Source organism: Meriones unguiculatus, chromosome 9 (genome assembly GCF_030254825.1).
Source record: "Meriones unguiculatus strain TT.TT164.6M chromosome 9, Bangor_MerUng_6.1, whole genome shotgun sequence".
NCBI lineage: Eukaryota > Metazoa > Chordata > Mammalia > Rodentia > Muridae > Meriones > Meriones unguiculatus.
The window spans coordinates 91,570,908-91,642,996 of NC_083357.1; positions in this window are offsets into that span (position 1 = coordinate 91,570,908).

Here is a 72,089-nt window from a genome sequence, read left to right on the forward strand (position 1 = left end):
GCTGAGACCTAATAAGTTAGGGTCAGATGGAAGGGGAGGAGGTCCTCCACTATCAGTGAACTGGGGAAGGGGCATGGGAGGAGATGAAGGAAGGCAGGACTGAGAGGGGATGAGGGTGGGGCTACAGTGATAAATTGTAATGAATAAATTAAAAATAAATTTTTAATAAATAAATAAAATTTAAAAGAAATTTAGGTGAGAGTGTAAGACCTGGGGTCTCACAGCTCAGGAGTTAAATCGCGCCCTTCCCAGAAACTCCCCCAGACCAAGACTCGTTGCAAAAGCAAGAGGTTTATTAACCATTGTACAACGGGGTCACCCCTGCTGGTCAGCAAAGAGTGGCCCCGGGAGACAAAGGCCTTTAGGTCTTCAAAAGAAAAATTGTGGGAAATTTGCAGTTTTAGTTTTGGCAATTTAGGATTGGATGAGGAAGCTATAAAGTAAGATAATTGGCTAGTCTTAGGTGCTCAAGCTTGGCCAGTCCTGCCAAGTGTGGATACAGCTGCAATTTAAGGTGGGGGTGGTTAGCTCATCCTTAAAGATTAGGGCTGCGGGCTCTTGGCTGGAGGTCAAAAGCTACTCAGAAGAAGTCTAGGTTCATTGCTAAGAAACGCTATCTCAAGGACAAGGGTCTGGTCCTCCTTTTGCTGAGTGAAGGTCATTGCCTGCCTGCCCCTTTTTTTATATCTGTCCTCACAGATAGGGTCACATTCCTTCACTCTTGGGAAGGTACTAAGAGGCTTTAGCTTAACCTGGACCTAAAACTCAAAACTATAGGCTTTAGAAGACATATAGGTTACAAAGTAAGTCTAACCCTTTCAAGAGTTTACTTAGAAGAGCATAAATTATTCAGAAATCTCGGTATCACCAAAACCTATGCCAACAATGCTAATATATCACAAAATGTTCAAACATGGAGTACGTTGCACAGCCTACAGTCAGATCAACAGGTTGGAGAATGTACTTTCCAAGTCACTCAGTTAGTCTAAATCTCTTCCTGGAAGCTTGGCTGGTAGCAAAGGCTTCCTTACTTTGACTTTTCTGAGAGTCATTCTCTGCCTTCTTTTATTATTTATTCCTAAGTGGAAGAGGCCTACTAAATCTTGTCAGTTTCAGTTACTTCCTAAAACTTTTGTTTTCAATTTTTCTGTATTAAAAACCTTCCCTGATGGATGAAATCTTTTTTTTTTTTTCAATGCAGTTTATTCAGGAACCTTGAACAATCCTCGGACCCTGGGGAAAGCCAGCCCACAGCTTAAATAGCCTCTGGGTAGCCAACCCAGGCGTGCCACGTGGGCAATGCAGATAGGTCCACATATATGGAAGCAAGCCAGATCCTCGGCCTTAGCCAAATGTGGAATTGTTCATGACAGAGAGCACTCACCATCGGGAAGGTGGAAGGCAGAAACCAGCTCCATCTTTAAGGCATAGCATTCCGCAGCTCTCCACAGTTCCCCCTTTTTATTTTAGACGCATCAGGCAAGAGTAGAGGTCTGATCTCTGATATTAGAAATAAATTGGGACTTTGTACTGATGTTCATTTAGGTGTCATCCACCCAAAGAGCATCAGACCCGACCGATACCTTTTTCTCAGAGGCGGGACCTGGGGCATCAACGCGCATGCAATCAGACATGCTCTTCTCTGGGTCCAAAGCGGCTGACCCTGAGTGCAGTGCTTAGCCTCGCATCCTGAGCATATCATTTTAGCTTTTTATGGTATCCAACCATGCTTGGGGAGAATGTCCTGCTTCAATGGCTGTAAAGGCCTGAATGATCATGGCTGCATCACACTGTTGTGAGACTCTAATCTTGCATATATACCACAGGCAAACCAAGGAGACCAACACCAGAAGGCCTGCTAACGCTCCCATGCCCGCCCATTCCTTCAGATGATTCATGGCTGCAGCAATCCATGGTGATAATCCTGTGGCTAGTCCTGCATCCACTCTGGTAGAACTTACTGTGACAATGCCACTCTCAGCTGCTCCATCATAGTATCGAATTCTCCAGTCCAATTACCTAAAATATAGCTCGACAATTGTTTAGACAGATTTGCAGCACAGGAAAAATTCTCATGTTGTATGCTAGTGACACAAAGTCCAGCATACTTTCATTGACAGCCAGGTTGAGCGATTTGCCATAGGGTATCAATTTGCTCCTGCAAGAGGTCAATCCTCTGATTGAACACCATCAAGCTTCCTTTTAGTTGAGCATTAATTCCTTTATGTACAACTAAGGCATGAGCTACATTGGCTAAATGATTATTCAGGGTCTGAGCAGTCTGCCCAGTATGACTCATGGCTAATGCCCTGGTGGTAGCTCCAACAGCCGCCAATGAGATGGTAGTAACAATGGTGGCTGTAGTTCCAAGATCCCTTTTCTGTCTGAAGAGAGTCCTAGCGTGAGGGGCATCAATGGGCACAGGCACCCAGTGAGGCATGCGAGTAACCAGGGCATACCTAAATTTACTAGCATTCCAGCGTTGGGCAAAAAAGCAAGTATCATTACCACAACTACTTGGCTCTATCTGGCTAATAATGAATAAAAATGGGGGATATAGACAAACAGGTGTGGGCTTATAGGAAATATTATGAGAAGCCTTAACCCCTCGTTGGAACATCCTGCGTCAATTCTAGAACTAGCAGTGGTGGTGTCCGAGGTCTGAGTAGGTTCAGGAGACCATTGCCCCCAGGGGCGAGACGTGCTCCATGCCAATTGACTAACTCCATGTTTTCCTCCACTTTTGAAAGTCATTTAAGGTTCTTAAATTATTTTTTTTCCTTTTTTTAAAAATTTTTCATCAATTACACTTTATTCATTCTGCATACCCCCATAAGCCCCTCCCACCTCCCCTCCCAATCCCACCCTCCCTCCTCCCTCTGCTTGCATGCCACTCCCCAAGTCCACTAATAGGTGAGGTTCTCCTCTCCTTTCTGATCTTAGTCTGTCAGTTCACATCAAAAATGGCTGTATTGTCCTCTACTATGGCCTGGTAAGGCTGCTCCCCCCCAGAGGGAGGTGATCAAAGAGCAGGCCAATCAGATTATGTCAGAGGCAGTCCCTCTTCACATTACTATGTAACCCAATTGGACTCTGATCTGCCCTGGGCTACATCTGTGCAGGGGTTCTGGGTTATCTCCATGAATAGTCCTTGGTTGGAGTATGAGTCTCTGGGAAGTTCCCTGTGTTCAAATTTTCTTGTTCTGTTGCTCTCCTTGTGGAGACCCTGTCCTCTCCAGCTCTTACTATTTCCCAGTTCTTACCTAAAATTCCGTTCACCTGCCCAACAGTTGCCCATCCGGCTCAGCATCTGCTTTGATAGTCTGTAGGGCAGAGGCTTTCAGAGGCCCTCTGTGGTAGGTTCCTAGGTTGTTTCCTGTTTTCTTCTTCTTCTGATGTCCATCCTCTTTGCCTTTCCGGATGGGGATTGGACATTTTAGTTAGGGTCCTCTCTCTTGCTTAGTTTCTTTAGATGCACAGGTTTCAGTGGGTTTGTCCTATGTTGTATGTCTATATGAGTGAGTATATACCATGTGTGTCTTTTTGCTTCTGGGACAACTCACTCAGGATGATCCTTTCCAGGTCCCACCATTTACCTGCAAATTTCATGATTTCCTTATTTTTCATTGCCGAGTAATATTCCATTGTGTAGATGTACCACAATTTCTGCATCCATTCTTCAGTTGAGGGGCATCTGGGTTGTTTCCAGCTTCTGGCTATTACAAATAAAGCTGCTACAAACATAGTTGAACAAATGTCCTTTTTGTGTACTTGAGCCTCTTTTGGATATATGCCCTGGAGTGGTATGGCTGGATCTTGAGGAAGCGCTATTCCTAGTTGTCTGAGAAAGCGCCAGATTGATTTCCAGAGTGGTTGTACAAGTTTACATTCCCACCAGCAGTGGAGAAGGGTTCCCCTTTCTCCACAACCTCTCCAGCATGTGTTGTCACTTGAGTTTTTGATCTTGGCCATTCTCATGGGTGTAAGGTGAAATCTCAGGGTTGTTTTGATTTGCATTTCCCTAATGGCTAGTGAGGTTGAGCATTTCTTTAAGTGCTTCTCTGCCATTCGGTATTCCTCTACAGAGAATTCTCTGTTTAGCTCTGGATGAGATGTTTTAATCTTGTTGAAAACTGCTGCACATGAGGGGTAGAGTGTTTGCTAATGTGTATACTGAGTGTGATTGGCATACATCTTTCTCCGTTGACATTCACCTTATTGTGTCAGGTAATATCTGCCACTGACTTTGGAATTTGCTTATGCAGGTAGACAGTGGTTCAGTGGGTTCCAAGATAACTCACATCTCTTTATCTGCCATACAGAAATTACAGCCCCATGGTGATACATACTTGATGTTTTTAAGTGTTTGCTAGGAATCCAATTCAATTGTTCATGCAATCAAGAAATGCACTTTACCAATTGACCCATCACATTCACCTCACTTCATCTTTCATGCCAACTGTATTTAGGCATTGACTGAAGAACTTGGATGAGATAACAATTTCAAATATTGTTAGTAACAAAACAATTAAGAATTAGCTTTAAAGCTGGATGTGTTGACATATGCCTCTTATCACAGCACTGTGGAGGCAGAGGCTTGTGGATCTCTGTGAGTTTGAGGCTATCCTAGTCTCCAAAGAGGTTCCAGGATAGCCAAAACTACACAGAAAAAGCCTCTCTCAAAACAAAAATAAATAAATAAATAAAACAAAAATAAGAAAAAAAAAAGCTTTCAGATGAATATCTATCTAGAATGTAAAAAAATAAAAATAAAAATAAACCAAAACCAACCAAACAAACAAAAAACAGAATCACATGTAGCAAGTGTTGTCACTTGCATCTTGGCCATTCTGATGGGTGTAAGGTGAAATCTCAGAGTCATTTTGATTTGCATTTCCCTAATGGCTAATGACATTGATCGTTTCTTTAAGAGTTTCTCTGTCATTCTATAATCCTCTACAGAGAATTCTCTGTTTAACTCTGTTCCCCATTTTTTAATTGGATTAGTTGGTTTGTTGCTTTTCAGCTTTTTTAGTTCTTTATGTATACTGAGTATTAGCCCTTTGTCAGATATAGTGTTGTGCAGATTCTTTATCAACCTGTAGGCAGTCGTTTTGTTTTGATGAAGGTGTCCTTCATTTTACAGAAGCTTTTCAGTTTCATGAGGTCCCATTTATTGATTGTTGCTCTTAGAGCCTCTGCTGTTGGTGTTCTGTTCAGGAAGTAGTATCCTGTACCTGTGAGTTCTAGGTTCTTCCCCACTTTTTCTTCTAACCTATGTAATAGTTTTATGTTGAGGTCTTTGATCCACTTGGACTTTAGTTTTGTGCAGGGTGATAAGTATGGATCTGTTTGCATTTTTCTACATGTAGACATCCAGTTAGAACAGCACCATTTGTTGAAGATGGTATCTTTTTACCATTGTATGGTTTTGGCATCTTTGTCGAAGATTCGGTGTCTGTAAGTGTGTGAGTTTATTTCTTGGTCTTCTGTTCAATTCCATTGATCCACCATTCTGTTTCTATGCCAATATCATACAGTTTTTATTACTGTTGCTCTATAGTACAGCTTAAGATCAGGGATGGAGAAACGTCCAGAAGGTCTTTTATTGTAGAGGATTGTTTTAGCAATTCTGGGTTTCTTGTTATTCCATATGAAGTTGAGAATTTTTCTTTCCAGGTCTGTAAAGAACATACTGGAGAGGTTGTGGAGAAAGGGGAACCCTCCTCCACTGCTGGTGGGAATGTAAAGCTGTACAACCACTCTGAAAATTAATCTGGTGCTTTCTCAGACAACTAGAAATGGTGCTTCCTCGAGATCCAGCCATACCACTCCTAGGCATATATGCAAAAGAGGCTCAAGTACACAATAAGGACATTTGCTCCACCATGTTTGTAGGAGCCTTGTTTGTAATAGCCAGAAGCTGGAAAAAGCCAAGATGCCCCTCAACTAAAGAATGGGTGCAGAAATTGTGTTAAATCTATGCAATGAAATATTACTCAGCAATGAAAAATAAGAAAATTGTCAAATTTGCAGGTGGGACCTGGAGAGAATCATCCTGAATGAGCTGTCCCAGAAGCAGAAACACACATACGGTATATACTCACTCATATAGACATATAATATATAGGATAAACCTACTAAAATCATTACATCTAAAGAAACTAATCAAGAGAGAGGACCCTGACTAAAATGCTCAATCCCCATCCTGAAAGGCAAAGAGGATGGACCTCAGAAGAAGAAGAAAACAGGAAACAATCTAGGAACCTGCCACAGAGGGTCCTTGAAAACTCTGCCCTGCAGACTATCCAAGCAGACACTGAGACTTATGGCCAACTTTTGGGCAGAGTGCATGGAATCTTTTGTAAGAAGTGGGAAATAGTAAGATCTGTAGAAGACAGGAGTTCCACAAGGAGAGCAACAGAACCAGAAAATTTGAACACAGGGATCTTTCCAGAGACTCATACTCCAACCAAGTACCATGCATGGAGTTAACCTAGAACCCCTGCACAGATGTAGCCCATGGCAGTTTAGTGTCCAAGTAGTTTCCATAGTAATGGGAAGAGGGGCTGCCTCTGACATAAACTGATTGGCCTGCTCTTTGATCACTTCCCCTTGAGGGGGGAGCAGCCTTACCAGGCCACAGAGGAAGACAATGCAGCCACTCCTGATGAGATCTAATAGACTAAGATCAGAAGGAAGGGGAGGGGGACCTCCCCTATCAGTGGACTTAGTGAGGAGCATGCATGAAGAAGGGAGGGGGAAGGTGGGATTAGGAGGGGAGATGGGAGGTGTTTATGGGGGATACAAAGCGAATAAAGTGTAATTAATAATAAAATTAAAATTAAAAAAAAACTCCCTTTAGGGCTCCTTCTCTCCTTTTCACATGAAATGTACTCACCAATTCGTAACTGAAAATTTAGTTTTCAGTCATATTCTCTTTAATTGAAGTCTTGGTTAAAAGACAAAATGGAAAATTTCAAACTTGTAGTTAATAAAAATGATATTTTTACTATTATTTGGAATGACTAGATTAACAATTATTAGTACAACTTAAGTTCAAGGCAAAAACCATTGAGAATTTGAGCAATGTTTATACCATTCTGGCATTTTCCCCTCAAAAATATGAAAGTAGCCACCACCATTTTGAGATAAATGATCTGGCTCATTTCTTTTTATATATATATTAATTACATGTTATTTACTTTGTATCCCAGCTGTAGCCTCCTCCCTTATTCTCTCCCAATCCCACCTTCCCTCCCTCATCTCCTCCCTGCCCCTCCATAAGTCCACTGATAGGGGAGGTCCTCCTCCTCTTCCATCTGACCCTAGCTTATCAGGTATCCTCAGAACTGGCTGCAATGTCCTCCTCTCTGGATCATTTCTAATGAATATAAGACATAATGGCAGATGATCCTCATTCCAAATTTTAAAAAAAAAACTTTTTGTTTATTTATTTATTTATTTATTTATTGGTCAGTAGAATTAGGCCAACAATTGTTTCATGTTCTTGGGTAGTTTAGTGGCCTGCTTATGTTTGAAGCAAAACTGTTGTTGCCATAAAGGATTTTCTCAATGGCCTTTCTTGCATGATAGTTTGTTGATTAAAACATTATTTTTTACTATTGCATATATCTTTTAGTAAAGCTGTGGTTAATCCTAAACAGCTGTATAATCAAATCACCACACAAAGACTGAGATATATTTAATTAAACTAGATCACAATGCTGGGCAATAGTTACTCCATCCTAAACCTCCAAACCTGCATAGTTTCTACCATTTAGATTTCCCACATTGTATTTGCTTTTAGTGATATATTAGGTCTGGTTTATTTTCTCATGTTGTTCTAAGACCTCTACTCCAGTCTCTCATCTTCCAGCTTCTCCCTTTCTCTTCTCCTCTGCCTCCCACTCCTTCCTGTCCTCTGGTTGCTCCCCTCAGCCTCCTACTTCTTTCACTCCATTGTTCAACATTGTGGCTGGTTGTTTTATTTGGCATGTTTACACAAAGTTGAAACAGGTGATGCTTAGAATAAGTATCACAATGCAATGTCGAAATTGAAACCTGAGAGTGCTGGAGAGAAATCAGCATTTGAATGAACAAGGGTAAGGTGTATACATTTCAAAAGAACATTATAGCAACAATAGTTTGTCCTTATAAGGCAACATGAGATTATTCTATTATAAGGGAGTCTGATATGTGTGTGTGTGTGTGTGTGTGTGTGTGTGTGTGTGTGTGTAATTAGGCTATTCTAGAAATTCTTTTTTTCTTTATTATTTTTTATTAGTTACATTTTATTAACTCTGTATCCCAGCTGTATACCACTACCTCATTCCCTCCCAAACCCTCCCTTCCTCCCTCATCTCCTCCTACCCCTTTCCAAGTTCACTGATTGGGGAGGACCTCCTCCCCTTTCATGTGACCCTGTTTTATCAGGTGTCTTCAGGATTGGCTGCAAAGTCCTCCTCTGTGGCCTAGCAGGAATACTCCTCCCTTGGGGGGAGAGGTGGGGAGGTCAAAGAGCCTGCCATTGAGTTCCTGTCAGAGATAGTCCCTGTTCCCCTTACTATGGGAAACCAATTAGTTACTGAGCCACCACAGGCTTCATCCGAGCAGAGGTTCTAGGTTATATCCATACATGGTCCTTGGTGGAGTGTCAGTCTCAGAAAAGACCCCTGTGCCCAGATATATTTGGTCCTTGTGGAGCTCCTATCCTTTCCGCATCATACAAACTCCCCCTTCTTTCATATGGTTCCCTGAACTCTGTTGAAGGTTTGGTTATTAGTGGTAGTATCTACTTTGATACACTGCTAGGTAGAGTCTTTCAGGGGCCCTCTGCGGTAGGCTCTTGTCCTGTTACTTGTTTTCTCCTACATCCAATGCCCATCCCATATGTCTTTCTAAGTGAGGATTGATCATCTTACCCAAGGTCTTCTTTCTTGTTTATCTTCTTTAGGTGTATAGATTTCATTATGTTTATCATATCTTGTAGGTCTATATAAGTGAGTATATACCATGTTTGTCTTTCTCCTTCTGGGATACCTCACTCAGAATGATCTTTTCTAGATCCCACTATTTGCCTGAAAATTTCATGATTTCTTTGTTTTTCATTGCTGAGTAGTATTCCATTGTGTAAAAGTACCACAATTTCTGTATCCATTCCTCCGTTGAGGGACATCTGGGTTGTTTCCAGGTTCTGGCTATTACAAATAAAGCTGCTACAGACATGGTTGAACAAATGTCCTTGTTTTGTACTTGAGCAAATTTTGGGTGTATGCCTAAGAGTGGTATAGCTGGATCTTGAGTTAGCACTATTCCTAATTGTCTGAGAAAGTGCCAGATTGACTTCCAAAGTGGTTGTACCAGTTTACATTCCCACCAGCAATGGAGGGACACTATATTCTTATCAAAGGAAAAATCCACCATGAGGACATCACAATAGATTTTCTACCAAAATAGAAATTATTTTTAATTGACAAGCGACTAATATTATAATTGGTGCTTTCAAACATGGTGCCTTGCTATATCTGTACATTGTTGAGATGACAATGAGGAAGTTATGCATTTTTACTGTTTTAGATATTGCATCTCAAAACATAGCTGTAGGTAAATAAAGCGCCAATAAATTACTTACATATTTGTACACAGAACAGTGATGAATACAAGAATATTTTGAGGGTGTGTTGGACCAAAAGGATCATTATATCCCCCTATGTAGAAATTATATTATATGGTTAAATGGTTATGTGAATTCTTCTTTTAATTAAATTTTTATTTTTTTATATTAATTACAGTTTATTCACTTTGTATCCCAGCTCTAGCCTCCTCCCTCCTCCCTTCCCAATCCCACCCTCCCTCTTTCATCTTCTCCTATGCCCCTCTCCAAGTCCACAGATAGGGGAGGTCCTCCTCCCCTTCCATCTGAAGCTAGCTTATCAGGTCTCATCTGAACTGGCTGCATTCTCTTCCTTTGTGACTTAGCAAGGCTGCTCCCTCATCCAGGGGAGGTGCTTAAAGACTAGCCATTGAGTTCATGTCAGAGACAGCCCCAGTTCTGATTACTAGGGAACCCACTTAGATACTGAGGTTGCAAACAGCAGGGGTTCTAGTTTATATCCATGAATGGCCCTTTGTTGGAGTATCAATCTAAGAAAAGAACTCTATGCCTAGATACTTTGGTTCTGTTGCTCTTCATGTGGAGCTCCTGACCTATCCATGTTTATCGCCTTGCACAAAACTAAAGTCCAAGTGGATCAAAGATTTCAACAGAAAACCAGACACACTAAATTGGTTAGAAGAAAAAGTGGGGAAGAGCCTAGAACTTATTGGTACAGAAGACAACTTCCTGAACAGAAAACCAGCAGCACAGGCTCTAAGAGCAACAATCAATAAATGGGACCTCATGAAACTGAAAAGCTTCTGTAAAGCAAAGGACACCGTCATCATGACAAAACGACAACCTACACACTGGGAAAGATGTGAATTCTTGAAAAAAAATTAGCTAAGAAATATTAATCTTTCCATGAATTGTGAAAGGATAATTGAAATTGACATACATGGACATTGTTAAGTCTCCTGCATTAGAAACTTATATTGTGTTCAAATCTTCTGTTCCTGTTGCTCTCCTTGTGGGGTTTCTGTCCTCTCTATAACCTACTATTTCCCACTTCTTACATAAGATTCCATGCACTCTGCCCAACAGTTGGCCATAAAGTCTCAGCGTCTGCTTTGATAGTCTGCAGGGCAGAGCCTTTCAGAGGCCCTCTGTGGCAGGTTCCTAGGTTGTTTCCTGCTTTCTTCTTCTTCTGATGTCCATCCTCTTTGCCTTTCGGGATGGGGATTGAGCATTTTAGTCGGGGTCCTCTCTCTTGAACACAGGGGTCTTCCCAGAGACCCATACTCCAAGCAAGTACCAGGAATGGAGATAACCTAGAACCCCTGCGCAGATGTAATCCATGGCAGTTTAGTGTCTAAGTGGATTACATAGTAACTTAGGGAAGAGGGACTGCCTCTGACACAATCTGATTGGCCTGCTCTTTGATCACCTCCCCCTGAGGGGAGAGCAGTCTTACCAGGCCACAGAAAATGACAATGTAGCCACTCCTGATGTGATCTGGTAGACTAGGATCAGAAGGAAGGAGAGGAGGACTCCCCTATCAGTGGACTTGGGGAGGGGCATGCATGAAGAAGGGGGAGGGAGGATGGGATCGGGAGGGGAGGAGGGAGGGACTTATGGGGGGATACAAAGTGAATAAAGTGTAAAAAAAATTAAAAAATGAAAAACTAGATATATATGTATCAAACTAAAATAATATTCTGATAAATGTAATATGTGCATCAAATATAAATAAATAAATTTTAAGCAAAAAAAAAAAAGAAAAAGAAACCTACCTTGTAGAATAAAAGTCATTCTAATAGGAAATGACAAGTTGGGATTCTCAAAATCATCTTTCTTCACTATCCATAAAGATATTATGATTTTAAAAATATGCAAATAGTCCAGGAACTTATTAGGGATTGGCGATACTTTTAAGACTCAAAATTAAAATAAATTAATAAAATAAAAGAGTGGTCCCAGTCAGAACTTTATTTACTGTATTACTGGTTTGCAGAAACTAAAAGCGTTTAGTGAACTATAGTTAACTAATGCCACATAAAGGAAGAGGGAGTTAAGTGGTCATATTGAATAGGTACCTTATCAAACTTGATCATGTAGCTTCTGATTCATTTTATGTGAGCACTGATTTTAAACATTTATCTTATTTTCTTCACTGATTAGAAAAAGAATTGTTTGGAAGCAACATTTAGATGGAGTAAAAAATGTGCATATACAATATGTATTTTTGGCTGTATTGAGGCTCATCGCAAAGTTCAGTGGCTCTTAATTATATGCTTTTCCACAAAAACTACACCCCAATGTGTACTACATCGGCAGCTAGTATTTTTCAAGTCTGTGAGTATAATGCCTTCAACATGAAGATGTTCTGAAGATCATCTCAATGACTTTACTAAGTGATGACAAATGAGAAACACCAACTTAACAACTACTGTTGAGCTTCTTAGATGTCAGAGCTCTGTAAATCTTGTAATATTTAGGAAAATAAATGTCACCAGTAAACTTTCATGGTATCCACTGTGCAGTGAATAGAAACATTTCACTGTATAGTTAAAGACTGACTTTATAGTTCCTACTGTCCATGCTGATGAAGAAGGAAACAAAATACCTGGTAATTGCCACAGGGTTCTGAAAACAGTCTCTATCACAGCTAGAGAGAAGGCAAATTTTAATTAAAATCTTAGTAAACATTTTATTAAAATATCATATTTATATGCAAATACAAAATTAGGTACAGTGTGAGTCTAAAATTAAGAACCTAATCATTCTTCTATAAAACAACAGGAAGAGCAACAAAAGCTTCAGGAAATTTAACATTGGGAAATGAGCTGGAATCAAGCAAAGAGAGGGCTATTTCTAGCAGAAAGAACAGTATCAATGGAGGCACCATGTTGAGAGCAACAGAGCATTTATAGCTAGTTGCTGCAATGTACAACATGGGGATAGTATACACTGTAGCAGATTCCAACCAATTAGTAAAAGGGATATGATGAAGTACTTTGTCTTTAAAAAGTTACCATTGCAAGAATGCATAAAGCTATGTAAACTCACATTTAATTAAGTTTCCGTTTGTAAAGTGAATAATATTAGGTTAGAATTTGATGATTATAAGTCTACAAGAATTGCAATTATAATTTATTTAGAAAGTTAATGTGCAGTATTACCCTGATTACATAGATTAAGGCAAAATAATCTGTTTTGCAGAAACTAGAAATTAGAATAACAGCCTTAACATGCTGGAGTGATGAAGCAGCATTTTGTATCACGTCTTAAAAGTCTTCTAATTAGTATCCTACATAGGAGGTGTAGAAGGATCATATTTACTGAAAATATATAGTGTTTTGCCTTAAGTGCCTCGAGATTTACAATAGGTAATCCATGAGGTTTGATAAGTATATTTGTTGAAATCATAAATATGAAGGTCATTAAAGTACAAGTGTCATCATAAACAGCTGACTAAATTTTTCCACTTAAGACTAATACTATCAATAAATATTAAAAAAATAAATTATTTGGTATGCATAATTAACTTTCATTAATGTTACATGCAAATCATAAATAGAATATTAATATACTTGTACATATATCAATAATACTTTTAAAAGCAATTCTCAATTTGAATGTGAAAGGCACTGGAGGGTTTAGAGAAAAGAAAGAAAAAGGGAAAGTGATAAAATTTTCTATTTTATTTATTTAAATTTTGAAAATAAAAAAAATCATTTTAAGAAAAATGGAGAATTGGTTGTGAGTATATGACACGAACTAGCTAGAGAAACCAGAAAAGGAAAAGGAACTATGGAAGGCAGGCTTTACGGAGAGAAATAGTAGGATACAGATGATATTCAGTGGGAAATAAAATGAACAATGTGTGGGTGGGCATTCTTGGTTGTCAGTTTGACTACATCTAGAATTATCTTAGACTCAAGCAGCTGGATTCACTTTTGATTAATTTCTTTTTGTTTTTTGTTTTTGCCTATGTCATCTTTTAATACAGCATTGGGAGAGATTATATTATTTATAGCTCACAACTTGGCTAGTTACTTTTAAAAATTTTTATCAAATACGCGAAAACTCCTCTCTCCATATTTGCAATTTGCCTTCCCATTTGATTTTCAAACTCAGTAAAGAATTGCATATAATGTGATCTAGCATCATATTAAAATTTACCTGTCACTGTAGCAGAGTTGAGTGATTCATTAATTTTTCTTAATCAAATAGTTCAAAATGGGAAGACCCATTATTAATCTACTTCTTTTGGTGGCAGCCTAATTTAATAGGGCATGGGGTAAGGAAGTTTTTTGAAATTTATTTTTTAAATTTTAGGTATTTATTTATAAATTACAGTTTATTCACTTTGTATCCTCAATGTAGCCCCCTCCTTCATCCCATCTCAATCCCTCCCTCCCTTCTGCATCACCTCCCATGTTCCTCCCCAAGTCCACTGATAGGGGAGGTCCTCTTCCCCTTCCTTCTGACCCTAGCCTATCAGGTCACATCAGGAGTGGCTGCATTATCTTATCTTCCTCTGTGGCATGGTAAGGCTACTTCCCCCTCAGGGGGAGGTGATAAAAAAGCCAACAACAGAGTTCATGTCAGAGACAGCCCCTGTTCCCATTACTAGAGAACCTACTTGAACACAGAGCTGCCATGGGCTACATCTGATCAAGGGTTCTTGGTTGTCTCCATGCATGGCCCTTGGTTGGAGTATCAGTCTCAGAAAAGACCCCTGTGCCCAGAATTTTTTGCTCTTCTGGTGGATCTCCTGTCCTCTCCAGGTCTTTCCATCTCCCCCTTCTTTTCCAAGATTCCCTGCACTCTGCCCAAAGTGTGACTGAGTCTCAGCATCAGCTTCGATACCCTGCTGGGTAGTGTCTTTCAGAGGCCCTCTGTGGTAGGCTCCTGTTCTCTTTCTTGTTTTCTCTGTCTTCCAATGTCTGTCCTGTTTGCCTTTCTGAGTGAGAATTTGTCATCTTACCCAGGGTCCTCCTTCTTGCTTAGCTTCTTTAAATATACAGAAGCAGAAAGACACACATAGTTTACGCTCACTTATAAGTAGATATTAGACATATAATATAGGATAAACATGCTAAAATCCATATACTTAAGGATGCTAAGCAAGAAGGAGAAGGAGGCTTTTGCTCTTTGCCTGTCTGAGCTCCCTCCTATGGGGAAACCCATTCTTTCATGTCATTATCGCTGCTTCTTCAGGATTCTGATGTACAATAATGACCAGCTAAGAAAACTAGCTTCATGGAATGAACAGCTGCTGGGTTCTTGCATTAGTAGATAGCCATTGCTGTATGTGTTCAACCAGAAGCTGTAGGCCACTAAAAATCACCTCTCTCTCTCTGTACACACACACACACACACACACACACACGTATATGTATATATATAATATATTATATATAATTATATAATATGTGTTAATATATAATATATAATATTAAGATCATAATATTGCTATTTAAAAAATTTAAATTTTAAATTAAAAAATTTAAACAAACCATTTTAATTTTTCTTTTGTTCCCTCCAAACATTCCCTTATACCTCTCTTTGCTCCCTTTCAAATATATCATCTCTGTTTCATCTTCTTTTTTTGGCATAGGTATGTTCATATACATATTTGATTTGAAATATAACTGTTCATTCTGTATAATAATACTTGTATGTTTATTGCCTTAGTATTAGATAACCAATTGCTGTGCTCCTCCTTGGAAAGAACTATTACTCGAGCTCTCATCATTTTTTGGTTGCCAAAGTTGTTTGTATAGATTTGAGGCCTAATTCTTTTGTCTGTCTTCTATAGCATGTTTATTGTTGTCCTTTTTTATTTCCTGCTTAGAAAGTCATGTTGGTGAGACTTTATGGACATAGCTTTGGATATCTCTAGGAAACACACGTTGCTCCACACTCCCTGATTCTCTGGCTTTTACTCTATATTCTCTTTATGATGTGTCTTGAGCCTAGGTGCAGGAGTTGTGTTGTTTATGTATTAGTTGTGACTGAGTTCTATCACTCTATATTTTGATTGGTTGTGGTTTTGTGGTAGTGTCTGAATTTTGAAAAGAAAAGTGTCGTTGATGAAGGGTGAGGACTATACTTAGCTGTGTGTATAAAGGCAAATATTTATAATTTAATTATTAATTTTCTCATCTGTGCTGAAAATGATCTAAAAATCATAGACCATATAACAAAAACTTCAAAACCAGGCATGAGAAGCCTTCTTTTTGAGTTGTTGTTCAGGGTCATCCAAGAGACTCCAAAGATATTCAGTGGATTAATTTTGCCATTGCGTGGCTCCAGGAGGTGGAATGCATGTCTGTTTTGCTGAAGACACAATCAAACAAAAGGCCCAGGTGCCCTTGAGCTGTTTCTGAAAGCCCCATCGCTTAGGACCAGCTTTTACTGGATCAGTAAGTACCAGTCAAGTTTACAAAGAAAGGAAGAAGTCAACAGTCCTATCCAGCTATGACATTTATAATCCACAACAAGCACAGCATGACAACATAGCCATAAGGGTTCAGTAGCAGAATGCATACCTACTAAATAAGAAAAAAATCTTGGCTAGAAATCTAGTCAACTCTTCATGGCTAATGAAGTCTTTGATCTTATTTAGAACCTACAACTGCCACTTCTCTAAAAGCAGTCATCTCTAATTGTATATGGTTATCGTTACACATAGAAATTCATATAATCAATAACTATTTCCAAAATGAAATTTAACAAGCCATCATTTGAATAAATATTCTTAATAGCCTTACATTATGTATTAGGTATAAACAATTTATTTATTTATTTAATGATATTGTATGTGGATAATTGATTTGTGTGTGTTTGGGGGTGGTGACACACATGCCATGGCACAGATGTAATGGCCAGAAAATAATTTTGTGGTCTTTGCTCTCTTTATATATATATATATGTGACTGCCTGATATCTAACCCAGGTCATTAGGATGTGTAGATAGTGCCTTTACTCATTACTCTATCTTGCTAATCCAGTAAACAGTACCTTACTACACTAAACTAAAAAGAAATTTAGAGAGATCATGAATTTAATTGACAGTAAGAAAACCCTATGCTTATTAAAATAAACTATGTAAACTACATAGATAGACTAGAGTGGTGGAATTTTCTCAATTTCATTTAAATTATTACTTTTTAATTTGTTCATTTTACATCCTGATCATAGCCCTCTCTCTTGTCTCATCCATGTCCCACCCTCCCAAGCTCTTCCTTCCCTATTCCTCTCCCCTAGTCCTCAGAAAGGGGAACACTTCCTCCCCTATCAACGGATCCCAGCCTACCAAGTCTTACCAGGACTGGCTGAATCTTCTTCCCCTATGGCCTGGAAAGACACCCCACCAGAAGGAAGTGATCCAGGAGTAGGCAACAGAGTACTTGTCAGAGACAGCCCCTGGTCCCCTTGTTGGGAGACCTAAATGGAGACTGGGCTTTCCCACCAGCTACACCTGAGCAGGGACCTAGGTCCTTTCGATGCACTGTCCTTGCTTGGTGCATCAGTCTCTGCAGGCTCTCTGGGCCCAGATTTATTGGCTAATTTGGTCTTCTTGTGGAGCTCTGGTTACCTCTGTGTCTATCCTCCCACTCTTCCATAAGACTCTCTTTACTCTGCCCAGAGTTTGGCTGCGAGTAGCCAAACAGCATCTGTTTCAATCTCCTGGTGGGAGGAATCTATCAAAGGACATCTATGGTAAGCACCCATCCTGTTCCCTGCCTTATCCAGTTCTGATGTTGATTCTATCTGCTCTTCTGAACAAGAGTTAAGCTTCCCCCATACAGTGCTCCTTGTTACTTAGTTTTTTTAGGTCTGTGGAATATTCTATGCTTAGCTGGTATTATATGTCTAATATCTGCTTATAAATGAGTATATACCATTCATATCTTTCTAAATCTGGGTTACCTCACTCAGGATGATCCTTTCAGATACATCCATTTGCCTGAAAATTTCATGGTGTCCTTGTTTTTAATAGCTGAATTTTATTTTATTGTGTAGAATTATGCTTTTTCACTTTTTTCTTTGTCTAAGATTAACTCATGAATCCGATAAATTTTATTGAATAAAAGAAAGGTATTCAACTATTCAAGACAGTTTATAAAGAAAAAATCCCAAGGTATGGTACTTATTATCACTGAGTAGAAGTAAAGAATTGTAGAATTCAATAGAGTGATGCAAAAGATATCCCAGTAAATTATGAACTATGTATAGTTAGCTGTTTTACTTAAGTTTTCCCTATGAAAGTTTTCCACAAGTCAGGAAGCAAATATTTTCAGTACTCTGGTGCTGTTATCACAGCTGCTTTGCAATATCATAGCTACCAAATTAACAATTTTTATATGCCACAAAGAATCAGCCTCACCACCTTGTGATGAAATGATTGAGTAGACAGTAGAGTTTCTAGCATTGTCACAGTGCTTGACATTTGTATTGTACAGTTGTCCCTAGATGTCAAAATGTTTGTATAAGTCAAATGTGATGATTTTCTTCCTTTGTCGCCTACCATGATATACTAAATATTTTGTCTTAGCTCATACTGGAATTTTTCTGTTGTTTCGGTTTATATTTTGTTTAGCTAACTTTTTAGAAATTATCCCAGGATCCTTAAATGGCTGTTGCTTATCTACAGTGAATGCTAGTAGAAAATGCAATTGATAGACAGTATGTTGAGATAATATATTGCTTCTCTCTTCTACTGCTGGTCTATATTTCTCATGGAGAATGAAATAGCCTGAGAATGAGATAGCATTTTTCAAGAACCACAACCAACCTTCTATTTCTATGTAGTTTTCTACATTTTCTGATTTTCCTTGCAATGAATAAAACAGAAAAAAATATCTTGAAGCCAGTTCCTCAAATATCAGTCTTGTATTAGCCCTTCCATATTTAATGAGTTAAACTGTTACCTGAATAATAACATATATAAAAAACATATTACAAGTAATCTTTGTAAGTACTCTATCAGTTATCTACATATACTAAGTAGAAACCTTTAACCCACCATGAAAAAAAAAGGTCTGCTTAGCCTACAGGCTCTTGATAAACATAGTAATGATGCCTATGTACTGTGATAAGCCATTTGAAGTAATGTTTTCAGTCTCAGTAATGGATTTAAGGCTGGATTAACCTAAATTCTGAAATTTGAAAGTTCTTTATAGAGTTTTGTTTTCACCTTCATAAGTGTTTATCTGAATTGCACAGATATAAACCCAGAAAAAATAGCAGTAACCCTCAACTTTTTTTCAATACACAAAAGTAGTGTTATCCTTCTAAATTACTGTCTCCATCTTGCAAAGGCTTTAATTCCCTGGTTTTGATAAAATACTAAAAATTGTGTGAAAGGGAATTTTCTTTTCTCCAGTAACTTTGCATGATCTGTGCCTTTTTTTGTCATGACTGTTTGGGCCTCGTGAGTTAATAAGGCCCTATGCTTTGCAACAGCACTTTCCACTGCTAGAGTTAGAATGATTTTCATTTCATAAACATTCTTTTGAGAAGACACATGTCTTCTCAGAAGTCTCAGTTTCAGTTGAATACTTTAAACCACTTTCAAATTTGCTTATCCCTAGACTCCTTAAGAGAGGTAATGAGGGTTACAGTGAGTAATAGGATTACCATGGCTGCTTGTCTCACTCCAGTTACTCCTTAAAATCAAGCTTCTCTTCAGAGAGATGTACTGTGAGAATTGTTAGAGAATCTAGTATTACATGATAACAATGGATGATTTATTCTCTGAGCAGAGTAGAATGTTTTTTGCTAACCCCTTAATGAATGAAAACTTAACAATTCTATGTATAAAGAAATACAAAGGAATGATCCTCTCTAAATCAATATGCTTCTGATAAATTGATTAGTTGTTTTGATCACATTCAGAAAATAACAAAATTGATTAGTATTTGACCTTAGGAACTGAAATTAGAGCAAGGGATGAATTTATTATAAAATTCAGCACCATTTTCTGGGTTATATAGATCCTGCCATTTTATTTATTGGGCCTTGGAAATAAAAAGACACTGTCCTCCATAAGCTAAGGTATTTGAATAATATTTGTCCAGTTTTTAGTGATGCTTGATTAGTTTTAAGAAGTGTGGAATTGCTAGATGAGGGATTTCATTAGGCATGAGCTTTGTAGTTTCAAAGCTACATGGAACCTCAAGTTCTCTCTCTGCGCTGTGCTTGAGAAGATGTAAATCTTTAACTTCCTGAGTTTTTAGTTTTGCTTTGCTTTGTCTGTTGTTTTTGATATTTAGAGTCCATATTTATTATGGACTCTAAACATCAGAAAGTATAACCGAACCAAAGTCTCTTTGTATACATTTTCTTCACTATTATGTTTTATCAAAGAATAAGAGAATTAAAAAAATACAAACATCTTTACATTCCCATCAGGAATGGAGGATGATTGGTCTTTCTCCACATCCTCTCCAGCATGTATTGTTACTTGAGTTCTTGATCCTAGCCATTCTGATGTGTGTAAGGTGAAATCTCATGGTCACTTGTATTTGCATTTCCCTGATGTCTAAAGACTCTGAGCATTTCTTTAACTTTTTTTTTTAGCTCTGTTCCCCAATTTTTAAATGGTATTACATGATTTGTTGTTTTTTAATTTCTTGAGTTCTTTATACATTCTGGATATTAGCGCTCTGTCAGAAATAGGGTTGGTGAAGATCCTTTTCCAGTCTGTAGGCTGTCATTTCATTCTGACTACAGTGTCCTTTGCTTTACAGAAGTTTTTAATTTTCATGAGGTCCCATTTATTGATTGTTGATCTTAGAGCCTGTGCTGTTGGTGTTCTGTTCAGGAAGTTGTTGCATATGCCAAGGAGGTCAAGGCTCCTCCCCACATTTTCTTCTAACAGATTTAGTGTCTCTGGTTTTATGTTGAGATCTTTGATCCAATTGGACTTTATTTTTGTGCAGGGTGATAAATATGAATCTATTTGCATTTTTCTACATGTAGGCATCCAGTTAGACCAGGACCATTTGTTGAATTTGTTATCTTTTTTCCATTGTATGATTTTTGGAATCTTTATCAAAAATCAAGTATCTGTACATGTGTGGGTTTATTTCTGGGCCTTCTACTTGATTCCGTTGACCCAACATTTTGTCTCTATGCCAGTACCATGTAGTTTTTATTACTATTGCTCCATAGTATAGCTTGAGATCAGGGTTGGAGATACTGCCAGATGATACATTTTTTACAAGATATTTGTTAGCAATTCTGGCTTTTTTTTCCATATAAAGTTGAAAATTATTCTTTCTAGTTCTGTAAAGCATTGTGTTGGTATTTTGATTTGAATTGCCTTGAATCTGTAGATTGCTTTTGGCAGGATGGCCATTTTCACTATATTCATCCTACCAATCCATGAGCATGGGAGATCTTTCCATCTTCTGATATCTTCTTCAATTTCTTTCTTCAGAAACTAAGATATTTTCATACAGGTCTTTCTCTTACTTGGTTAGAGTCACACCAAAGTACTTTATGTTATTAGTGGCTATTTTGAAGGGTTTAGTTTCTCTAATTTCTTTCTCTCCCCTTTTGTCTTTCATGTACAGGAGGGATAATGATTTTTTTGAGTTAATTTTGTGTCTAGCCATTTTGCTGAAGATGTTTATTAGTTGAATGAGTTCTCTGGTTGAGTTTTTGGGGTCACTCATGTATACTATCATATCATCTGCAAATAGTGATACTTTGACTTCTTCCTTTCTGAGCTGTATCTCCTTGATATCCTTTAGTTGTCTTATTGCTCTAGCTAGGGACAGCTAGGGAGGGAGTGGGCAGCCTTGCCTTTTCCCTGGTTTCAGTGGGATTGATTTAAGATTCTCTCCATTTAGTTTGATGTTGACTATAGGCTTGCTGTATGTTGTCTTTACTATGTTTAGGTATATGCTTTTTAACCCTGATATCTCCAAGACTTGAAACATGAATGGGTGTTGGATTTTGTCAAATGCTTTTTTGGCATCTAAGGAGATGATCATGTGTTTTTTTTCTCTGTCAGTTTGTTTATATGGTGGATTACATTAGTGGATTTCTGTATGTTGTGCAACCCCTGCATGCTTGGGATGAAGCCTACCTGGCCATTATGGATGATATCTTCTATGCATTCCTGCATTTGCTTTACAGGTATTTTAGTGAGTATTTTTGCATCAATAATAAGAAAGAATAGGTCAGAAATTCTTTTTTGGTAGATCTTTGTGTGGTTTAAGTAACAAAATGACTCTGACCTCAGAGGATGAGTTTGGTAAGGTTCCTTGTGTTTCTCTTTTGTGGAATAGTTAGAACAGAATTGGGGTTAGCTGTTCTTTGAAGTTCTGGTAGAATTCTGCACTGAAACCATCTGGGCCTGGGATTTGATTGGAAGGGAGACTTTTTTTACACTAATTACGTTTTATTCACTTTGCATCCCAACTATAGCCCCCTCCCTCATTCCTTCTCAATTCCACCCTCCCTCCCTCATCTCCTTCCATGCTCTTCTCCAAGTCCACCAATAGAGGAGGATCCGCCTCTCCTTCCATTCAACCCTAGCTTATCAGTTCTCATCAGGACTGGCTGCAATGTCCTCCTGTGTGTCTTGGCAAGGCCGTTCCTCCCTCAGGGGGTGTAGTCAAAGAGCTAGCCACTGAGTTAATGTCAGAGACAGTCCAAGTGGTTTCCCTAGTATGGGGAAGAGAGACTTTTGATGACTGCTTCTATTTCATTGTCAAAAATAGGACTATTTAATCTATTTACCTGATCTTGATTTATATTTGGCAAATGTACTCTATCAGGAATATTGTCCATTTCAGATAGACTTTCAAATTTTGTGGCATATAGACTTTAGCAAACTGTCTAAGAATCACCTTCATTGTGAACAACACCAACAAAAAAAAAATTTTTATTAGGTTCTCTCAACCTAATTTTATTTTATTTTTATTTATTTATTTATTACTTTATTTATTTTTATTTTTTTTATCACTTACATTTTATTAACTCTGTATCCCAGCCGTGTCCCGATCCCTCATTTCCTCCCAGTCCCTCCCTCCCTCCCTCATCTCCACCGTGCCCCTTTCCAAGTCCACTGATAGGGGGGACCTCCTCCCCATTCATCTGATCCTGTTTTATCAGGTATCTTCAGGACTGGCTGCAAAGCTCTCCTCTGTGGCCTAACAGGACTGCTCCTCCCTTCGGGGGTGGGGAGACCAAAGAGCCAGTCATTGAGTTCCTGTTAGAAATAGTCCCTGTTCCCCTCACTCTGGGAAACCAATTGGTTACTGAGCTACCACAGGCTACATCTGAGTGGAGGTTCTAGGTTATATCCATACATGGTCCTTGGTTGAATGTCAGTCTCAGAAAAGACCCTGTGCCCAGATATATTTGGTCCTTGTGGAACTCCTATCCTTTCCCCATCAGACTAACTCCCCTTCTTTCTTATGATTCCCTGTACTCTGCCAAAGGTTTGGTCATGAGTCTTTGCTTTGAAAACACTGCTAGTTAGAGTCTTTCAGATGCGCTCAGTAGACTCCTGTCATACGTTCAATGCACATCCCATCTGTCTTTCTAAATGAGGATTGATCATCTCACCCCACGTCCGCTCAATTGATTATCGTTTTTAGGTGTATAGATTTCATTATGTTTATCATATCTTATAGGTCTATATAAGTGAGTATATGCCATGTTTGTCTTTCTCCTTCTGGGATATTTCACTCAGAATGATCTTTTCTAGATCCCACCATTTGCCTGCAAGTTTCATGATTTCTTCCTTTTTGATTGCTGAGTAGTATTCCATTGTATAAAAATACCACCCTGCACAAAACTAAAGTCAAAGTGGATCAAGGACCTCAACATAAAACCAGATACCCTAAATCAATTGGAAAAAAAAGTGGGGAACAGCCTAGAACTCATTGGCACAGGAGACAACTTCCTGAACAGAACACCAACAGCACAGGCTCTAAGAACAACAATCAATAAATGGGACCTCATGAAACTGAAAAGTTTCTGTAAAGCAAAGGATACCATCATCAAAACAAAACGACTGCCTACAGATTGGGAAAGAATCTTCACTAACCCTTTATCTGACAGAGGACTAATATCCAGTATATACAAAGAACTAAAGAAGCTGAAAAGCATCAATCCAAGTAATCCAATTAAAAAATGGGGAACAGAGCTAAACAGAGAATTCTCGACAGAGGAATATCGAATGGCAGAAAAACACTTAAAGAAATTCTCATCCTCATTAGCAATCAGGGAAATGCAAATCAAAACGACCCTGAGATATCACCTTACACAAATCAGAATGGCCAAGATGAAAAACTCAAGCGATAACAAAAAATCTTATATTGTCCCTCATAGGGAACAAGATGTGGGAGTCCAAGTTGTTAGCAACCAGCTCACACCTTATCTGAGGGGCACAGGATGCAAAAATCTAAAATTAGTGAGTAGAGGGGCAGCTGATGCCAGAAAATCACATTGAGTCTTCCTGGGTGAGAGTGGACAACCCATGAGCTGGGCCAGTTTGGATCAAGGTCACCTGTGGACTTCTCTGGGGGCTGAGAATGGTAAATATTCAACTCCCCTAATTTCCCTTTGCCTTAAGCATGGTCCTCCCTACACATCAGAGACTGCAGTGGTTGACACAAGCAGGAGCCTCCATGCTTGCTGACCGAGACAGCAGAGGCAGCTGAAGTATTGGCCTCTGAGGTCTGCAGCTGCAACAGGCAGCTTTATGGACCTCCTAGGTCTGCAGACTCAGGGGACAGCTAGCCCAAGCAGGAGCAGGAGCCTCCATGTTCAGTGACTGAGAATGCAGAGGCAGCTGCCCCAAGTTCAGGTCTCCCTGCTCAGTCCCCAAACAGTGGACACCACTGCACTGACAGATCTCCTACATTTTGATTTGCCCCTGTGAGCCCAATTCTGAAAGTAGAGAACAGGGCAAACCCTGTGCTTTTCTATTAGGCCGGGAAGTGTGTGAATGCGTGAGTGCATGCAGAGTCTAAGATCCACTGTCCCTCTACGCTAGCAATGAGATATCAGATCCCTCCCACCCAAATTCCCCCTGTGAGCAACATAGGGATTCCTGGGATAGAGTTCTCAACATTGACTACCAGTGGAGCCCAGGCAAACAATTGCGTCAATGTAATCTACCTTATAAACAAACTGAAGGGGGAAAAAAAACCACATGATCATCTCCTTAGATGTCAAAAAGCATTTGACAAAATCCAACACCCATTCATGTTTAAAGTCTTGAGAGATCAGGGATACAAGGCACATACCTAAATAAAGTAAAGGCGATATTCAGCAAGCCTATAGCCAACAACAAACTAAATGGAGAGAATCTTTTTTCTTTTTTTGAAAGGTAGCATAGTATATTGTGATATATCTATGATTCATGCAGGGAATGAGATTGCATGGATTGAGAACATACATAATATAAAATTACAATAATATTATTATTTACTGGAATTTTTCAGATATAATTTATTTAATTATTTTTTATTTTTTATACATTTATATCACAATTGAAACCCCATCTCCCAGCTCCTCTCAGTCCTCTTCCTCTGTGGCCTCCTAAAGCTGCATCAGCATGGGCAAGTGATCAAAGAGCAGGCAACCAAGTTCATGACAGAGGCAGCTCCTGCTCCCCTTACTTAGGAGCCCACATGGAGACTGACTTGCAAATCGTCTACATTTTAAGACATTATACATATAGTGTCATATATATATATATATATATATATATATATATTATATATATTCCACTGAAATCAGCGAAAGGCAAGGCTGCCCACTTCTTATCTCTTCAACATAGTACTCAGAAGTCCTAGCTAGAGCAATAAGACAACAATAGGACATCAAGGAGATACAGCTCAGAAAGGAAGAAGTCAAAGTATCACTATTTTTTTATTAATTACACTTTATTCACTTTGTATTCTCCCATAAGCTCCTCTCTCCTCCCCTCCCGATCCTATACTCCCTCCCTTTTCTTTCGCATGCCCCTCCCCAAGTCCACTGATACCGGAGGTCCTCCTCTCCTTCGTTCTGATCTTAGTCTATCAGATCTCAACAGGAGTGGTTGCATTATCATCTTCTGTGGCCTGGTAGGGCTGCTCCTCCCTCAGGGGGAGGAGATCAAAGAGCAGGCCAATCAAATTATGTCAGAGGCAGACCCTCTTCCCATTACTATGTAACCCACTTGGACATTAAACTGCCATGGGCTACAATCTGTGCAGGGGTTCTAGGTTATCTCCATGCCTGGTACTTGGTTGGAATATGAGTCTCTGGGAAGACTCCTGTGTTCAAATTTTCTGGTTTTGTTGATCTTCTTGTAGAGTTCCTGTCCTCTCCAGATCTTCCCCCTTCTTACATAAGATTCCATGCACATTGCCCAACAGTTGGCCATAAGTTTCAGCATCTGCTTTGATAGTCTGCAGGGCAGAGGCTTTCCGAAGCCCTTTGTGGCAGGTTCCTAGGTTGTTTCCTCTTTTCTTCTTCTTCTGATGTCCATCCTTTTTGCCTTTCGGGATGGGGACTGAGCATTTTAGTCAGGGTCCTCTCTCTAGATTAGTTTCTTTAGATGTACAGATTTTAGTAGGTTTATCCTATATTACATGTCTATATGAGTGAGTATATACTGTGTGTGTCTTTCTGCTTCTGGGACAGCTCACTCAGGATGATCCTTTCTAGGTCCCACCATTTACCTGTAAATTTCATGATTTCCTTATTTTTCATTGCTGAGTAATATTCCATTGTGTAGATGTGCCACAATTTCTGCATCCATTCTTCAGTTGAGAGGCGAAGTATCACTATTAGCAGATGATACGATAATATACATGAGTGACCCCAAAAATGCAACCTGAGAACTCCTTCAACTAAGAAACACCTTCAGCAAAGTGGCTGGATACGAAATTAAACCTCAAAAAAAATCATTAGTCTTCTTGTAAAATAAGGAAAAAAGGGCAGAGAAAGAAATTAGGGAAACTACAGCCTTCAAAATAGCCACTTATAACATAAAGTACCTGGTATGATTCTAACCAAGCAAGAGAAAACCTGTATGAAAATATCTTCAAGTCTCTGAAGAAAGAAATTGAAGAAGATATTAGATGGAAAGATCTCCCCTGCTCATGGATTGGTGGGATTAATAAAGTGAAAATGGCCATACTGCCAAAATAAACTACAGATTCAAATCAAAATACCAACACAATTCTTTCTTTTTTTTTTTTTTCAATGCAGTTTATTCAGGAACCTTGAACAATCCTCGGACCCTGGGGAAAGCCAGCCCACAGCTTAAATAGCCTCTGGGTAGCCAACCCAGGCATGCCACGTGTGCAATGCAGATAGGTCCACATACATGGAAGCAAGCCAGATCCTCAGCCTTAGCCAAATGTGGAATTGTTCGTGACAGAGAGCACTCACCATCGGGAAGGTGGAAGGCGGAAACCAGCTCCATCTTTAAGGCATAGCATTCCGCAGCTCTCTACAGTTCCCCCTTTTTGTTTTAGACGCATCAGGCAAGAGTAGAGGTCTGATCTCTGATATTAGAAATAAATTGGGATTCACAGTAAATTCTACCAGAGTGGACGCAGGACTAGCCACAGGATTATCAACATGGATTGCTGCAGCCATGAATCATCTGAAGGAATGGGCGGGCATGGGAGTGTTAGCAGGCCTTCTGGTGTTGGTCTCCTTGGTTTGCCTGTGGTATATATGCAAGATTAGAGCCTCACAACAGTGTGATGCAGCCATGATCATTCAGGCCTTTACAGCCATTGAAGCAGGACATTCTCCCCAAGCATGGTTGGATACCATAAAAAGCTAAAATGATACGCTCAGGATGCAAGGCTAAGCACTGCACTCAGGGTCAGCTGCTTTGGACCCAGAGAAGAGCATGTCTGATTGCATGCGGGTTGATACCCCAGGCCCCGCCTCTGAGAAAAAGGTATCAGACGGATCTGATGCTCTTTGGGTGGATGACACCTAAACCAACACAATTCTTAACAGGACTTGAAAGAATAATTCTCAACTTTATATGGAAAAACAAAACAAACAAACAAACAAACAAAAAAACAGAATAGCTAAAAAAAAAAAATCCTGTACAAACAACAGATCGTCTGGAGGTATCTCCATCCATCCCTGATCTCAAGCTATAATATAGAACAACAGTAATAAAAACTTCATGGTACTAGATAGAAACAGAATAGTGGATCAATGGAATTAAATAGAAGGCCTGGAAACAAAGCCACATACATACAGATACTTGATTTTTGACAAAGATGTCAAAAATCATACAATAGGATATAACCTAGAACCTCCACTCAGATGTAGCCTGTGGTAGCTCAGTAACCAATTGGTTTCCCAAAGTGAGGGGAACAGGGACTATTTCTAACAGGAACTCAATGACTGGCTCTTTGGTCTCCCCACCCCTGAAGGGAGGAGTAGTCCTGTTAGGCCACAGAGGAGGGCTTTGCAGCCAGTCCTGAAGATACCTGATAAAACAGGATCAGATGAATGGGGAGGAGTTCCCCCCATCAGTGGACTTGGAAAGGGGCACGGTGGAGATGAGGGAGGGAGGGAGGGAGGGACTGGGAGGGAATGAGGGATCGGGACACAGCTGGGATACAGAGTTAATAAAATGTAACTGATAAAAAAAATAAAAAAAAATTATTTAAAAAAAAAATCATACAATAGAAAAAAGATAACAAATTCAACAAATGGTGCTGGTCTAACTGGATGTCTACATGGAGAAAAATGTAAATAGATCCATACTCATCACCCTGCACAAAACTAAAGTACAAGTGGATCATAGACCTCAACATTAAAACAAGACACACAAAATCTGTTAGAAGAAAAAGTGGCGAAGAGCCTTTACCTCCTTGGCATATGAGACAACTTCCTGAACAGAACAACAACAGCACAGGCTCTAAAACCAACAATCAATAAATGGAACCTCATCAAACTGAAAAGCTTTTGTAAAGCAAAGGACACTGTAATCAAAACTAAATGAGAGTCTACAGATTGGGAAAGGATCTTTACCAACCCTATGTCTGACAGAGGGCTAATATCCAGAATTCATAAAGAACTCAAGAAATTAAAAAGCAACAAATCAAGTAGTCCAATTTAAAAATGGAGTGCAGTGCTAATTCTCAATAGAGCAACATGAAATGACAGAGAAACACTTAAATAAATGACAATGCAGGCAGTCCTGATGAGACCTGATAGACTAGGCTCAGATGGAGGGGGAGAAGGACTTCCCCTATCTGTGGAATTGGATATGGGCATGGGAGAAGATAAGGGAGGAAAGGTAGGGTTGGAAGGGAATGAGAGAGGGAGCTACAGCTGGGTACAACATGAATAAACTGTAATTAACATAAAAATATTAAAATTAAAAAGAAAAAGAAATGCTCAACGTCCTTAGTCATAAGGGAAATGCCAATCAAAATGACTGAATTTCCCCTTACACCCATCAGAATGGCTAAGATCAAAAACTCAAGTTAGAACACATGCTGGATAGGATGTGGAGAATGTTAAACCCTCCTCCATTTCTTGTAAAACCACCTTGCAAAGCAATCTGGCTCTTTCTTGGTAAATTAGGAATAGTTCTATCTCAAGATCCAGCTATACCACTGATATATACATGTATGCCTAGGTATATATCCAAAATATGCTCAAGTATATAACAAGAACATTTGCTCAATTATGTTCACAGCAGCTTTACTCATAATAGCCAGAATCTGGAAACAACCCAGATGTCCCTCAACTGAGGAACAGATGCAGAAATTGTGGTCCATTGACACAGTAGAATACTCAACAATTAAAAACAAGGAAATCATGAAATTTGCAGGCAAATGATGGGAACTAGAAAGGATTATCCTGAGTGATTTATCACAGAAGTATAAAGAAACACATGGTATATACTCACTTATAAGTGGATATTAGATATGTAATATAGAATAAACATACTAAAATCTGTACACCTAAAGAAGCTAAGCAAGAAGGAGTTCCCTGGGTAAGATGATCAATCTTCACTCAGAAAGACATACGGGATGGATGTTGGAAGAAGGAGAAAACAGAAAACAGGCGAGAAGCCTACCATAGAGGGCCTCTGAAAGACTATCCAGCAGTGTATCAAAACAGATGCTAAGACTCTTTACCAAACTTTCGGCAGAGTGCAGGGAATTCTATGAAAGATGGAAATAGTGGGATATGAAGAGGACAGGATCTCCATAAGGAGAGCAACAGACTAAAACCTCTGAGCACAGGTGTCTTTTCTGAGACTGATACTCCAACCAGGGGCCATTCATGGATATAACCTAGAACCCCTACACAGATGCAACCATGGCAGCTCAATGTCCAAATGGGTTCCCTAGTAAGGAGAACAAGGGTTGTGTCTGATATGAACTCAGTGGCTGGCTCTTTGATCACCTCCCCCTGGGTGGGGAACAACAGTCTTACCAGGCCACAGAGGAAGACAATGCAACCAGTCCTGAGGAGACCTGATAAGCTAGGGTCAGATGGAAAGAGAGGATTACTGCCCCTATAAGTGCATTGTGGGAGGTGCATGGGAGAAGAAAATGGAGGGAGGGTGGGACTTGAAGGGTATGAGGGAGGGGGTTCAAGCTGGGATACAAAGTGAATAAATTATAATTAATAAAAAAATTAAAAAATAAGTAGGAAACAATGTATGTGTGCATGTCTGTGTGCACATGTGTGTGCATGTAAAGAAATGTATATATGGGTACAGTATAACTTGCAGAAAAGTATAGATCAAAAAAGTGTATTTACGTGAACTGAATATAGGTAAAGAACACACGTATATGCAAAATAATAATAATGTTAATTTTTCTTCAAGTTCTAATTATGTCTTTGAACTTTCCTTTTTTGATGGTTTGTTGGGCCTGTGGACTTTGCCAACAGGGAAACCAACATGGAAGTAGAGCAAGGTCAAGACTTGTCTAAACTGCCAATATCCTCAATCTTGAGACCATCAGGAGTAAGAATACCTCCCTTCCTTTTCCGTTCCTGCATGCCCTGATACACAGTGTTGCAAGTAGTCCTGAAACCCCTACTCTCACCATACTCATGGTAGTCCCCTAGTGTAGTAGCTGCAATCCTCTCCATGCAAATGAAGCAGTCCCAGCACCTTGGCCCCAGCCAATCATAAATATCCCCTCACCCGAAACACCTACCCTTTCTCTAAGGTTTATATAGCTCTCATTCACCCCAATAAAGAGCTGCTGTGTTAAGGGAAGAGTTGGTGTAACTGTGATGGTAAAAGGGCTGCAACGCTAGAAGGGTTGTTTCACTGAAAACAGCTCAAGAAAGCATCTTCTCCCTACAGGTATTCACTGCTGAGCTGAAATCCTGCAAACACACCTGCCTGGCCAAAATTCATTTCCTCAGGTCTAGCACCTGTATGCATCAGTGCCTGGATACCCCAAAGGGAAGAAGCAGATCTGGGCTTCAGACGATGTTGGATAAAATATAGTTGGATATATAAAATAGTGAGAAGTCTAAAACCGAATGTGAAACTTCACAGCTTCTCAGTAACTATTCTTTGTTTCTATATAAAAGTTCATTGAAATGTAAAACTATTGGTGGAGTCAGTTTTGCTTTGTGTTTGTGTTTGTGCATGTGTATGTGTGTGTGTGTGTGTGTGTGTGTGTGTGAGGGTGTGTGTTTGCAAGTTCTTTATAATAAAAATTTAAAAATAAGATAAGATAAGGCTCATCTCATCTCTAAATATAGAAAAAGAAGCCATGTATTCTATTGTTTGTTACTCAGGGATATCTGAAATGAAAAGTATATGTGGTAGCTTTGATAAGCTCTTTTCCTTCTTCATTCCTGAATTTACCAGTGTTAAAAATAACCAAAGGAAAAGATGAAAAGCCGCCATTATGTTTTTAGGGCCTATGTGATATCTTTTTTCTATGTTTTCTCTCCAATTCATGTTACAGTTACAACATAGAGTAGGTTCTTTGAACTGAGCACATTTAATTATTACAGAAATAATAAAACCTGCATCCAGAATACAAGCTTAAACAAACTTAGGAAGTTGGGTAATCACAATTTTTTTACCAATATACTCAAACAAGGAACACATGTCCATAGTGGTTATATTCAGTTTAACAGCTGTGAAAGTAATAAACAGGAGGTAATTATGGTATACTTGTCTTGATTCTAATGTCAGTAGAATCATCCATATTTGGTGTGATTTGCTTGGAAAGGTTAGACGATGATAAAGCTGAGTGTGTCAAGAGTTAGAATTTAGGGGTTTAAATTTTAGAACACATCAAGTCTGTATCTATTACATGCAGGCTATAATGAATAATGCCACTCAGTGCACTCATATTTTTTTTTGTCCACAAAACTAAGGAAGTAACATTTTTTCTTAAGCCACCTTAGAGAGAGTGAGTAAAAAATATTGCTAGACAGTTGGATAAACTCTAAGCTGATGAAAAACTTTGTGACATTCTTCTTCAACCACCCTGATCTGTTTGCTAAGTAAGAGGTGAGACTCCAAAACAGTCATTAGACATTATTCATATTAATTGATACTGATTACCAAGAATTTCATGTTGCTCTTATGATATTTTGGTTTTAATATTAAACATGGTACCAATATAATACAGCCTAAAATATAGTGGTTGTGCAATCTTCAGTATGATCTAGGTAATTTTTTTATGTTATTGTACAGTTCTTGAAAATATTTTAATTTAAAACAAAATTTTACAACGTGATTTTAATGCATGCTTATGGCAGTATTTTAATATTTAACACTTTAGGTGACCTAAAATATTATAATAATATATTTAATTTCTAGGGCACTTAGATTATTTAGATTTTTTCCAATGGTCTGTCTAGGTGAATCCCCTTGATTCTCCACTCTGTGAACCCTATCAAACCTTCCCACATATAGTTGGCCTAGTCTCGACTGCTCTGTTACCAATGTTTAGGTTTGCACCAAGATCTTACCTATCTTCCCCAAACCTTCCGCCCTCTCCCACATTCCAAACTCCTCAATCAGAAAGATTCTGCACATTCTTCTCCAGGATCTAGCTTGTAGATCTTTCCTTTCTCCTTCCTGTTCTTCATGCAGATATGCCTAAGACTTCAAGTTTGTACCCAGAAGCACAACCTGCAGAACATCCTACTCAGTTGTGTCCATATGAATTTATTCCACTTGAGCCATAACTAACCTTGAGGTTAACCCAAACTGCAATATTCTCTTCTGTCCCAATAGGTTCAGACACAAAACAAAAACATCTTATCCTAAAAAAGAAATATAATCTGAAATATCAAAGCAGTACCTACCTTATACCCTTGTAAAGAAAAGTCTACAGTCCTATAGAAATAGGTGTCACTGGAAATTACATAGATGAACCATAAGATAAACAAAATGTCCAGTGTCAGGTATAAGTTATATCTTTGAGTTGTCAGCCAGTAAGGTCCCATAGATTCCCAAAACTTTATACACTATTATTGCTGCTCTTGGAAGAAATCACATGTTTGAGTTATAAAACATAATGGAGAAATCAAGCTGCTGTGATCCTGGAAGCTTTATCCCTGTCATTTAGTTTAGTTTTCATACTGGGCGAGGCACTATGAATGCTCTAAGAGAGGTAAAGTAATAAAACAGAGACATAGCTACAAATTCTTGAGTAGTAATAATAACTGAACTGGAAAGATGTGCAGTGGTTGCATGGAAATGCAAAGAGCAAGCATCTGTTTTTCTGACTGGATCAAAGTTTTTACTCCAGAGGGTAAAAACCCGTATCTGGCACCATTATAAAGCTTTAACCTCATGGCTAGAAAGATCAAAGGCTCTCTGAGATCTAACGACAATTATGTTGCTAAATGTGCAGAGTGCTACATCAGTTCCATTAGACCCACAGATCAATGCATCTTTCATCTGATACATGAGAAGACTCACTTTATACCATATGGTGATTTACAAATGACCAACAACTGTCCAAGATAAAGAGAATAAGGTATTGAAGAAGGTTCATACCTAAAGGCATCACGTTTACTGTACTCCCTTCACCACAAGGCTCAGTGATTTTTCAGTAAAGGTCATAAAAAGAGTGTAAGAGCCCAAAGTGGTAGATGACTACAGAGAAAATTATTTTCTGGACATAGAAGGGTAAATGGACATATGAACTCACTGTAGTTGTGAAATGTGTACAAAATCTATGGAATCACAAGCAAGATGAAACCGAGAAAAGAGAGAGAGAGAAGTTGGGATTTAAATCCCATTCTAAGCTATGGTGCTTTTTGGCAAGTCTTAGCTGGTGTCAGTTTTCTCTGAGAATATTAGACATCGAAAGGCAACCAGTTTCGAGTAAAAACATCACACAACCAAGAATATATGGGTAGCAAAAACTGCTCTCTAAATATTTAAAAACCATGACACAAAGTTGAATGTGTAGGAAAGTCAGGATGAACAGAAGAAGCATTGGTGGGAAGAAGCCAGGTACAATCAAAGCACTTTGTGTAAAACTTTTAAGGAACTAATAAAAAAATGAAAAAAAAAAAAACTAGTCAAATACTTGAAATTTTTGAAATACTTTAAAGATATCAGAGATATTTTAAATTCTAAAAACTTTACTGGAGTAAAATAACTATACATATAGTATTTAGAATCATATCTCAGTATGTGTATAATTTAATAATTTATTTGCATGTTTCCACAATATAAAAGCCATACTTGTTTTGTCAAAATAGTTTTTTTTAATTAGAATGGATGCTGAAAGTTTGAATACTTCAAGTGACTCAAGTATTTGAAAAGACTTAATAATATTAACTATAGCCTTTGAATTGAATATACGCTGTCACACCACAAGGTCCAGAAGAACTATATATGAAATAGAATTCTTTATGTTTAGAAATTTTCTTTTTTTTTTTGTTTTTTTTTTTTTCGTCTTTAATCAGAAAGAATTTACATCTAGCATGCATATGTACATACATACATACATATGTACATACATACATACACATGCTAGATGTAAATTATTTCTTTCATTTTTCTTTTTATTATTATTATTAATTACACTTTATTCATTTTGTATACCCCCATAAGCCCCTCCCTCCTCCCCTCATGATCCCACCATACCTCTCCTTTCTGCATGCATGCCCCTCCCCAAGTCCACTGATAAGGGAAGTCCTCCTCTTCTTCCTTCTGATCTTATTAGAATGTGCTTACTAGAGCATAGGGCATCCTAATTTAATGAGCAAAAGTACATTGAAATAGGGTGGTAGTAGTAATGTTCACAGTATTTTGAAATAATTGCAATTTACTTTGAGTTGAAAAATAAAGCAGAGATACAAACATAGTGAATAAAGTTCAGTAAGTAGACCTTCATGGAAGTGTTGTTTGCAAGGTCCTGGTGTGCTTTCACAGAGCTTTCCAAATTACATATAGATTTAGGGTCAACCTCTTCTTAGACCAGAAAAGGACCCTGGTGGGAATGAGACCCTGGACACTACAGCAGGATACATGTGATCAAATTGTGGGTTTTAGCATACATTGGGAGCTTGTGCAACTATGAAAAACTTCAAGAAGGATAATCAGTGTTTTGGTGCTTTGTTAATAAGGAGGTGTTAACTTTTTAAAAATTCTTTTTAAATTTTATTTTACTTTTTTTCTATTTATTTACATCCCAAGGGTGTCCCCTCCCTCTTCTTCTCCCAGTGTACCCTTTTCCACTTCCCCTCTCTCTTTTTAGAAAAAGAGAGCCCATCCCCATAAGCATATCAGCCTTCTGCAGCACATCAAGTCACATCAGGACTGCGCATATCTTCCTTTGCTGAAGCCCAGTAAGAGCCCAGTCAAGGGTAAGTTATCCAAAAAAGCAGGCAATAGAGTCCATGTTAGAAACATCCTCTCACCCTCACCAGGCAACCCATGGCAACCCATGGCAACCCATGTGAAGACCAAGCTGAGCCTATCTGCTACGTGTGTGCAAGGAACCTCGGTCCAGATCACGCATGCTCCTTAGTTGATGTCTCAGTTTCTGAAAAACCCATGGAACTGAATTAGTTCTCTTCTTTGGCCTTCTTGTGAGGTTCCTGTCCTTTACAGGTCTTTCTGTCTTTCTCCCAAGACTTCCTTCTAACCCATGCTTGGCTGCAAGTCCCTATTCACTGCTGTCTGGGGCTCCCAGACTACAGTCACGTTAAGCTCCTGTCTGAAAGCAGAGCAGAGCATCATTTTTTTGTCTTTACAGTGGAGTAGTTCTCAGGTTGGGCCGATTATTGGTTGGACTTAACCTCAATCGCTGTTCCCTCGTTATTCCTATGCTTCTTGTAGGCAGCTTAATTTTTGGATCACAGATTTTGTCTGTGGGTTGTTGTTCCCCTCCTTCCACTAATCCTACCTGGCTAGGAGGTGCTCATTTTAGTCTTATGCCCCTCCCCGCCCCATTAGGAGGCTCAGCTATAGTCACGTCCAAATCTTCCCAGGAGCCTACGTGGTTACAAGCCTCCAGATTGACAGAGATGTCTCCCCCATAGCTCAATTTCCCTTCTTATTTCTATCCTGCCCTCTCTCCCTTCCTCCCTCCCCCCTCCTTCCCACCTTCCCTCCCTTCTCTCTCTGCACCTCTGATTCCTATCTTTTTTCCCTCCCCATTCCATCTCCAGTCCAGCAAAAATAAGTAGTAAATACAATATTAAAACTAAATTTTTGTGTGTGATAAATATTTGGTAACTATTTTAAGGAGTAAATGCCATATTTATTCCTTCAATTAAGCATGATTTTAAGGCTATTATGACCTAGTAGATATAAATATGTTTTTAAATTTTAAAAGAAAAAAATGAAATCATTAAAATCATAAGTTTTACACTTTTGCTTCTTTGAAAAACCAGAACTAGCTAATTACATGCCCAAAAGTATTCTGGTACTCATCACAGCTAATGCACAGTTCCAAGAATATGCTGTATTGTTCACATTGCCCTATACTAAAGGGGAACCCAAAAGACACCAATTAAGATAAAGATTAGAAAAGAGAAATTTACATATAAATATTTATCAGGACCAGATGGCTCACAGGTGAAATACACATAACCTTGGAAGATTTTATAATTCAAATGGCTTAAATTATTTCAGGTTTAAGAAAGAGGAAATATAGTAAGTATTTTTAAGTTGCACATTACCAAAACTGCATAAGTGTAATAAAAGTCAAATCAATAATTAACTTTTGTTCAAATGATTATTGTAATTTTTTTCTTTTTTAACTTTTATTTTTATATTTTACAATTTATCCATTTTATACACCATTGTAGACCTGTCCCTCATCTTCTCCTGGTCCTTCCATTCCTCCCTCTTCTCTCCCATCTCCTTCCCCTAGTCCACTGAAACAGGGAGACCTCCACTCCTGCCATCTGGCCCTAGCTTATCAAGTCTCATCAGGACTGCCTGTATCCTCTTCCCCTGTGTTCTGGCAAAGCCACATCACCAGATAGAAGTGATCAAAGATTAGGCAACCAAGATCATGTCAGAGACAGCCTCTGCTCCCCTTAGTCAGTCGGGAACCTACAGGGGAATGAGATGCCTATGGGCTACATCTGGGGCGGGGGGTCTAGATCCTCTCCATGCATAGTCCTTGGTTGGTGCATCAGTCTCTGCAGGACCCCCAAACCTCAGATATTTCGGCTCTTTTTGTCTCCTTGTAGAGCTCCTGTTCCCTCTGGGTCCTTACATCTTCCCCATCTTCCATAAGACTCCCTGTGCTCTGCCCAAAGTTTGGCCATGAGTCTCTGCATCTGCTTCAATCCCCTGTTGGATGAAGTCTTTCAGAGGACATTTAGGGTGGGCTTATCTCCTGTTCCCTCCCTTCCAACACTTCTGGTGTCTACACCGTTTGCCATTATGAATGAGAATTAAACATCCTCCCAAGGGTCTACCTTGACTTTTAGCTTCTTAGGTTTGAAGATATTAGTATGGTTATCCTATACTATATGGCTAATATCCGCTTATAAATATGTGTGACTTTCTGGTTCTGGGTTACCTCACTCCCAATGATTTTCTATAAGGACATAAAAGGTTTGTATGTGTGTGTGTGTGTGTGTGTGTGTGACAATTCCTACCCCCACCTTTTATCCCCCTAAGAGTAAGAGCTGAAAAATAATTCATCATAAAAAACACTTAAGAGCATGGTAAGAATACTGGAATGCAGTTCTTCATAATTGATGGCTTCTGGTGGGAAGGCAGTTGGAGGACCTAGTTTTCTCTGGGTGCTGACCACTACAAGCTAGAACATGCTCCTTGAGTATATAGATAATACCGGTTGTCCATATACTTTCTTTTTTATTAATTTCTTCTTCTTTCTCTGTAAGCAAGCCCCCAATTAAATATTTTCTTTTATAAGTGTTGAATGGTCATGGTATCTCTTCACAGCAATAAAATACAAACTAAGACAGACATCTAAATGGAATAATGATAATAATTCTCCCAGTGTTTGGAGAATGCCTAGATTTCCGAAGACAAAACCTACAAAGCTCAGTGAACAGGGAGAAGTTGAGCAGGTGCCTACTTAGAGACTAAATCTCTACTGAGTAGTTTTTAAGATACTGCAAGTACTCTGCAAGCTACAAAAGGACAAAAGTAAGCACCACTTCAGGTATAAATTCTGAAATTTAAAATGGTGACTTGCCTGAATATAGTGCTAGTGTAAAATAGTGCACAGCACTTATGGAATTAACTAGCCAATAGGAGATTAGATTTTAGAATCTCCATGGAATAGAACCCATCGCTGATACTGCTAGGATGGTCAAGAACCTGACACCAGGTAGGCCAGAGACCGAACAGAGAGCCAAATATTACTGTTATTCCAATGGTTCATCTCCATAAAATGACTCCTAAGGACATTCTACTGTACTCATAGATCAGTGTCTTGCTCATCCACCATCAGAGAAGCTTCCTCATACAGCATATGGGAAAGTTTACAAAGACCCACTACTCTACACTGTATAGAGAATGTGAGACCTTGGAACACTCAGGCATATAGAGGCTAAGGAAACCCTGTGGAAAAGGGGACAGAACATTTTAAGATCAGAGTGGGTGGAGGGCACAATGAAACATGGCTTCTAAACACACCACAATCAACACACTTATGAACTCACAGAGACTGAGACAGCATACACAGGTCTGATTGGGTCTTGGCCAGACTGTGTCACAGTACTGAAAGAAGTGGATACAAGATCTTATCTTTAACTAAAAAGCTGTTTCCAATTGGTAATTGCTTGCAAATGAAAATTTAGTTTTCGCCAGTGGAGAATATAACTCAGTGTACAAAAAAACCATAGGACTCATGCCCAGCAATAGATGTCCAGGACACAGTGGACTCAATAGCATTTTTGAGGCAATTTGTCCCATATTGATTTGTAGAATATATATATATATATATATATATATATATATATATATATATTTAATTTACAGATATTTTTGCATAAAATGTATGTTTTCGAGTTTTGTTTTGTTTTTGTTTTTATGGGATTTCTATGTTTGAAGATGTGTGTGTCCCTGTGTCTGTATCAGTTTTATGTGCTTTTTTAAAAATTAATTTTTTATTAATTAGTTTATTCACTTTGTATCCCAATTGTAGCCCCCCTCCCTCAGCCCCTCCGAATCCCTTCTTCCCTCATCTCCACCTATGCCCCTCCCCCAGTCCACACATAGGGGAGGTCCTCCTCCTCTTCCATCTGATTCTAGCATATCAGGTCTCCTTAGGAGTGGCTGCATTGTCTTCCTCTGTGGCCTGGTAAGGCTGCACCTCCTTCAGGGGGATGTGATCAAAGTGCAGGACACTGAGTACATGTCAGAGACTCAGAGATGGTCCCTGTTCCCATTACTAGGGAGCCCACATGGACACTGAACTGCCATGGGCTACATCTGTACAGGGGTTCTAGGTTATCTCCATGCATGGTCCTTGGTTGGAGTATCAGTCTCAAAACTGACCAAGATTTTTTTTCTATCTCCTTGTGAAGCTTCTATCGCCTCCAGGTCTTTCTATCTCTCCCTTCTTTCATAAGATTCCCTGTACTCTGCCCAAAGTTTGGCTATTTGTCTCAGCCTCTGCTTTGATTCCCTGCAGGGGAGAGTCTTTCAGAGGCCCTCTGTGGTAGGCTCCTGGTCCTGTTGCCTGTTTTCTCCTTCTTCCAATGTTCATCCAGTTTGTCTTTCTGAATGAATATTGAGCCTTTTACCTAGGGTCCTCCTTCTTGATTAGCTTCTCAACCATGTTCATAGCAGCTTTATTTGTAATAGCTAGAATCTGGAAACAACTCAGATATGATATCTCTAAACTGAGGAATGAATACTGAAATTGTGGTACATTTACACAATGGAATACTACTCGGCAATTAAAAACAAGGAAATCATGAAATTTGGAGGTAAATGGTGAGAACTAGAAAAGATCATCTTGAGTGAGATAACCCAGAAACAGAAAGGCACACATGGTACACACTCACTATAAGTGGATATTAGACATATAATATAGGATAATCATATTAAAATCTGAACACCTAAAGGTTTTACTTTAGTTTTTATTTTTCTATTTATTTATATATTTGTAATATAGTATTGTAATCTTCCTTAATGAGCACAGTCACTAGTATTGTCAAACTGTTTTCTTTGTAAATCTTCCATATTTATAATCTGAGAGAAATTAAAAGCAGAATGTTCAAAAGTAAAACCATATTGTAAAAAATTATAATTAACACTCATTATTATAGCAATATATTCATCATAATGTGACTTAATAGGTTGTTTCCAATGTCTACTTTATTTCATAAATAGATGTCCAATTTTACATTTATCATTTTTATAAATTGTATCAGATAGCAGAATAAAGCCTTTCTATTTTGAATACATTGTAATAAAACACATTTAACAGAATGATAAAAAGGTAATTTTGCCAAATATAAAAGCAACTTATCTAAGCAATATTATATTTTATTATTATTAATAATTATAAAAAATCAATTGAAAGAAAACAATAAGCAGTATCTAAAGCTTAAATATGTACTTTCCCTTAAGGACTTCACACATAATAGATAAATAATAATTAAATAAAAAATCAAAGATGAAACAACAAAGCCATTCACAATAAATGTGAGAGCCCAGAAGTTAAATGTCTTTACTTTTCCAAATGTGAAAATCTAAAATTCCAGAAGCTCAAAGTATTTAATACTTTCCGTAACATTTAGATAGAGATCATACTCACAGAATCATCCTGATGTGAACGTGAGAAGTGCATGATTTACATGTCCTTTCTGATCATTGTAAATTCTATATATGAAAATCCTTAATAGTTGTTTTCATAAAACACTTATTTTATTAAACTTACTTACAATCACGCTGATTTTCTTTAAAATGGCACAATTTTGTTCTACTTATTACTGAAAATACTTGATTGTTCATTTATACAATTGCTTTATTTATCCCTCCATTATGAGTATTTAAGATGATTCCAAAATCATATGATTATGAGGATAACTAAACTTACAAATGAAAATGCAAGTACTTTGATAGTAAATTGACTTTTTTGGATAGATTTCTAAGATTATATAGCTGTATAAAATTGTAGTTCAGATTATTTTTTGAGGAAACTATTTTAATCACCATAATGGAAATACTCATTTTATTTCTACCATGAGGCCATATGGCTTCTGTTTACTTTAAATTCTTAGCAGCCTTTATTTTTCATATATTATAGCCATTTCAACTATGAGGAGCTAGAATCTTAATATGTCTTACAGATAAAGACATTAAATGTTTATTTACCAAAATTTGTTGGCTTTATTATTTTTATTTGAATGTATTTTTTATTATCTCAGCAAATATTATCCAACTCCCCACATAAGGGAGAGGATAGTGTATACATATGAATATTATATCTCTTTAATGTACAAATAACAAAACTACTTTTCATTTTACATCTACTTTTTATCTTCTGCTGTGTGAACCAAGAATATGCCACATTGATTTTTCGAGAACATGCAATTTATCCAACATCTTTGCATATTTTAATCTCCGTATCATTTGTTCTCCTGATTATATTTGTTACAAGTGTCTGAATGACAAATATTTCCTGATAAATTTGCTATACATCCAAATCAAATTGTCCCACACTATCAGCTATTCCCTTATCAAAATATCATTGACTTCCTAAAACACTTAAACATCTTTAGTAACTGCATATTAAGCTTCAAAACCATTTCATCATCAACATATGCATCATTCATTGCCTTGTATGCTCATACTAATTTTAAAATCAATTTCTTTGTGTTTTGAATCTCATGTATTTTATAATACAGAATGTAATATTCCAATGAAATGCTACATTCATTTTACTTAGAAATAATGGTGAATTGCAATGTACAATTGATTTAATGACAGAGTTATTATGTTCAGTATCCCAATTAGATTGATTCAAGAGATTTTAGTGTTGTAAGTGCTTTATTTTGAAAGTCAAACAATACTTTCATTGCATACTTAAACTGTTAGAATTTTTATTCTGTATATAACACTATCATATTTATTTGTATGAAATCAACTTTTCTATTTGATATGTTCACTTATTATGCTAATTACATTAATAATGCAATGGTGTTTTATTTCAATGAATAATTTCTGAATCATTCCAACTTAAAAAAGTATTTGATAAAAAATATATATTTTATATTGAAATACTTTTCAATCATACCATTTCACAGTATGCAAATGATCCATATGTAAAGCTGACATACTTCAGTTAAAACTTATTGCTGTATTAAAAATCTAAAAGAGAAGGACTGGAGAGATGAGATTCAAGCTAAAATGCTTTGTGTTCTTACACAGGACCAGAGTTTACATTCTAGCACCCATGTGGAAAAATTGGCAACTGCCAAAAAGGCCAACTCCGGAGAAACTGACACTAAAATTTAGATTCAACAGTAACAAATACACACATACACACACACACTATATTTTTTTAATTACTAAAAAATTACAAAACCCACTACTTATCTACTTACGAACATTTCATGTTGTTCTGTGTAGACAATAACGGATTTTTCTCAGCATAACCTTTTTACTTGGAAAGTGAATTATTCTTTTATATCCAAGCATGCCAATATTTACCTGCATAAGATATGTCATATCTTAGCAAGTCAGAAGTTATGCAAGTGTTGATATCTGCAAATGATACAGTAGTGGTTTTTTACCTATGGTTCTTCTCTCTTTTTGTTATCTCCTTTTGGTAATGCTTTGAAGTACACCTCAGAATGGCTTTCCTACTTTCTTACTTATATTACAATATTACAAAATTGGTCTTCCCTTATTAGCGTGTGATTTTCTCACATTGTCTCACTACTTTCTATAATCCTTTCCTATTTTAATTTGCACTGTTTATCATGTGCATCTACACTTGAATTTTTGAATCTCAGCCATATTGACTTTTAGACTGCACTGTGTGGCTGTGTATGAGAGGAGTGTGCTTAAGTACTTTGCATGTATTACCCAAGTGCTTGGGAGCATCACCTAAGACCACATACAAAAAGTGACAGTGGAATTTCCAAGCCTCCTTAGACAACCAGAACTATTTCTCCATATTACTAACTGTTAACTTGAAAAAAAGACTACATTGGAAATCAGTGTTCTAGCCAGGCTCTGTGGTGCATGCCTGTAATTCCAGCACTCTGGGAAGCAGAGGCAGGCTGATATCTATGAGTTCAAGGCCAGCCTGGTCTACAAAGAGAGTCCAGGCCAGCTAAGGCTACAAAGAAGTACCCTGTCTCAAACAAACAAACAAAGAAAATCAGTGATTCATGTTTCTTTCACAATATTTCCACCTTGAAGCTTTTCTTAATGTCAATGTGTTCAGTGTCTGAAAAGCTTTCTTGTTACAGAACAGATTTACTGTGTGCTTTCTAATAAGCCAGTGACAGAAAACATGTACATTCAACAGGTTATACGAAGTGAGGCTATTAATTATAAGTATGGCTTGAGGGACAAAGTTTAGCAATAATTTACTTCAAACTGGTTCTTCAGGGCTCAGGATTTATATGTCATTGTGTTCTCATTCTATGTTTATGAAGCTCAAATGATATCCACCTCAGCCTGTAGTTCTTAGAAGCACAACTCACAGAGAATGCTTTAAAGCACATTCTGCTTCAAGGGAAAAGAGGAACTCAGTCCCATCTATTCAAATAGTTCTTTTCTATCTGGATATAGTGCATGCCAAGAAAATATTATTTAAAAGGGCAGGCAGAGGCTTCAGCGTTGGGGTCGCTATGCCAAGAATCCCTATGGTGCCCACACTAGGGGTGTGGTTGGCAGGGATCTCTTGTCTGGTTGCTTGCATAAAGAGACCCTGAGTCTGGAGCAAACACTCCCTAGATGGCACACTCAGGAGTTCCACAAGGACCAAATATATCTGGGCACAGGGGTTTTTATGAGACTGTTTCTCCTAACAAGGACCATGTATGGATGCAACCCAGAGCCCCTGCTCAGATGTAGCCCTTGGTAGCTCAGTATCCAAGTGGGTACCCTAATAAGGGGAACAGGGACTGTTTCTGACATGAACTCGATGGTGGGCTCTTTGACCTCCCTCCCCCCAGGGAGAAGCAGCCTTGCTAGGCCACAGAGGACTGACTTTGTAGCCAGTCCTGAAGACACCTGATAAACCAGTATCAGATGTAAAGGGAGGAGGTTCTCCCTTATCAGTGGACTTGGAAAGGGGCAAGGAGGAGATGAGGGTGGGAGAGTCAAATTGGGAAAGAAAGAGGGAGTGAGATACAGCTGGGATACAAAGTTAACAAACTGTAACTAATATTAAAAAAATAAAAATTAAAAAAAGAAAGAAAATAAATAAAATGGCAGGCAACAAATGGTCAAAGATGATGTTCAGAGCTGCATAAGTACCTGCATGGAAATTATAAGTAATATCATTTATTGAAAAACTAAATTTGTATACCCTCTATGTGACTTTATATAACAGAGGTTCAAGGTACATAATTCACTCAAGCCCCTTTAGTTAAATATCTGTGACTTTCCCAACCTAAAGGAAGAGATGCCTATAAACATATAAGAAGCTTACAGAACACCTAATAGATTGGACCAGAAAAAAAATTCACACCACCACAAAATAATCAAAACAGTAGATGTACAGAAGTACAGAACAAAGAAATAATACTAAAAGATGTAAGAAAAAAAGGCCAAGTCACATGTAGAGGCATACCTATCAGAATTACACCTTACTTCTCAACAGTCTTTAAAAGCCAAAAAGGAGCTGGACAGATATCCAACAAATACTAAGAGGCCACAGATGTCAGCCCCAACTACAATAGCCAGCAAAATTTTAATTATCATAGACAGGGAAAACAAGATATTCCACAATAAAAATAAATGTAAACATTGTCTGATCATAAATCCAGCCCAACAGAAGATACTAGAAGGAAAACATCAACCCAATGAGGCTAACTTAACCCAGAAAACACAGATATAAACAATTCCACATCAGCAAGAACAAAAGAAAGGAAGCACACACACCACACATACACTCTACCGCCACCAACATCAAAATAACAGGAATTAACAATCATTAATATCTCTCAACATCAATGGGCTCATTCCCCCCATAAAAAAAAAAAAGAAAAAAAAAAAACAGGCTAACAGAATGAATGCAAAAGCAGGGTCTAACATTTTGCTACTTACAAGAAACACACCCCAGCAATAAAGATAGACATTATCTCACAGTAAAGGGCTGGAAAAAGGTTTTCAAAGCAAACATACCCAAGAAGCAAGCTGGAGAAGCCAATATAGTATCTAATAAAATAGAATTTCAACCAAAATTAACCAAAAGATGTTAGGAAGGACACTTCATACTCTTCAAAAAAAATACGCCAAGATGATGTCTCAATTCTGTACATCTGCAGAGCAAATGCAAGAACACCCTCATGTGTACAAGAAACACGGCTAAACCTTAAACAACACATTGAACACCATACATGAATAGTGGAAGACTTCAACACCCCACTCACTCCAATGGACAGATCATCAAGCTAGGAAATAAATGGTAAAATAAATTAATAGACATTATGAATCAAATGGGCCTAACTGATAACTACAAAACATTTTACCAAACACTAAAGAATAAATGTTTTTCTCAGCACTTCATGTAAACTTCAACAAAACTGACCATATACTTGGTCACAAACTAAGCCTCAACAGATACAAGAAGTTTGAAGCAAAACTTCATATTGTTTCATGGACTGAAGTTAGATTTCAACAGTACTGAAACAAGAGAAAATTTACAAACTTATGGAAATTGAATAACTCTCTACTCAGTGAGCACAGGGTTAGAGAAGAAGTAAAGAAAGAAATTAAAGACTTTCCCTAATTCATTACAAATGAAAGGATAATATACAAAAACTTATGGGACAGAATGAAAGTAGTGCTAAGGGGAAAGTTCATAACACTAAGTGTGTTCATAAAGAAATTTGGCTTGATCATCTTATCCAGGGTCCTCAGTCTTGCTTAGCTTCTTTAGCTGTACAGATTTTAGCATATTTATCATATATTATATGTCTAATATCCACTTATAAGTGAAAATATACCATTTTTTGTCTTTCTGCTTCTGAGATACTTCACTCAGGATGATCTTTTCTAGTTCTCACCGTTTGCCTGCAAATTTCATGATTTCCTTGTTTTTAATTGCTGAGTAGTATTCCATTGTATAAATGTACCACAATTTCTGTATCCATTCCTCAGAGGCACATCTGGGGTATTTCCAGATTCTGGATATTACGAATAAAGTTGCTACAAACATGGTTGAACAAATGTCCTTCTTATGTACTTTGGATATTTTGGATATATACCTAGGCCCTGGGGACATTTCTGAGACTGATACTCCAAACAAGGACCATTCATAGATATAACCTAGAACCCCCGCTCAGATGTAGCTCATGGCAGCTCTATATCCAAGTCAATTCCTTAGAAATGGGAACAGGGACTGTCTCTGACATGAACTCAGTATCTGGATCTTTGATCACCTCTCCCTGAGGGGGGAGTAGCTTTATCAGGCCACAGAGGAAGACAATGCAGCCAGCCCTGATGAGACCTCATAGACTAGGATCAGAGGGAAGGAGAGGAGGACCTCCCCATCAGTGGACTTGGAGAGGGGCATGGGAGGAGATAAGGGAAGGAGGGTGGGATTGGGAGGGAATGCGGAGGGGGCTATAGCTGGGATAAAAAGTGAATAAACTGTAATTAATGAAAAATAAAGTAAATAATATACTCAGGGAATTATAGGTCTCATTTAAAGGCTAGGTAAATTATAGTTAGCAGTCACATTTTTACTTCCATATAACATTGGAGATTTTTTTTTAAATGACCAAGACAAGACAACAGGATCCAGAGGAAAGCAGAGTCGGCAAAGTGGATAGCCTCAGAACAGGTTGTGTGAATTGGAAATATAGATTCCATGAATGCAGAGTCAATTATGCTGGAGCTTGCTGTGGGATGACACGAAACTTTTTTTTAACTATCTCTAAAATAAGTAATTAGATTTCTTCAAAGTGTGTAATTACAGCTAATAATAAAAATAATATTGTATGTACATATGACAGCTATGCTAAGTGCAAGTAATCTTTCTGGCTACTCACATTGGTCCTACTTTTCAGTTAAAGTCTAAATCTCCGCAGGAGCCTTTTTACTGTGATATGTTCTTACTCTATACTTATTGCATTGAGACCAACCATTTCTTTTTCTAATTTGAAAATCCATACTTATATTTGTAATGCTATGATTTTATGGGACATTATTTTTTCAGTGATACAAAGTAACAGATGTCCGTCCAGGTGTGTGTGTTCAGTCTCTTGAATTGAAATCACCTACAGCCTGGGTCACTTGCTGTAAGTCCAGAAAGACAATTACTTAAACCCAATAGCTGAAAACACATATACAATTCACTCTTTATTATTAGATGTATTCATTATTTTCATCTGTGATTCTTTTGTCTGCATGGATGTATGTGCAACACATGTGTGACTGGCTCTTGTAAAGATAATAGGACATCAGGTCCCCTGGAAATGAAATTAGGGATGGCTTTGAAACACCAATAGGAAGCTTCACATAAAACCCAGGTTCTCGGCAAGAGTAACACATGCTCACAACTGATTAGCTACGTCTTCAGTTCAGGTATGATGCACTTGATGATCAGAGAAGCATACTTTGAAAAACATTTCTTTTTAGCTTTTTAGATTATAATAGATTACACTATTTCTCTTTCTTACCTCTCCTTTTTCTAAACTCTCTTACATAGCCTCCCTTGCTCTCTATCAGATTCATAGCTTTATTTTTCATTACTTGCTCATACTCATATACATACGCTTTTATATTTCTAAATGAATAACTACAAGATATACTTCATGTGCAATTAAATAGATAAACATGTCTGTGACTCACAGGGTAATGCTGTGGTGTTCACTCTTCCTGTTGCTTGAGAATGGTTGAAAATAAAGTTAGACTTTGAAACAGGAAGCAAAGAAGCAAATATGTAACTTTATGGCATTGTGTGAATTCAATGTTTCTGCAATGGCACAACTGGAAGACTGAGTACAGAGGTTTAAATTTTTGTAAGAATGGTTACTCCACAGTAATAAACTCTTTACCACGTGCGTTACTTTGCCCTTTGGTGAGAACTCATTTTTAAAGTGTGGTCCACCTTCACCTTTCATGGTGGATGCTAACACTGTCAGGAGAGCCAAGGAACTTTGGTCCTCTGAGATCTCCAGGGACTACTGCTCTCTCCTGGTTTCATTAGAGCTCAGAAATTCTCAGTAGGCACAGTGGGTCACAGGCCAGGCAGAGAATATCATCTATGATCAAAGTGAACCGGAATCTCACCCTGAACTCTTCAATACAGTATTGGATTTAATGTTTGGCAGATAACTGATGATGATTCTCAGTGAATTAGTATTATAGTATTAAACCACACTATGTTTTATATTTAGATGTCATAATATTTTTAGGGGTCTACACTTAATGACTGATTAAAAAAGCAAATAAATTTTCTCATAACTTCAAAGTCAGATTATATTTATGTCCTTATTGTAGTAAAATGTATACATATGGTAACTCATTTAATTGTTGTGGCAGAGAGCAATAAATATAAAAATAACATTAATATTAACTTCCAAGTATTCAAAAATAATGAATAGCTAAGATTTAGAGTCAAGTTTGTTGACTTAAATTATCATCAGCTCTCTACTCTAAATCACAGCACTCCTTATTTTCATGGATTTAATGATAAATCTGAAAGTAATTCAGAAATCCGATTAAACACAATTAATTAAACATGTTACTTAAAGTTTTAATCTTGATGCACTTAATAAGATATGAGTAGAAGCCTAATTGCCTTTGTGTGATTTATATTTTGTCACTTGGAACTCTCTAAGTAAGTGTTTGTCCTTAAGGGTAATTTTACTAAAAATGCTCTTCAGATTTTGACTAAAGTTCCCTCTTGATTGGGTTGTAATAGTGGCACTGGCAAATACATATTAAACTTCAACCAGATCAAGTGTGTCCATAAATAATCACTAGTGTGTAAACCAGATCACTTGCTAAGGACATTGTTTAATCTGTGGGAAACTTTCTTTTCCATCAAAGAGACTAAACTCAAGTTGTTCAGGAAAGCAAAAGTGAGGAAGAGTCCATGAGTTCATTTCTGCTTCTAGTTTATAGGAGGAAACAACACTGATTACTATCTGTCTGTGAAGGGCTGGAGAGATGGCTCAGTGGTTAAGGGCACTGACTGCCCTTGCAGAGGACCTGGGTTCAAATCCCAGCACCCATATGGCAGCTCATAACTGTCTGTAAATCACATCTGACAGTCTCACATAGACCTACATGCAGGCAAAACATCAATGCACATATAATAAAGATAAACAAATTTAAAAAAATTAACCATAACTATCTGTCTGTGACTGCATAAGAAAGGCTGCAATTTCACAAATCAATACATTTACTTAGTTTTACCATCAGTTCATCTATCAATGTGAGATGAATGGCTCCCTGATAATCTAATAGTTACTGGACCTGAAGCATTTAGTAGATATACAGAGATGAAGTTGGAAATATTTCTAAAACAAGCTATAAGTGTGCTAAGATGATGCCTTTGTGGGAGAAGACAAAGTAACATGTAGGTAAGATTTTATTTGGGTGAAATGTTCATTTGTAGTAAAAGTTGTGTGAAGAAAAATTACATAATAAAACATTTTAGCCAAGTGTCCTATATCTAATGAACATTAGATTTTATAATCCAAGTTGTAAAATAAAATGAATTGATACTGGATAAACTAATATTATTCATATTTTTCTATCAAATATAGTATAAAAGTCAAGTAAGTGAGCAGCAAATGAAAGGTATAAAATTACAATAAATTTAATGAACTCAATAACACAGAAGTGTACTGTTGGCATGTCGGTACAGGTGTTTCGTAGTCACCTAAATGGCCTCCAGTACATAGTAATATCCTGGAGATACAGTGATAATTTTCTACTCTTAATCTTGTGTTTTCTGTTAACTAGAATGGTATTAAAAAGTGATGGATGTCCTTACCTGATTATCTGAAAGTCCCACAGAGTAGTACAAGCTGTGCCATATATGGACTCTCTTCCTTAAGGATATATGAAAACAAGAAAGCAATATCAAAAACCAAACCAAAATCAGCAAAAAATAACAAAATAAAAGAAAGGAGGAAACAAGGAAGTAGCTGGTAAAGAATGACAGGTAGGCAGCAAGGAATACATAGACTCTTGAAACACATACTCAAAGGAGTGTTGTTTTAACCAATTGTCTTGAAAAGTTTGAATTGTCTTTCCCAGACAGGCTGCTGAAAAATACATCTTGTTTAGCTTCTTTAGATGTGCAGATTTTAGTATGTTTATCCTATATTGTATGCCTAATATCCACTTATACGTGAGTATATACCCTGTGTGTCTTTCTCTTTCTGGGATACCTCACTCAGGATGATCTTTACTCCATCCAAGAGCCATGCATGGAGATAACCTAGAACCCCTGCACATATGTAGCACATGGCAGCTCAGTCTCCAAGTGGGTACCCTAGTAAGGGGAACAGGGGCTGTCTCTGACATGAACTCATTGGCTAGCTCTTTGATCACCTCCGCCTGAGAGGGAATCAGCCTTACCGGGCCACAGAGGAAGACAGAGAAGCCAGTCCTGATGAAACCTGATAGGCTAGGGTCAGATGGAAAAGGTGGGGGACCTCCCCTATCAGTGGACTAGGGGAGGACATGGGAGGAGAAGAAGGAGGGAGGGCAGGATTGGGAGGGGATGAGGCTACAGCTGGGATACAAAGTTGTTTATTACAAATTTATTACAAATTGTAATAAATAAAAAATTAAGTTAATCTTTATTCAGAAAGGCAAACAGGATAGAAAGTGGAGGAAGGAGAAAACAGGGAACAGGACAGGAGCCCACCACGGAGGGCCTCTGAAAGACTCTACCCAGCAGGGTATCAAAACATATGCTGAGATGCATGGCCAAACTTTGGGCAGAGTGCAGGGAATCTTATGAAAGAAGGGGGAGATAGAAATACCTGGAGGGAACAGGAGCTCCACAAGGAGATCAACTGAACCAAGAAATCTGGACACAGGGATCTTTTGTAAGACTGATACTCCAAACAAGGACCATGCATGGAGATAACCTTGAACCCCTGCACAGATGTGCACATGGCAGCTCAATCTCCAAGTGGGTTCCCTAGTAAGGGAAACAGGGGCTGTCTCTGACATGAACTCATTGGCTAGCTCTTTGATCACCTCCCCTTGAGTGAGAAGCAGCTTTACCAGGCCACAGAGGAAGACAGAGAAGCCAGTCCTGATGAAACCTGATAGACTAGAGTCACCTGGAAGGGGAGGAGGACCTCCCCTATTATTGGACTGGGGGAGGTGCATAGGAGAAGAAGAGGGAGGGAGGGTGAAATTGGGAGGGAATGGGGAAGGGATTATAGCTGGGCTATAAAGAGAATAAACTGTAATTAATAAAAACTAAAATAAAAATTTAAGAAATATTAAAATATATTAAATAAGTAAAAAAAAAAAATACATCTTGGATGAGGGATTCAGAAAGAAAGCTAAATCAGGAAAATCAGGCAAGAACTCACAAACAAGAACATAATGTGTTTTTAAAACTTGCCCATAGGCTGCTTATTCTCCAAGTTGCATCCCTAGTAAGGGGAACAGGAGCTGCCTCTGACATGACCTCAGTGGCTGGCTCTTTGGTCACTTCCCCCGGGGGGTGCAGCCTTGTGGGGTCACAGAAGAAGAGGATGTAGGCAGCCTTGATGAGACCTGATAGGCTAGTTTTAGACAGTAAGGGAGGAGGACCTCCCCTATCACTGGATAGGGATAGGGTGAAAAGAGGGAGGGAGAGCAAGATTAGGAGGAGATGAGGGAGGGAGCTACAGCCAGGATACAAAGTGAATAAATTGTAAAAAATAATAAATAAATAAACAAACATTTTAAAAATAAATAAATTGTAAGGGGATGTGTTTCCTAATAGAATTGATCATTTAAAATTTAACTTCTATTGTAAGTTATTAAAAAGAGAGTAGCCTAGGAAGTATGGTATAAATATTTCATTTCTGGAAAATAGTTACGATCCCTTACTGGCTTGGTGCAGCTTCATAAGGAAGAGAAAAATCAAACTCTCGCATGCTGCCTGCCCTTTTATGGAGCATGCCATGATGCTTCCATAGACTGTCTGCAATAAGTCATCATCAGATGCATGTAATTTGTGACACATGCCCTTAAAGTCACCCCCAGAGACTCCCAGGAGCATCACCTGTCCTAGAGATGACCCGCTCAACCAGTTGATTTCCATTTTCTCTCCCAGGCCTCACCCCTACTCCACACTCCCTCTCTCTGCACCTAATCCCCACCCCAGTTAACTTCCCCATCACCTCTCCCAACCAGTTTCCTCCCTACTTCTACCTCAAATGTCTATTTTAGTTCCTCTTCTGAGTAAGATTCAAGCATCCTCCCTTGGGCCCTGCTTGGCTTCTTTGGTTCTGTGGATTGGAGCAAGATTTCCCTATGGAAATCATTCTGGAGGTTTCTCAGAACACCAGAAACAGTTTTACCCAGCTATATTACTCCTAGACATATACCATAACACCATACCACAATGATACTTGCTCAGCTGTGTTCATAGCAGTTTCATTCATAGTAACCTGAAACTGGAAACAACCTACACGTCCCTCAACTGAAGAATAAGTAAAGAAAATGTGGTACATTTACACAAAAGAATACTACTACCCTTTAAAAACAAAGATATCAAGCAATTTTCAGTCAAATGAATGGAAGCAGAAAAGATCATCCCAAGTGAGGGAACCCAGACCCTGAAAGACAAGCATGCTATGTACTCGCTTATAAGTGGATATTAGCCATAACGTACTTGAATTGAATATTTTATGTCAGAGGTTTGTGATTTGTGACTTCTTGGGAAAATGTATGCTTCAAGTAAAGTGTTGAGAGGAATGGTTAACAAATATTTCAGTACTCTCAAACACTTATGTTATTTTTTTTTAACACCCTATTTAGGAACTCACTACTATCTGTAATTCAAGCTCCAAGAAGAGTTCTCTTGGAGCTTGAATTACAGGTAGTAATGAACATATGGGAACATACTCACAAAGAAGAAAAAATGTATAAGCATACATAGTTAACAAATAAAAACCTTTAAAAAGCTTGTAAACATTGATTCCAAACACCAGACAATACTATTGCACATTTACACAAAAACACAAGTCCTTCATGGGTTCTTAGAGAGATTTGCAGGCAACTTTGTGAGATGATAGAAACATTATTTAGTCAGATTTTGGTAATGATTTTATAATACACTGCATTATATAATCATAATTATATTTAAATATATCACAATAAAGCTACAAGACCACAGGTGCTCTTCCATGACAAAGGGAGTGAGAACAATAACATACCTGTTGTCAGGTTAACCTGCTTTACATTTTTTATCTCTGCTGTGGGCAAAACAATTACATAGCAAAGAACACAATAATTTAAAAAAAAAAGAATGTTTATAAAAAAAAACTGTTTTTGTTCAGCAATTGTAGAAGTTCTGGTTGCAGAGTTTAAGAGTTCTCAACTACAGTGCCTGACTCTCAGTGACCTTCATCAGTTGAGGGGCTTGGTGCGCTGTGAGGAATACAATAAAATCCTACCACCAGTACCCAGTGAGGTTTTTATTCCTCTAATATGCTTTGTAACTGAGCTGAAATAAGAAAATTGAGATTAAAAGTTTCTAACATGAATAAAAAGTAAAAAGTTTACATGAATATAAAGAGACAAAAATAAAGGCAAAGGAAATTCGCGAGAGGCCTTTTACTGATAGGAGCATGATGTCAGGTGGCATTGACCAACCCAAGTCCATTGTTCTCCCATTCTGTGCAGAATTCTTGGGAGAAGAAAAATATTTACATGTAAACTAAATAAACACCTTGAAAGAAACAAACAAAAAAAAAAGATGCCAGGAGAATGAAAAGTCTAGATATGAGAAAATGTGCACAGTGAAATAAAGCTTCATGGATGTATATAATAACAAAACTGATTCTGCCAAAAGATAAGTTCATAAACTTAAAAATTCAGGTCAAAGTTTATTTCCCAAAACTCTTTAGAAATAGATTCGAAATGAGTTTTTTATGAGAAAACTCAGATATAAAATATAAAAGAAAAAGTGTCAGTGTTCATATTACAGTAATCCCTGCCTAGAACAGATAGTTTAATGCAGTGGGAAATTCTTTTTTGGTGCTAGTTGAAGACAAACATGGCCTTCAGAAAAGAGGGCTTCAATTCATAAGAACTGTGTAGAATATGTAAAATGTTAATAAAGAAGTTGATCTCTAGTGTAAGGATGAAGAATATACATGATTGCAGTAGACAATAGAAAATACATCCTTTAAGATCACCAAGAAAATTAAAAAAAAGAAATGCCTATTTGGGATCTTTGTTGAGGTATAAGTAAATAAAAAATAGCTTTAATTTTCTAGATGTTTAGGAAACTTAATTTACATAGTCTATATTTGTTTATATAATATATACTATATAATCTTAGTTTATATAGTCTACATTTGTCTGCCTATCAGTCTATCTATTAAATGTTTTGATTTGTTCAAATTTATATGAAAAACAAAACAAAGTGGACATATGAGAGAATCAGTTTGTTTTATCTACATTTTACAAAATGCTTAAAACTTAAAGAACTTTTCAATAAACTGAAGTGAAAAAATATGACTCTGAATTCATGTCAGAGACAGCCCTTGCTCCCTTTACTAGGGAACTCACTTGGAAACTGAAGAGTCTATGGGCTTCCTCTGAGCAGGGTGACTAGGTCCTTTCCATACAAGGTTCTTGGTCTCTGTTTGGCCCCCTGGGCTCAGGATATTTAGTTGGTTTTTGTGGAACTCAAGTCCCTTTTAGGTCCTTCCATCTCCCTCTTCTTCCATAAGGTTTCCTGCACTCTGCCCAAAGTTGGCTATGAGTCTCATTATCTTCCATACCCTGAGGGGTAGAGTCCCTGTGTTTAATCACCTCCCCCTCCCTCTGGGGTGAGGAGAGTGCAGCTTTGCCAAGCCTCAGAAGAAGATGATGCAGCCAGTCTTGATGAAACCTGATAGGCTAGGATCAAAGGTAAGGGGAGGAAGAAATCACCTATCAGTGGACTAGGGGAGGGGAATAGGAAGAGAAGAGGGAAGGAGAATGGGACTGGAAGGGACAGGAGACAAGGGACAGAGCTACAGTAGGGATACAAAGTAAAAAAAAATGTAATAAATAAATAAATAGAAAAATGTATGATTCATTTATAGAACACAAAGGTCTGCCAGTTTTACTGTATATTGTAGAAAAATTGTTGATGTTCCAATAAAATCTAAGAAGACAGTGGTCATCATCATGTGCTACCACAACAAATTTAAATTCAGATAAGGCCCTTCTACTTATCAAGAGATCAGGAAATCCACTTCCTTTATTTGTCTTACCAAACCTATCTTTTTTTTTAAAGCAACTTTTTTTTTTAATTTTTTTAAATTTATTTATTATATATAGTGTTTTACACACATGCACGCCTCCACACCAGAAGAGGGCAGCAGATCTCACTATAGATGGCTGAGAGCCACCATGTGGGTGCTGGGAACTGAACTCAGGACCTCTGGAAGAGCAGCCAGTGCTTTTAACCTCTGAGCCACCTCTCCAGCCCCAAACCTATCTTTTATATTGAACATTTGCACAGAGAAAAAGAAGAGAAAAATCATCTAATAAAAATATTTTTGGCTCATAAGTGAATTATGTAGAACATATTTTGCATTTGAATAAAATATTGTTTAGAAAATGTCTATGTATAGATTATAATATAGGTCTAAATTTATAATAAACAACAATACCAATTTTTAATTAAAGTGTAAATATAGTCTCATTGAATTTTGATTATTTCTGAAGATGCTACCGCTTTTATGGTTAAGGCTAAGTGTTAGGTGATTTTACCAAAAGCCTAAAGAGAAAGTAACGTTACTATCCTATTTTATTTTTTGTTGTGATAAAACACATATCAAATTGAGGAGAAAGGGGTTTTGTTTCCTTTTTTTTTCCTTTTTATATAGATTATATTCCATTATCTCGGAAAGCCATGAAAGCAAGAGACTGGCTTGTTCATCTTGCTTTTTTATACTTCCCAGCATCACCTGTCCAGAAATGGCATTGCTCACAGTGGGCTTGTCCCTCTGACATCAAACACTAATTAAGAAAGTGCTTCCTATCACACACACACACACACACATACACATACACACACACACACACATTATTATCTGCTGATGGCAAGTATACCTGAGGTATACCAGCTGAGGGGCTAACATTTCTTTCTCCACTGCTCCCATCTGGTTTTCCTAAATCAAATCTACTCACTCTACTCTGCTATTTAAACAAAGGGGACTTTGCTTTTCATTTGCAAGGTGTATAATCTACTTTGGAGACTTAATGACCCAATCAGTGTATTTCTAAAGCACCATCTCTCTAATTTGATGAGCTTCCTGTGTGAAGTGCACTTGTTCTCCGTTGAGCTTGCCCTGTTCCTTCATATTCCAATGTTCAAACTGAAAACTTAACCAGCCTTACTTCTAAAATATAATAGCAGTTTCACATTGTTCCCAAACTAAATGAGTAGTGCTGTTTTTATGGGGTTAAGTTTGAAATAATAGCAGTGCTACATTTAAATAATAAAATGTTATGAATCCTGTATAAAATATGCTTTTTCCTTTGAAAAGTAGGTAGCACCCAGTACAATGCCATATGCTGGTTACAAATTATTTAGAGAAAAGAATACAATAGACAACTAATGATGATACATGTTATGTCAAAGTGTAATAAGGTCAAAAAATCATAATTGATTAAGATGTACTATAGTTTGTTAAATAAAAATATGGCTGGTGATATACTCATATTTCTCTTCTGAGTTATGAAATTATGATAGCATACCATAAATAATCTTTAAATTTTATTCTCATTAGAATTTGAAATCTTTCATTTAGATTTACAGTAGTCTCCAAAGACTTGCTGTTTTATGTCTGAACATCATAAAATATTCATGGGTCAGCATTTTTCATGTTGAACTGAGATTCTGGAATTATCTAAAATAATCATGTAATGCCTTCTTGGACATAGATCTTTTTCTAACCCTTCAACATCACTTTCATTTCTGCAACATCTCCATCATTGATGAAGTGTGATAAGAGAGTTGCAAACTGAAGCAAAGTTTTCCTTTCCAGGTTGCTTATGGTCTTGGTGATTCTGTACAGAAATAGAAACTGAAGGCAATGTGTTATATAAATTTATGTGTCACAGATTAATTTTCTACAGATATATTTTGGTGCATCTAGATGATGTCATGGATTACTAATTTTGAACAGTGCCCCAGTTGATATGGACAAGAAGTATCTCTTAAAGTAGGGTGATTTTCTTTTCTCTTTCTTTCTTTTTTTTTTAACATACATACTCAAAAATGGGATGGCTAAGTTTCATGTTGTAATAGCACTAAAAACTTAACATCATAGATTCCTGTTATAATCTATAATGTTGATTACATTAAAAATATTTTATTTGACAAAAAATAAGAAATAACTCTATGAACCATATTTTCTAACAAAGTAAAATGTTACTTACTTCCATTTATAAAGGAGAATCTCTTTCCAGGAATACTGGATAATTTGTAATAGTATCTGGTGTTTCAGCTACATCTTTCCTCCTGAAGATACTACGTGTATCAGAAAAAGAAAAAAATGACTTCACTACTAATTACAGTGTGAGTGTTCAAATACAAAAATCTTCTTTCAGTTTGATTCTTGTTATAAAATACGTATGGAGCAAACCTGGGTAATAAATGATGAAAAAAATCAAAGCAAATGATGAACTTTGGTTAACTTTTTATGGTAGATCCTGTTTGGGATGAACATGTTAGCTATCTAACATCTGCATTTGAAGCCAACACTAACATTTGCAGGATGAATATGTACAGGGCCTTGATGAAATCATTGAGACAGTGAAACAGCTTGAAGGTCACTGGTTCTCAGCAATTCTTCAGGGATATAACATATTTTCCTTCGAATTTAAACACGTCTGGGTAATAGTCATTTATCTTTTCTTCTGCTAAATTATTCTAATCAGTCAAGAGGAGGGCATGAAAAAAAAAAACAAGGAAATATTAACCAGAGAATATGAAAGGGGATAAATATATATGTACATGGGCTGAAAGTATGCAACAGGAATATGAAGGAATGAAATGGGAAGGGCTATGTTTTTACGATATATGTAGACAGGATATATATATATATATTGACGCAGCACTTAATGGGATTAGTGGATCTGGAAAAATAAATCATAAAGCTGCAATGAGAACTTGTTTGTGAGAACATGAGAAAAGCAGAAATATTGAACTGATGGGGAGTGGCTATAATTATATGTCACTGTATACATGTATGGCATTCTAAGAAAAAAGAAATAAATATCCAAAAAAAGAAGTACACACCACTTTTCTCTCAGTGAACATATCCTATGCCTGTTTTCTTAAAATTTCAAGGCAAAAACATACTCAATTAATTCTAACCAAATATAAAAATGAATAACTTCTCTGTTATATTGCTCAGAATAGCAAAAATATAAATTTAACAATCTTGATAAGTTTCATGCATGTTAACAATTACAAGCACCTTACCAAAGGAGTGAAATATATTTAAAGGGAAAATGGATTATTTATATTTTGATAAAAATATTTTATATATATTCTGAACCAATTTAATATTAGAATTTCAATACCAAACTATTGGAATACAAAACAACAAAACAAAACAAAAATTCCACCAGTTAAATGGACAAAAACAACTTCAAATTATGGCCTAGCGTAGACAGCCTTTGTGATATTTACTGAGGATATTATAGGCCACTTTAAAATGTCTAATTCATTCTTCAGTTTCGATAGGTTAGTTACCACTTCTATCTCTGTTTGTAACCCATTTTGTGGTTACTAGTTACCCTAAGAGAACAAAGTGTTAAAGGTAGAATTTTGTGTGGATGCTTATTACTCTACTCTGTACTTTCAAATACTTATCCTTACGGTACCCTGACCAAAACAGGTACCTAGTTGTAAACATTGTCTCTTCTATCTCTTAAGTCACTTAGAATTATTTGAATTACCAATCCTAACACGACCATTCTTCTTCTTCTCCTTTCTTTTCACAGAAATTCTGATAAAAGTAATAAACACCATTTAGTTTAAACAATGGTCCTCACTCCTGTATTCTCCATCCTAAACATCCTTTTGCTTCTCCAGGATCCCCATGTACCATATTATTGTACCACATTATTACCAGTTATTTTATAAAACAGCAAATTAAATATTTAAAAGTAACTCCTTAAAATGGTGGTAACCTTCCTCTGCAATCACTGAGTCATATTTGCATAAATTAAATACCAGGTATAATTTTAGAATACATAGCACGAATCTTAAACGTGATGAAATGTATTTTATCATCCAAAAATGACAGACTTTGGTTGAAGGTTATGTAAATGTCAAGACTATGGATGGCTGTTTGCTTCACCTCTTCTCTGTTGGTTTTACTAAAATCAGTAACAATCAGATTCATATGACCTCTTGCACTCAGGAGTGACATGTTTGACAAGCTCAAATGTGATAGAAATCATGACCTAAGACTTTCAGGCAGGGTTGAGAAAGACATATGAAATGATTGCCAATCTATTTTGTCTCTCCAAGATGAGTTTGATAAAAAAGGAAAAATAACAAAGAATTTTAGGTTTAAGCTGGGAAAACTCAGAGTGTAGAAGTAGGTGAGAGTTTTGACAAAACTGCTGGAAATGATACAAATCAGAAGCTATATCAGAAGATTCAGAAACTAAATCATTTAAGTGGATTTTGTATTTATTATCTGTCAATCATTTTTAGTTGTGCAATCACAACTAATCACAATACAATAGACAATAGCATAAATAAGGACAATTATTAGTTTTGTAGTTCTAAAATTTTAACATGAAAAGTTGCTTGAATTTTATTAAGATTCATGTTAAAATCATTGGCTCATACTTCCAATAAATACACAAATTGTTTTTCATGTTTTGCAAAATATCTATCATGATAATTCCTAAATGATAAGACCTTTAGTATCAAAGGTTAAAAGATATACTAATTAAAACATAACTTACCAGATTTTCCCTGACGAGCCCCATTCCCACAGTGTTTTAAAGCATGTGGTAAATGATAGAAGCATTAGGTAGAAAAGTCTCGATGAAACAGTGTTAAAGAGGGGGATCTCTGCACACTGTGCTTTTCCATATTTCTCTGCAGCACAAGAACAGAATGATTTATCTAACTTACCATGAACAGACCTGTCCTTCCTGTGTCATTCACCTCTCTATCTGTAATGTAAGACAAGGAAGAAAACACTGGCTTGTCCTATATACAAAGCAGAAAGGAGGCCTTTGTATAATAGTACATTGATTTCACAACAGAATGTACTGTCTGATGTCATTTAAAAATCTGGAATACCAGAGATAGCCCCTGCTTCCCTTACTAAGGAGCCTGACTTGGAGAATGAGCTACCATAGACTACATCTGAGCAGGGGTTCTAGGCTATCCCCATGCATGGCCCTTGGTTGGATCCAACATCCCGTGGGCCATGCAGCCTTACCAGGCCACAGTGGAAGACAAAGAAGCCAGTCCTGATGAGACCTGATAGGCTAAGGTCAGATAGAAGAGGAGGAGGACCTTCCCTATCAGTGGACGAGGGGAGGGGCATAGGGAGAAAAGAGGGAGGGAGGGTGAGACTGGGAGGATGAGGGAGGGAACTACAGCTGGGCTACAAAGTGAATTAATATTAGTAAATAAAAATTAAATTAAATAAAACAAAAAATCTGGAATGCTTAGAACTAGAAAAAGACAAATAAGGAAGAAGTTTGAGAAATGTAGAGCTCTCTCTGACCACCTTCAAGGTGGGACAATATTTAATGAGCCCTATTCCATCCAAGAATGTCTCATAATTCAGTGGATATTTAGTAGAAGTTGGAAGTACAAGTTTCCATCTATGGCATAGGTCTTTTTTTTTTTCTTTTCTTTATAAAGTAATAAAAAAAAATCAACCTTAAATTTTTGAAGTCTATGTCAAAAATCAAGTATCGGTAGGTGTGGGGGTTTACATTTGAATTTTTTTATTTGATTCCATGGATGCACAATTCTGTTTCTATGCCAGTATCATGCAGTTTTTATTACTGTTGCTCTATATTACAGCTTGAGATCTGGGACGGAGATACTGCCAGAAGATCTTTCTGTAAAGAATTGTTTTAGCTATTCTGGGTTTTTGTTTTTCTGTATGAAATTGAGAATTATTCTTTCAAGTTCTATATAAAATTGCTTTGGTATTTTAATGGGAATTGCATTAATCTGTAGATTGTTTTTAATAGGATGACCATTTTCATTATGTTAATCCTACATTTATATGAGAATGAGAGAGTGTTCCATCTTCTGATATTTTCTTCAATTGCTTTCTTTTAAATTTTAAAAATTTATTTATATTTTTATAAATTACAGTTTATTCATTTTGTATCCCCAACCCCACTGTAGCCCCCTTCCTCATCCCCTCCCAATCCCACCATCCCTCCCTCATCTCCTATCATGCTGCTCCCTAAGTCCACTGATAGGGGAGGTCCTCCTCCCCTTCCCTCAATTTCTTTTTTTAGAGACTTGAAGATTTTTCGGTCTCTTATTTGATCACCTCTGCTTCAGTGGGGTGCAGCCTTAACAGGTCACTGAGGAAGATGATGCGGTCAGCCCTGATGAGACCTGTTAGGCTAGAATCAGATAGAAGGGGAGGAGGTCCTCCCTCATCAAGGGACTAGGTAAAAGGCTTAGGGGGAGAAGAGTGAGGGTGGGTGAGACTGGGAAAGATTGGGGGGTCTGCAGCTGGAATACAAAGTGAAAAATAAATAAATAAACAAATAAACAAATAAGTAAATAAATAAATAAATAAATAGAAGTCTAAAAAAATATGGACTAATTGAGAGAGTCAAATATCCCAATGTGTTTTTCTTTCTGAGTAAACTGAGAACTTCTGATTTACTTTTCTTACCTCTTGATCAGATACTTATCTCAAGACAAAATAATTGATCTTCTTTAGGTATGTTTTTAGTTTTATTCACATTTATCAATATCACAGTTTTATCAGCTTTTCTTTATTTTTTATATTATAAATAGCAACTCTTTTATTTGAATGTTTAATCTGCTTTGAACTAAATATTTATATTAATTATCTACTACAATTTATTCACTTTGTATACCAGCTATGGCCCCCTCCCTCATCTACTCCAGTCCCTCCGTCCCTCCCTCTTTTCCTATGCTCCTCCTTTGCACTAAATTTTAAGAGCAAATATTTTATTTATTGTTTATTGTGAGTGTAAAAACTATCAAGAAGTTAGAAGTATTGGTTTTGCACATTCCTTGGAAACTAGCAGTGCACCTAGTGCCATGAACATTAGTCAGCATGGATAAAGCATTCAGGTGAAATTCAACTCAGATCTTCTGGATTCAATGTCTGATGGATCTTGAACTATGCGTGGTTAACTTCAATCTCTGAAAGGCAGCCAAGAACAAAGGCAGTAGCCTATAATGTTTGGCAAGTCTTTTGGACTCCTTTCACCAACAACTCCCCAGTGTTTTTCTCATTCCCAACACTTGGAGTTTTGTTAGAATATTGAGTTTGAGTTTAGGTGGAACATTGTCAGTCAAGCAGGAAAATTTCAACAAAGAATATATATGAATATAAAAAAATAAATATAATATATATTATATATAATATATATAACTTAACATGTGTTAAGTTATACATAAGAATGTGTAGATATAAGAATATATATAACATACACATATATATTCTTATTATAACTTACATAAGTTATATATAACTTATATATATAGGAATATATGTATGCTAAGTTATAATAAGAATATGTATATTCTTTTATACATATGTATGTATGTATGTATAAAAGGAAGTAGACCAGGAACATATAGGGTATACATGAAAGGTGTTGGAGGAAGGAAGGAAAGAGAAAAAATATTATAAATATATTTTAGTTTCAAGGTTAAAAAAATAGGCTGGAGAGATGGCTTATTATGATCTCTGCCTGCCTCTCCAGACTTCCCAAACTTCAGCACACACATGGTGCCTAACCAGTATTTGTCACAAAAGTCCAGGGAATTCAACAATAAAATTACAGTGGTCTCTGTAGTCACCAGGCATGCACATGGTGTAGACTTAAATTCAGGCAAACCTTATACAAATGAAAACATAACAATAAAAATAAATAATAACAACAATTTTCAAAGAAAGTATAAATAACTAAAGCACACAATTTCAACTATACAAAGGTTTCAGGATTCACCTAATTCTAAGTCACTTTTGAAAAAGGCTGCTAGACCTTTTATAAACCTCTATCTAGAAAGTCACATTTTCAGTTACAAGATAAAATATATAGATCCATTTATATTATCAAACTCACACATGCAAAATTCAGTATATTTTCATTATAATTCCTTTATGTAGGATTGTTTCAGTCTAATGTGTTATTTCTTAAATTTACTTCAAATATGTTTCTTACATGCATATAATTTTTGTATTCTTACTAGCATATATTCAGTTAGCATATATTTCTTACTCAAAAATCTAACAAAAGGAAGATTTTCCATAATTCTCAAATGAGAAAACTTAGAAAATATGAACTTCACTAATGATTGTGACTAGTAGATAGGAACATGAGAAAAGAAGCATATTTTTTATTTAAAATTCAAGATCTGTATTGGAAATTTAACTTATTATAATAAATAAAACGATAAAAATTAAAAAGATAAAAATTAAGGCTTTTACTCTGTGACTGACTACTAATTTTTATTTTTATTTTTATTTTTTTTTATTTTTTATTTTTTTTTATCAGTTGCATTTTATTAACTCTGTATCCTAGCCGTGTCCCGATCCCTCATTCCCTCCCAGTCCCTCTCTCCCTCCCTCATCTCCACCGTGCCCCTTTCCAAGTCCACTGATGGGGGGGACCTCCTCCCCATTCATCTGATCCTGTTTTATCAGGTATCTTCAGGACTGGCTGCAAAGCCCTCCTCTGTGGCCTAACAGGACTTCTCCTCCCTTCGGCGGTGGGGAGACCAAAGAGCCAGTCATTGAGTTCCTGTTAGAAATAGTCCCTGTTCCCCTCACTTTGGGAAACCAATTGGTTACTGAGCTACTACAGGCTACATCTGAGTGGAGGTTCTAGGTTATATGCATACATGGTCCTTGGTTGAATGTCAGTCTCAGAAAAGACCCTGTGCCCAGATATATTTGGTCCTTGTGGAGCTCCTATCCTTTCCCCATCAGACTAACTCCCCTTCTTTCTTATGATTCCCTGTACTCTGCCAAAGCTTTGGTCATGAGTCTTTGCTTTGAAAACACTGCTAGTTAGAGTCTTTCAGATGCGCTCAGTAGACTCCTGTCATACGTTCAATGCACATCCCATCTGTCTTTCTAAACGAGGATTGATCACCTTACCCCATGTCTGCTCAATTGATTATCTTTTTTTAGGTGTATAGATTTCATTATGTTTATCATATATTATAGGTCTATATAAGTGAGTATATGCCATGTTTGTCTTTCTCCTTCTGGGATATTTCACTCAGAATGATCTTTTCTAGATCCCACCATTTGCCTGCAAATTTCATGATTTCCTCCTTTTTGATTGCTGAGTAGTAAGGATACCGTCATCAAAACAAAACGACTGCCTACAGATTGGGAAAGAATCTTCACTAACCCTTTATCTGACAGAGGACTAATATCCAGTATATACAAAGAACTAAAGAAGCTGAAAAGCAGCAATCCAAGTAATCCAATTAAAAAATGGGGAACAGAGCTAAACAGAGAATTCTCGACAGAGGAATATCGAATGGCAGAAAAACACTTAAAGAAATGCTCATCCTCATTAGCCATCAGGGAAATGCAAATCAAAACGACCCTGAGATATCACCTTACACCCATCAGAATGGCCAAGATGAAAAACTCAAGCGATAACACATGCTGGAGAGGTTGTGGAGAAAGGGGAACCCTCCTCCACTGCTGGTGGGAATGTAAACTGGTACAACCACTCTGGAAAGCTATCTGGCGCTTTCTAAGACAAATAGGAATAGTGCTTCCTCCAGACCCAGCTATACCACTGCTAGGTATATACCCAAAGTTTGTTCAAGTACATAAAAAGGACACTTGCTCAACCATGTTTAAAGCAGCTCTATTTGTAATAGCCAGAACCTGGAAACAACCCAGATGTCCATCAACGGTGGAATGGGTACAGAAATTGTGGTATTTTTATACAATGGAAGACTACTAATTTTTAATAGAACAGTCCAGAAAAAGCTACAATAAAGTAAGAAAAGGTTTCCTTATTGTTGGGCAGAAACTTGGCTATAGATTTTTTCTTTTTAGAAGCACAATTTACTATGAACTCACTTCATAGTAAAGGATCAAGTTCTTTGAAATTAAGAAACATAAAGTTCAAAGATTTAGCATCAAAATCCAATATATCGAGGCTGTGAAAGTTAGATAACATTTCACAAGAAAAGACATTTTTAGAGCATTTTCAAAATTTTAGTCTTTTCTTTAGGCAGGTTAAGATTTTTTTTTTTACTAGTCTCTGCCAGCACATATCCCAGAAAGCATAAATCAATAGCACCAAAACATAGAACATAGAAAACTTATTTAATATATTAATCAATATGAATAGGCAGAGTATGGTATTCAAAAAATGATCTGTAAAAGTTAATGGGTTGGGGGTTGTTCTGATGCGTATATTTTGATGCTAAATACTGGCCCTCATGATCTGTTACTACCTGGAAACAGCTTTCCTTATTATGTAAACCTGTCTAAGACATTATACTTGACTATATTGACTAAAAGAGTTAAAACCTGGGCAAGGAAGAATTGAGTAGGAATGACTAAAGTTCGTGGGCTTGGGAACAGGAAAATCATGGGAAAAAGTTAAACAAGCAGAAAGAGAGGAAGAAGGAGGAGGCCACAATGGTTAGTGTAGAAATGAAACCGCATGGGCTGAGAAGAAAGACCCTAAGGATTGTGTGGATGGAAGAAACACCTAATGTAAGCAGCTCTTCATAATATTATGGGTGGAAGATTAAATCAGAGGAGAATGGTTAATGCTACTGATATTTTTTTGAGTTAATTTTGTATCTAACCACTTTGCTGGAGGTGTTTATCAGCTGAAGGAGTTCTCTGGTTGAATTTTTGGAGGTGTTCATGTATATTACCATATCATCTGCAAATAGTGATATTTTGACTTCTTCATTTGTGATTTGTATCCACTTGATCTCCTTTTGTTGTCTTATTGCTCTGGCTAGGACTTCAAGTACTATGTTGAAGAGATATGGGGAGAGTGGGCAGCCTTGTCTTGTCCCTGATTTCAGGTGGCTTGATTTAAGTTTCTCTCCATTGAGTTTGATGTTGGCTATAGGCTTGCTGTGTATTGCCTTTACTATATTTAGGTATGTGTCTTGTATTCCTGATCTCTCCAAGACTTCAAACATAAATGGGTGTTGGATTTTGTCAAATGCTTTTTCGGTATCTAAGGTTTTTATCCTTTAGTTTGTTTATATGGTGGATTACATTGGTGGATTTCAGTATATTCAAGCCTGGGATGATGCCTTCAAGGGTCATAGTGAATGATATCTTTTATGTGTTCTTGGATTCCGTTTGCAAGTATTTTAGTGAGTATTCTTGCATCAAAGTTCATAAGAGAGAGAGGTGTGATGTTATCTTTTTTTAATTGGGTTTTTGTGTGGTTTAGGTATCAAGATGACTGTGCCTTCATTGAAGGAGTTTGATAATGTTCCTTCTGTTTCTATTTTCTATTTCATGGAATTGTTTGAAGAGAATTAGAGTCAGCTCTTCTTTGAAGCTCTAGTAGAATTCTGTGCTAAAACAATCTGGCCCTGGCCTTACTTTGGAAGAAGACTTTTGATACCTGCTTCTATTTGCTTGGGGGATAGAGGACTATATAATCTATTTACCTGATCTTGATTTTAATTTGATAAATGGAATCTATAAAGAAAATTGTCCATTTCTTTTAGAATTTCAAATTTTGTGGTAGATAGACTTTTATAGTTAGATCTAATTTTTACCAATGCTATATCTGAGAGAGGGCTAATATCCTTTTTCATTCCTGGTGGATATGGAAACTTGTACAACTGCTTTGTAAATCAGTCTGGCTCTTTCTCAATTAGGAATAGTGCTTCCTCAACATCCAGCTATAGCACTCCTAGGCATATATCAAAAATATGCTCAAGTATACCACAAGGACATTTGCTCAACCATGTTCACGGCAGCTTTTTTTATTATAGCCAGAATCTGGGAATGACCCAGATGTCCCTCAACTGAGGAATGAATATAGAAACTGTGGTGCATTTACACAATGGAACACTACTTAGCAATTAAAAACAAGAAAATTCTTAAGCTTGGGGGCATATGGTGACATCTAGAAAAGATCATCCTGAGTGAGGTATTCCAGAAGCAGAAAGACACACATGGTATATACTCACTTATAAGTCGATATTAGACACATTAAAATCTGTACACCTAAAGAAGCTAAGCAAGGAGGAAGACTTTCGGTAAGATGATCAGTCCTCACACAAAAAAGCAAAGGTGATAGATATTGGAAGAGGGAGAAAACAGGAAACAGGGAAGGAACCGTTGATAGAGGGCTGTTGAAAGACTTTACCCACAAGGTATCAAAGGAGATGCTGAGACTCATAGCCAAATTTTGGGCAGAGTGCAGGTAATCTTATGAAAGAAGAGGGAGATAAGAAGACTTGCAGAGGATAGGAGCTCTACAAAGATAACAACAGATCAAAATATTCTGGGCATGGGGTCTTTCCTAATGCTGATACTCCAACCAAAGACCATGCATGGGGATAACCTATAACCCCAAGAACTCCTGCACAGATGTAGCCCATTGCAGCCCAGTCTCCAAGTGAGTACCCTATTAGTGGGAACAGGAACTGTCTCTGACATGAACTCAGTAGCTGGCTCTTTGATCACCTCCTAGTGATAGGGAAGAATGCTAACCAGGCCACAGAGGAAAAACAGTTCAGGCGGTCCTGATGAGTCTTGATAGGCCAGGGTCAGATGGAAGGGGAGGAAGACCTCCTCTGTCAGTGGACTTGGGGAGGGGCATGGAAGGAGAGGAGGGAGAGTGGGTGGGACTGGGAGGGCATGAAGGAATGGGCTACAGCTGGGATACAAACTGAATAAACTTTAATTAACAAAATATGAATAATTTTTTAAAAAGTGAAAAAAATTAGGAATAGCACTTCCTCAAGAACCAGCTATAACACTCCTAGGCATATATCCAAAAAGGCTTAAGTATACAACAAGGACACTTGCTCAACCATGTTTCTAATAGCTTTATTTATAATAGCCAGAATTTGGAAACAACCCAGATGTCCCTCAACTGAGGAATGGATATAGAAATTGTGGAATATTACAGAGAAATAAATGGAATGAAATATTACTCAGCAATAAAAAACAACGAAATCATGAAATTTGCAGGTAAATGGTGGGAACTGGAAAATATCATCCTGACTGAACTATCACAGAAGCAGAAAGACACACAGCGTATATACTCACACATAAGTGGATATTAGTCATATAATATTGGATAAACCTACTAAAATCTGTACAACTAAAGAAACTAATCAAGAAGGAGGACTCTGGATAAAATGCTCAATCCCCATTCAGAAAGGCAAAGAGCATGTACATCAGAAGAAGGAGAAAACAGGGAACAGGACAGGAGTCTGCCACAGAGGACCTCTGAAAGGCTCTACCCTGCAGGGCATCAGAACAGATGCTGAGATTTATGGCCAACCTTTGGGTGGAGTGCAGGGAATCTTAGGAAAGAAGTAGGAAATAGTAAGACATGGAGAGGACAGGAGGTCCACAAGGAGCTCAATAGAACCAAAAAATGTGGGCACAAGTGTATTTTCTGAGCCTGATACTCCAACCAAGGACTATGCATGGAGATAACCTAAAACTCCTGCACAGATGTAGCCCATGGCAGTTCAGTGTCCAAGTGGGTTCCATTGTAATAGGAACAGAGACTATCTCTGACATGAACTGATTGGTCTGCTTTTTGATCACCTTCCCCTGAGAGGGGAGCAGCTTTACCAGCACACAGAGGAAGACAATGCTGCCAGTCCTGATGAGACCTGATAGACTAGGATCATAAGGAAGGGGAGGAAGACCTCTCCTATCAGTGAACTGGGGGAGGGCCATGAGTGGAGAAGGTGGAGGAAGGATGGGATTAGAAAGGAAGGAGGGAGGGAGCTACAGTGGGCATACAAAGTGAATAAATTGTAATAAATAAAAATTAAAATTAAAAAAGTGAAAAAATTAAATATTTTCTAGATAGTAAAATTAATTATTTCTTTAGTACAGATTTATAAAAAGTCTAATAACAATTTTAATAGTAAAATACATGAGCCTAAGTCCCTTTGCAATTAAACAATACATGTTTTATTTACTTTCATTAAATTGTCATAATCTATTAGATATTATTTTGTCTATGAGATACTGAGCCAGTAATATTTGCAGTACAAGATACTGAATGAATAAAAGTATTAGTTGGACACTGCAGCTAGTCTTCATGAGACCTGGTAAACTAGGGTCAGGTGGAAGGGGACCTCCCCTATCAGTGGACTTAGAAAGGGGCAGGGAGATGAGGGAGGGAGGGAGGGATTGGGAGGGAATGGGGGAAGGGGCTACAGCTGGGATACAAAGTCAATGAACTGTAAATTATATATATATATATATATATATATATATATATGTCCTTTCTTTTTGTCCTGTTGTAATATAGTATTAGATTTTAAAATTGGTTTCCCAAAGTGAGGGGAACAGGGACTATTTCTAACAGGAACTCAATGACTGGCTCTTTGGCCTCCCCACCCCCGAAGGGAGGAGCAGTCCTGTTAGGCCACAGAGGAGGGCTTTGCAGCCATTCCTGAAGATACCTGATAAAACAGGGTCAGATGAATGGGGAGGAGGTCCCCCCTATCAGTGGACTTGGAAAGGGGCACGGTGGAGATGAGGGAGGGAGGGAGGGAGGGACTGGGAGGGAATGAGGGATCGGGACATGGCTGGGATACAGAGTTAATAAAATGTAACTGATAAAAAAAATAAAATAAAAAAAAAGAAAAAAAAAAGAAAGTAAAAAAAAAATAATTTGAATATAGCAAATCGGTAAAAAAAAAAAAAAAGATTTTAAAATAAAAATGAGAATATATATTAGAAATAGTATACCCATGGTTTAATGACATCATTCTGTAATGTGATAAAGTTTCATGCTTATACAATAATTATGTAGACCTTCAAAGAGATTTTCATTATTTTAAATAACGAACTGCTATTTTATATTAACATCAAGAAATATTGGAATAAATATCTATATTTTGTGTGAAATTACATTTGCAGAGTTAATGTATAATTTGTTTTATATATTATAGTCATTAATGTTTTAGGGATGTCCAACATAATGTAAAAATTGAAAATCTTATATTATACCACTGAAATCGAGAATATTTATTATTTTACAAGTTGTCATAATTTAAGCATTACCTAGGCCAGACTAATGTGTGGATAGTGTGGGAAGATTTCCAGTATTGCAATGGTTCAGTAGGTGAGGTTTTTGGTAGCTTCTATTATATGATAATGCTTGTAATTACTAAACCTTAAAGAGATAAGCTAATTTTAAATTGAGCTACTCTAATTTTCATGCTCAATTTATAATATATGTTTGCTAGACCCTTTAGTCTATCATATTAATTCATTTAAAATTGTATGATAATTAAATATTTATAAAAGTACAGGGAGGAAATATAAAAATTTATTTTGGGGGGTTTTAATGACCATTTTATTAATTAAGTGGAAAGAGCCATCCAAATGATGAGACTTAAATAAATTTGTTATCCATTAATACCTTGGTTGATTCTATGAACACATCAAAAACATTTGTGTACAATCTCAACTTTTGTTTCAAGGCTACCTTAAGCAATATTAATTTTGCTCTTTTTGAAACATACCATGTAGCTCAAAATAGCACACATGCATTTCAGATGACAGATTAAATACTCAGAGAATTAACTGATAACAACGTAATTTAGAGTAATTCTAACGGTAGGCTCAATATTAAAATTCCTCTATATCCAAGAAAGATATTAGGTCAACATGACCTACTGAGACTTTGCTTGTGGTTCTTTATAGTGTATGTCTGACTTCCTAAGCCCAAAAGTTATGAGATAATAGACCAGCCTCGTTAATATTGGTGGAATAATGAATAAAAAGATCATCGTAAATGAACGAGAGATGTATTTTAGATATATTGCTGTCCATGATTTGTGTTGTGTGATGAAAGCACATTGTTATTTATTCTTTGCAGTGTTGGGAAGGAAAAATATAAACCTGGCTATGGAAATATCTTAATTTTTAAAGACAAAAAAAAAAAAATAAAAATAAAAACATTTTATTGAATAAAATAAAAAGTTCCTACAACATTATAGAGTGCTCACACAGGAGAAGAACTGGAGAGCTGAAGAAGCAAAGTGTTTGAGCAGAAGAAGTTAGTTGTGGTAATCGGGTTTCTGTTTCTAGATCATTGCTTTATGAGTATAAAAGGAATATTTGGCTCATAGTTTCAGTGACTACACTTCAGGAAAGATTGGTATTTTGCGTGCGTGTGTGTGTGTGTGTGTGTGTGTGTGTGTGTGTGTCTGTGATAATGTAGAACATCAAAGAACAGCATGTGGTACAGAAA